At 40.0% G+C, this 72,089-nt stretch overlaps 4 protein-coding genes across 5 annotated transcripts; 2 read left to right on the top strand and 2 right to left on the bottom strand.

The window, feature by feature from the left end:
• Positions 1-23,360: 23,360 nt before the first annotated feature.
• Positions 23,361-24,742, top strand: LOC113020025 (dexamethasone-induced Ras-related protein 1-like). Its single transcript, XM_026163695.2, has 2 exons — positions 23,361-23,729; positions 23,846-24,742. Exons 1-2 carry the CDS (start codon positions 23,459-23,461, stop codon positions 24,367-24,369), a joined length of 795 nt encoding a protein of 264 aa, XP_026019480.2. The 5' UTR covers positions 23,361-23,458; the 3' UTR covers positions 24,370-24,742.
• Positions 24,743-24,996: 254 nt separating this feature from the next.
• med9 (mediator complex subunit 9) lies at positions 24,997-25,829 on the bottom strand. Its single transcript, XM_026163697.2, has 2 exons — positions 25,675-25,829; positions 24,997-25,467 (listed from the first exon to the last, which is right to left on the bottom strand). Exons 1-2 carry the CDS (start codon positions 25,752-25,754, stop codon positions 25,248-25,250), a joined length of 300 nt encoding a protein of 99 aa, XP_026019482.1. The 5' UTR covers positions 25,755-25,829; the 3' UTR covers positions 24,997-25,247.
• Positions 25,830-32,714: 6,885 nt separating this feature from the next.
• On the top strand, positions 32,715-61,120 carry LOC113020721 (ubiquitin carboxyl-terminal hydrolase 22-like). Its single transcript, XM_026164921.2, has 13 exons — positions 32,715-33,184; positions 48,303-48,435; positions 49,669-49,782; positions 49,880-49,981; positions 51,608-51,774; positions 53,290-53,449; positions 53,941-54,043; positions 55,215-55,373; positions 56,642-56,768; positions 57,866-57,957; positions 58,365-58,427; positions 58,828-58,977; positions 59,063-61,120. The coding sequence occupies exons 1-13, from the start codon at positions 33,065-33,067 to the stop codon at positions 59,103-59,105; spliced, it is 1,533 nt and encodes a 510-aa protein (XP_026020706.1). The 5' UTR covers positions 32,715-33,064; the 3' UTR covers positions 59,106-61,120.
• On the bottom strand, positions 60,709-68,392 carry LOC113020717 (somatostatin receptor type 2-like). 2 transcript variants are annotated; one of them, XM_026164919.2, is made up of 2 exons: positions 67,965-68,392; positions 60,709-65,769 (listed from the first exon to the last, which is right to left on the bottom strand). In XM_026164919.2, exon 2 carries the CDS (start codon positions 65,724-65,726, stop codon positions 64,614-64,616), a length of 1,113 nt encoding a protein of 370 aa, XP_026020704.1. In that variant the 5' UTR covers positions 65,727-65,769; positions 67,965-68,392; the 3' UTR covers positions 60,709-64,613. The 2 variants fall into 2 exon arrangements, with proteins under 2 accessions (XP_026020704.1, XP_026020705.1); XM_026164920.2 differs by lacking the exon at positions 67,965-68,392 and adding an exon at positions 67,197-67,880.
• Positions 68,393-72,089: the final 3,697 nt, after the last annotated feature.

Here is a 72,089-nt window from a genome sequence, read left to right as displayed (position 1 = left end):
AATCAACCAGTCTGACTTAACTGTATTTTAATTGCATCCTAACAACCACATCCTGACTTATAATTCATTCATATTTAACCCCACTGAAAATATCTTAAAATTGTTCACTAGATGATTTAGATTTATTCTAGTCACTAATGACAATGAATATGATTTCTTTATTTGATGAACTGGACATTTCATTTGTGGCAGTTCTATTATTTTATTATTTGTTGTTTTAAAACCATTAATGGCACAAAAAGGTATAAACCTCCTCTTTTTACGCCATTGCATACATGTGTATAAACAATGAATGTGTATCTGTGTGTATTTCAAAGTGTGTGTCTCATTGTGGTCCAGGCACGTGTCTTTGTGTGTGAGCTGGAGAACAGATTCGACGTCAGCAGCTCAGTAGGCTGGTAACAATGTTGCTTTCATGTGCTCAACAGTATGTTTTACTCTGTGTGTGAGCAATGTGAAGCACAAAGCCTGTAACAAGGTCTGTCCTCTGCTTTTGTCTTCCTCCACCCTGGGATGATGATTCACAGGCGCTACTACTGCCTCATAATTTCTGCAAATGCTACAGGCCTGGGCATGTGGGCATGAAAGCATCAGCAGAGGATACTTTTGCTTATATGCTGGGAAATTGTGTGTTTTCCTCCAGCCTGAGGGCCTTCAGTATATATCAGTGAATTTCTCAAAGTTATAGATTTTTTAGAGTATTGCATTATCTAACAGTAGAATAATAGGTTTCAAAAGAAATAACAAGTGCTTGGGATTTTCCATGCATCATAAGTTTTCTGCTAAAACCAGAAGAGCTGGAGATCTATCTAAGATATAAAATAAAACAGAATGCAATGAATTTCAAATAACTTAGAAACAATCTTGCTGCTGAAAAAAGGCTATTTTTTATGCAGCAAGACTGGAGTTGCAATATGTTTACCACTGTGGTGCATCATTTCTTCTTTACATAAAGCCTGTAATCATTTAGGAAGGACACAAATTTCAGTAGGCAAATTCTGTTTTTCAATACACTGCAATCAATGAACTGTAGCTGTAACAGGCCAAATGAAGCTGAAGCTAGCACAGGTTAAAAACCTCTGATCTATCTAAAGTAAACACATATGTTTTGAAGAATTTTCCTCCTAAGGAAAATGTCTAATATTTGAGTAAAATAGCAAATGGCCATTGGTACAGAGTCCAGCCCCTTACCAGGAGACTGATGAGGGACTGTAACACTCAGGAATCGCACTACGTGTTAGGCGGTGAGAAAGGTAGCATAGAGGGGTGGTCTGGTAATCTGGCCAACCGGCCCAAAGGTCCAGCCTGAAGTGCATCAGCCGTACAGCCAGTGACAGCAGCCCATTTGTTCATTTTCATTACTGACACTGAATTGTCCAATTAGATCTCTTAACAGGGGTGTAATTTCCAGGGGGATTAGGGGGGTTATGACCCCCTAATAATCAGACCCAACCAATATAACCCCCCCCCCCCCCCCCAAAAAAAAAAAAAAAAAAATTATGAATTATTTTGCAAAAATAGGCTGTTGATTTTCAGTTATTATGAGCAAAATAGTTGCATGTTTAATCAAACAAACAAAGTTACACCGATGTCTCTTAATGTGGCCGGCCCCTCCTCCCCTACCTCGCTGTGCACTCATGCAGCTTGTAGAAAAGTTCAGTGTGAAGGAAGTGGAGAAAAAGTGGAGCTCAAAAGCCGAAAGAAAAAAAGAAAAATCAACTAAAAATAGATGCAGGAAAATGTGTCGACTTAACAGGCATATTGGCTGTCGGGGCTGCTGCACCATGAGCAGTAGCATCAGCAACAACTAGTAACCAGGCCTCACAGTCACAGGACGCTAATAACAATAATGTATACTTTATTGATCCCCGTGGGGAAATTGTTCTCTGCATTTAACCCATTCACTCAGTGAAGCAGTGGGAAGCCATTGGGCGCCCAGGGAGCAGTGTGTAGCTCCCTGTAGCTGTTCAGTGGATTCGAACCCCTGACCTTCCGATTATGGGGCTACCACTCTACCTACTGAGCTATCCCTGTAATGCTGCTAGCACCAGCTGTGAAGAAGTGAGGAAGATGTGGAGGAAGGTGAAATTAATGTGGTAAGAAAATCGATGGAGGAACATAATTATGAATAAAGAGGTTTAAAGATTCATGTAAAATGAATGACTACTTTGACCATGAGCCATTGCTAACAGCTAAAGCATAGCTTATTATTATTTATTATTATACGCAACCAAGAAATTAACAACTATACCAACCTGATTAAAACCTGTTTTCATATTGGTTCGGCTTGTGCTGGGGTTTTCCCTGGTGGGTGAGGGTATTGTTTCCCTGTGCCTGATTTGGGGAATTCCTGACTCTTGTTTGCAGTCAGCACCTGATCAAGTACCTGGGTGGGATATAAGTGGCAGAAATAAGCTTCCAGTAAAAGCTGGCTGGGCTGAGTGTTAGAAATAGAATAAACTGCTCAGGCATTTTGCTGGGGCTCAGATTAGTCACCACCTTACAAAAAAAGATGGATGAAAGGAAGGATGGATGGATGACCTAAGAAATCATTCTTGTACCAGAAAAAAGAAGGTGAAGTACACGGTTGATTTTGCTTAAATTGTTCAGCTAAATATCCTTCCTTTTCTAAGACATGAGCAATCCATCTACATATATTTTTTAACTGCTTGTCCTGTTTAGGTCTGGCACAGAAAATCTTCATAATACGTTTCTAACTTTGTTTCTAACTTTGAATACCTTTTGGCTGTTTATAGTCAAAGTCTCTGGCAAAGCTACCAAACAGGAAATGAGCTCTTATACCAGCAAATTTGATGTATTGGCTTGATCACGTGTCCTGAGGTTGTCCACTACTAAGCGGCACTGCAAAAAAACAAAAACATGTTTTCCCTGTTAGAGTCGGTCCTGTAAATGTGTTGACATATCCTCAGCCTATCATGTCTCGCCACAGTCTTTAGACAAAGCCTCTAAAAGGCTGGGAATGAGTTATTTTTCTTTTTTCCCCCTTTTTAAAAATCATTTTCAATCACTGTCTATCAAATATGGAGGCAAAGGGGAGGTGAGTGTCATAACCCACACCCCACCCCTCCACACACACACATATGTATATGTATATTGTATAATAAAAACAAATAAAACTAAGGAACAGAAACAAAGACTGGGTATTCTCTGAATCGAGCAGATTTTTTGTTACGTGCCACCTACCACTAACTCATCTACATTTCAACAGGATTATCCAGTGCAAGATGTACTCATACATAGATATATGGTTTATCATCTGTTTCATCTTCTTCCTATTGGAAATGACAAGTCAGAATGTCAAGATCTTACCTGCTGTTCGATATCATTGATAGGGATTAAAAGAGTCCTGACTGTGCAGTCCAAGTGGGTGGATGTCCAGAATGATGAGTGGAAGATGACACTTTTCCTTTTGGTCTGAAGAATAGAAAAAGAAAATTCTGGCCCTGTTAAATGCAAACAAGAACAGTATGCGTCTTTTGCGTGTGCACTTGTGTTTGTGTTTATGTGTGTGTTTGTGTTTCAGAGAAAGAGAGAGAGAGTCCGCTGTTGTAATTGGGAGACAGAGCAAGAGGAAAAATAACTGTGCAAAGTGTAGAGAAGATGTGCAAAACAAGAGCGCGTGCACACTCACAGATCAGACTGTGTTTAGCTAGCAGATTCAGGAGAGGGAACAGCTTGTCCAGTGTGTATGTGTGCGCCCTTGTGTGTGAGCTTGTGTGTGTGTGTGTGTGTTAGCTGTTAGAGAACCAGATCTAGGCGTCCTCTCCTCTTAACCTTTTCCACTACAGGTTTTACTCTTTGGTTCAGGCCGTGCTAAGCACCTGGGATAATGTTCTGCTCTTTTAATTATGCTCTTGCTGTGATGGCCTTAGGTGGCATCGGGGTCTTGTGATATTGCCACAGAGCTAATGGAAGTGTCTGCGAATGCTTTTTTCCTCATTCTCACGAAAGAACAGAATGTGATGGTCAAGAAAACTTCATTATATTTCTTTCTCCCTTGCACTTGCTTTTGAGATTCAGTGTGTGTGTCAAATTCAAATTTCTTTTCATATAAAAGCTTTATTTAAAGTAACTAACTAACCTGCTAAACAATGAGACAAAGGGTGAGAATGTTCTATTCCACTCTAATAGCGGCCAAAATCCTTTATGTGGCAATGGTGAGCAATAGTGAATGAGCTTAATGTGTAAATTGTTCAGAATGGCAGAAAGTCAGGACACAATAAACTTCTGTTTCTGTTGCATCTTTGTTGAGATTGAGAGTTTGTTAAATAATAAAGATAGATTCAGCCAGCGTTTAGCAGGTAGATTAAACATTCAGTAAGCTTTGAAACAAGGGGATGAAGGGTGATTCACATAGTGTTTCTGTTTTTAATAATGGAAATGCATACCAGAAACAATAATCCTCTTAAAGGTTTTTCTATATGCAGTTGTAATGGGTCACTGGGTCCGGCAAAAATAAACACACCCATAGAGCTCTATAAGGACAGGTGTGTCCTTGTCCTTGTACAGAGGGAGCACATGTATTGGATAACAGCCCTCCCTCCCAGCTGTTCTTGCAGCAGTCATAGCTGAAACTCAGTGTTCAGGCTTCTCCTGTATATGTTCCAGAAGATGTATTGCCCTTTTAGTCCTTGTGTAGTGTTAATAAAAAATACCAAATGTGCCAAATTTAACTTGTGAAAATCATTTTTACATTTTTTCCCAGATTTGATGGCAGTAATATTTAACTTTTTAGAAAAAAGTTTGAATCATGATCAAACATCACATTACTAGAGTAGACTGACCAACTTTAACTAATTTTAACTTTGTACTGATATCCATCCATCCATCCATCTTCTTCAACTTATCCGGGCCCGGGTCACAGCGGCAGCAGCCCAAGCAGAGAAGCCCAGACCTCCCTCTCCCCACCAAGGCGTTCCCAGGGCCAACAGAGAGATATAATCTCTCCAGTGTGTCCTGGGTCTGCCCCGGGGCCTCCTCCTGGTGGGACATGCCCTTTGTACGGATATATAGGAAAAAAAAATATATATATTCTTAATTAAATTGAAGTTGTTGCCACAAATACAAAATCTGCTGTTGTTGAATTAGAGTGGGGTGAGAATGTGGTGCAGACCCTATTACCTTCTTTGTCATCCATGTAGATATAAACTAACTGGTTTTATTAAAATTTTAATAGTTGATATTTATTCATGTTATACAGAAAAGTACAGAAAGTCCTTGGAAAGAGTTTTCACAGCATATCTTTTTTGTTAGAACTGAGATACCAAGGACACAAATAGGGATATACGGTACTACCTGTGTTTGGAAATCAGCCTTGCTGTGAATGTACAGTCCTGTTAAAGCACGTACACACGCATCAAGCCATTTTATTATAGCACAGAACAGGAAAGAATATTGACTTTTACATCAAGCGCTCAAAAATAAATCTATTTTCATTATAATCTTGCTGGGGGGGATATTTAATTTTCAGTTATGGCATTAACGGCTGCAGTCATATTGAAAGTTATGTAATCTTCTTTTCAATGCGTCTAATAAACAAACATAGAAAATGTCATAGTCTCTGCTCTCCTTTGATCTTCAAAGGCTTTGAGAAAATCGAAAAAGGATGGAGGTGCGACACCCGATTAGCTATTACAGGATAGCGAGACTAATCACATTTAAGTGCAACATCAAGCAAATGCTTTTTTCTGTTGTCTTCCTGCATCCCTTTAATCTAACACACAGATTTGCTTTTACCAGCTTTACTAAACAACACAAATCAATTGTAGCTCAGCCTGTTGCGTCTTCTCTTGTTAGACATCTGCCATTGAGTAATTTGCCTTGTCAGCAGGTACCAGGGTGAGTGAGAATGAGGAAGCTGATATTTTGTTGTATATTCAGATTTGTATCCATTAGTTCATGTTCTCTTAACCATAAAAATGAGTACATGTTCATAAATATAAGGTCTGGGTATTAAATAACAAGACTGAGCCTAAGTAAGTCAGTAAGTCAAACCAGCTTTTTTTTTTAATAATCACATCTCGTACTGCATGTAAAAGGGTCAACAAGGTGGCATGACGTAACACACAGAAGGAACAATACACTATTCAAAATCCCTCCCCCCCCACCTGACTGCATTGCAGGTGATGTGTGTCTTCATGAAGTGTTCTTCTGACACAGGCTGAACACGGAGTAATATCACAGAACAATTTCTTTGAAATTACATTTCCATGTAAATGCAACTGAAAACTTAAGTTCAGTGCAAAAATGTGAGAGGTCTTTTTAAAAGAAAAACAAAAAGGTTTTAACTTTAAATTCTGAGTGCTTGTTGAGTGCTTGATGTTCAGTGAAAGCAACCTGAGTGACACATAGCTATCTTAGGAAGAAGGTCATTTTAGAGCTAATTAGCATTAAGAAGATTTTATGCATTGCTGTGGAAAATTAAGTTCATCTTTGAAGCTTCCATAGGAATGAAGACATTAAGTAGCAGACAGGTGCTGCTAATGAAATGCACTTGACATGAAAGAACAATTAGAAAAAGACTGAACAAGTATTTTCTCGGAAGGGTTGTTAGGAGAAAGCTTCTTCTCGCTAAAAAGAACATAGCAACACAGCTTAGGCTTGCAAAACTGCGCCACGAGACTTCTAAAACAAAGGCTTTTGGACATACACGACCAAAGCGGAGATGTTTGGCTACAACACATAGTGCCACTTTAGCACAAATACTTCACCCAACTAATAAGCATGATTGTTTTTGCAGTCACAAGACCAGGGCACCCTATAGTAACTGAATCAACCACAACCCCCCTTGTATATATCCAATCAACAGCAGAATGGCTCCAGAAGAAACAAATCAAAGTGTTGCAGTGGCCCAGTCAGTGGTCAGTCCAGACCACAACTTGACTGAAATGCTGTGGCAAGAGACCTGTGCATCAACAAATGCCCACCAAACTCAAAGAAATTAAGCAGTCTTGTAAAGAACAGTGGGAGAAAATTCCTCCACAGTAATGAAAGAGATTGAATAATTCATACATATACATATAGATGGTTCTAAAGGTTAGTGAGTTATGGGGTGGCTTTTTGGGGTTAAAGCATTTGGCAGGTGGGGGAAAATAATGACTTAGAAACAAGTCATTCTTTTCAAACATAATTTCTTTCTTTTGAGCTCCAATAGATGTCTCTTTGTGTGCAGGTGATGATCAGCTGACCTGTGCTGCTACACTGATGTCCAAGTATAACACACAGTGAAATGTAGCCTGACACGCTCCTCGGCATGTGCAAAAATGGGGGGGTGTAGAGGAAGAACATTATATATATATATATAGTATATACATTGGGTGAATGTGCAGTAGTAGCAGCAACCAGGTGAATTCTGTACATTAATATGAATAGACATCTGACTATTTTACAGAATAGACAATATAAACATATTTAAAATTAAAGGAATTGAAATGTACATTGTGCCTGGGTTTAGAGTGTCTGGAAGAGAGTCCTGTCTCAGTCAATTATAGATGATGTGAGAGGGCGGGTGTGTGTGTTTAGGGCCCGGATGGCTTGGGGATAGAAGCTTCTCTTGAGTCTCTCTGTCCTTGCCCGGAAGATGCGGAACCTTCTACCAGATTGCAGAAGTTGGAACAGTTTGTTGCCAGGATGCGACGGGTCCTTCAGTATCTGCGCTGCTCTAGTCCGGCATCTCCTGGTGTAGGTGTCCTGAAGCGGGGGGAGAGCAATCCTGCAGCAGCGTTCTGCTGTACGGATCACTCTCTGGAGAGCTTTTTGGTCCTTCACACAGCTGTTCCCAAACCACGATGTCATGTTCTATGTGAGGATGCTCTCCACAGAAGGTGATACAGGCGCTGCCTAGCCTTTTTGGTCTGGACCTGAATGTGGGCAGCCCATGTCAGGTCTGAGGAGATGTGGACACCAAGATACTTGAAGGACTGCACCCTCTCCACTGGAGCTCCATTGATGATAATGTGCTTGTAGTCTCTGTGCTGACTCCTTCTGAAGTCCACCACCAGCTCCTTGGTCTTGCCGACGTTCAGCTGGAGGTGGTTGTCCTGGCACCATGATGCCAGATTCTTCACTTCATCCATGTAGGATGAAGTGTGGATTGTGGATTTAGCCAACTGAATTCAACAAACAATGAGCAGTGAGCTATATGGCTGGTTTGTAGTTAAACAGATATGAAACTAGTATAAAGGTAATCTAATCAGCACCAACACCTTGCATTTAAATTGATGTCTGATAATCTCGCTAGCTAGAGCACAAAATTGCCAACAAGAACAAGAACCTGCACTAGTCCATATGAATGCTGCCTAGTATGGATTTAAATGCAACTTTTGAGTAGCACAAAATGTGTACTCTTCAGTAAGCTTTTAAAGGGGTTTCACAAAAGTTCAATTCAGCAACAGACTATGTATAGCAGGGGTGGGGAACTCCAGACCCCCCCCACCCCCGCCCCGCCCCGCCCCTGATGTATAGATTCAATATCTGATTAAAGCCTCTAAAATAGTAAGTTATAAGAATTAGTAGTAAGAATTAATGGTATAAAACATTTTTTGTGCGTTTTTGGGAAAATGATGAAAGGGTTAGAGCCCTACTGTAATACTCCATGGATTTCCATAAGGATATAGAGCATCCATGGCTATTTTCTAATAAGCTAAACTCTGTTTAACTTTTCAAGTACTTTAAGAACTATCAAGAAAATAATAAAATTCCACTTTAAGCATTAATGAATTATATCCTTCTCATCACAGCCAGGAGAAGGTCTTTCCAGGTAATACATAGTTCAGCCAGATACACGCCTGTACAACTTGTCCTTGCTAAGGCTTAAGTAGCCAGGTTCCCTGAGGTCAGAGAAAAGCTGGGTGCACGGGATTGATCTTCTGGGATGCTGATCACTATCAGGCTCCATAAACATGGTGGGTCAATTTAAGATATGAAGAATAGCCTGAAAACAAGAGTCGCTATGATGCAGATCAGAATGAGATTGCTCTTGGGTTCAGGTGACAGCTCAGGTAGGCGAGTGCAGTGAAGGTCAGCATTTGCATGTGTGTATGAGTTCATGTAGAAATCTATGTGCATTTGTACATGAGTTATGTAAATCGCCCGTGTGTGTTTGCACCTGTTCAACTCTGAGTTCAGTCTCACATTACAGAACATCAGTTTCTCGATAACGTTCATCCCTGGAGTCATGGTGCCAGTAATGCACTCAAAGCAGTGAGGGCCAATTATACATAATTAGCTCGGTGCAGCAGCAAGGCTAACAGGCTGCCAGTATTGACCAAGTCTGTCATTTTCTCAGTACACCCTGTCCTCCTGCTGTTGGTAATGGCTCTTCAGGGCCCAAGAGTTGCAGCTAGGCACTGACACACAGATTGCAGGACATGACCTTGTGTTCTATTGTTGTGCAACTTGGTCCAGACATAGTTGCTAAATTTAACAACAAGAACATGAGAGGAAATTCTATTTTGGTCATTTCCACACAGACAATGGGGTTTGGACTTTTCACACCATTTAATCTGTTTGAATAATCACATCTTCACTGCAATCCCTCCCTAGATTTGTGTTGAAATATTGAATGGTACTGTATGTGTATCTGAGTGCTCGTTTCTCTCTTTATTGAGTTGTCCTTGCATTTATCATTAGACTGTGTGAATCAAGTGACAGAAGAAGGGCAGACAAGCAGAACTGTCCTTGCTTCTTTATTGCATAGCTCAGCAGCGTTATCCTCTCCTGGCTCCAGGGTCAAAAATTCAGAGGCCAGGTTTAGATGAATAAACTATGAGCTCCATAAGACAAACCGGGTGAAATACTCGACTTATTATAAATCATTTAAAAGTAGGCCTCTGTCTATATCAATCAAATCAGTGATTCAATTACAGATACTCCTGATCTAAACTCATTATGTATATAAAACACACCTGCCCACAGAATCAGTTTCTGCAGTTGCAACCTCTCCACCATCATGGGCGATGTCACAGGACATCAGGGACAAGACCGTCATGTGGAAGCTTAGGTCTGCCAGCGTAACGATGACCTAAAACAAACCACCAAGGCAACAAAGGAGTGGTTAAAGAAGAAGCACATTAAGGTCATGGAGCAGCCGAGCCAGTCTCCAGACCTCAATCCTATAGAAAGTTGGTGGAGGGAGCTGAAATTTTGAGTTGTCAAGCAGCAGCCAAGCATCCTGAAGGATCTAGGGAATTTCTGTAAAGAGGAGAGAAATGTGTGGAAACTTGGTGACCAGCTACAAGAAACATCTTATCGCTGTGCTTGTCAACAAGGGTTTTTCCACCAAGTACTAAGTCACATTTTGCTCTGAGATCAAATACTTTGTTCACTCAGTAACATGTAAATCAATTCAAAACTTTAATGTAATGTGTTTTTTCTGGATTTTTGATATTCTGTCTCTCTCCATTAAAATGAAACCACCATAATATTACAGATTGTTTGTTTCTTTTTTTAAGTGAGCAAAACTACAAATCAGCAGGCCATCAAACAATTATTTCTCCCACTGTATTAAAATTGTGAGAAAGGTCAAAGTTAATAATAGTTATAATTAATACTTCAGGGTGGACAATGAATTTCCCATGAGAAACCAAAAAGTTTATTAAGAAATAAGGTTAATATTCTGAACTCAGTCCTGCTCAATATTAATTTTATCTCTTTATAAGCTAGTTGGCGCTGCCCTCTAACGCAGCCCCAGTTTCTCATTTTCATTTAGGTTGTAAAGTGTAGTTGCTTGAATAAATAAAGAATACATTTAAAATCAAACTACAGCACTTTCCGGTTTATTTTGTACTTTAAAAGATTTTAATGTACCAGTGAGAAAAGTGCTGGTGTGGTTTAACAAATTATGATCTCTGATGTCAGATAAGCTATTTCAGGCCTGGTGTTGCTCATGTTGGCTCAGTTACACAGTCAGGAGGACACTTAGGTTAGAATAGAGTTGCTATTAATATTTTTAGCAGCAATTGTGCTCGTCCTATTATGACAAGTTTGTCTGCTGTGCCAGTTGCACTGCAACAACTGGGGCATAGCAACCAAAATGTATTAACAGGCAGCCATGCATCAACAGCAGGTTGTCCTAATGGGGTTGACATGATCATGACCTAAATGTTGCTGCAATGTAATTGGCTGATTAGATATTTGTATTAACAAGCAATTGGACAGGAATACCTAACAAAGATGCTGGTGAATCTAAAATTTCATTATGTTTATATGGAGGATGCGAGTTCTTTAAACACTGTATGAACTAAAACATGAAATTATTTTCTGATTGACATTTGGCAGGAAACAGTGGCTACATGGTTAAGCCTTTCACACATAGTGGTCACTACAGTGGACAGCTATTCAAAGGCTGTTTTCTTGTATTTGTGTCAGTGTTGATGGTATTCTTGCACATAAACTGCTACATTGGACACTGATGGTATCACGTACCCTGCCACGCACTGGTCAGCCAATGAACTGACTACGTGGACATGTAAAAAAAAAAAAAAAAAACTCTTTGAAAAGTATGTTTAAAAAAATGAAGCTCAAAAATGTTTTTTCATGGCTAAAGATAAACAAAAATACTTCAGAAAAAAAATCCAGATTGTTGGCTGTCATAATTCATGCATGAAAGAGTTCAAACTGAATGAGGTAAGAATTCAATATTCACTCTGCTTCTGCAATAAAAGAGGATCAAAGGTGAGAAGTCTGGTTGTGAACAGCAGGATACAAACTTGTCATGCTGTGGACTAATTAGCTGACTTGCAGCTGAGCTCTGAGGGCAAAACTTCCTGTAATGCTTTGTGCTCTCACTGACCTGCTGTCAGAAGCCACTGACATTTTCCTAAAGATGTTACTCAAATGAAATATGTCTTGCTCCAGTAACACTTTTGTATTTCAAATTCACTCCTACGCAAAATAATATGTAGCTGCAGTACCAGGCAAAACTCTGGATCATTCAAGACATTTCTTTTGCAGATATACAGTATTATATGATCTTTAGTGTCAGATATTTTAATGAAGAAAGACCAGAAAAGTAAGACACAGAATTACTTCTGCTGCAGAATACGAGTCCAATTCTTGCTATGCGAATTCCCAAAAGTGGCATCGCACTGATTTCCAGAGTTCAAGTAGCAAATCTAGCATTTCATCATCCACTGTTGGGAGATGGCTGCTTGAAATAAACCTTTCTGTTTGAACTGATGCAAAGAAACACTAGTGAGGAGCTCAAAACAAAGGTGAGAACTGCTTGGACTAAGTGAAGTTATTACATCAGTGCAAATTTGTATTTTGATGCTTTTTGGCTTCAGGAACCATGCACGTTTTTGTTGCTGGTCATCCTGTTTGACTTACTATTCAAGACACAATTATTTGGTATTTCTAAACTGCAACATTCTGAAGTGACCCAGTGTTGCCTTTACTGGGTCCATCACTTCCAAACTACACCTCCAAGTTATGGGCTAAGGGCTATTTTCACCTATCACCCAGCTTTAATATCCCCCTACATGATTTCTCATATGATTTCATAGTTTTGTTGTTTGTTGATTGTTTGTCTGCTATCACCATATCACCCCGAATAATCATAATATATATCCTCCACACAAATATATTAGAACTATGTGTTTTCAACTATTTTAAGTTTTTCACCCAGTCCAGGAGTAATTTGTTGGGTTAATCTTATAATCATTGGAGCATGCTGTACACGAAAGGACTACATATCCTTTTTTCATTAGCCTGCTGAGCCCCAAACTTCTTCAAGGGCCTTATGAAATCCAGCTAATACACAAGGTTCCACAATCAACTAGGATTACTCATACTTTGAGAGTGCCTTTCCTTTTTCCATTATGTGGGATAATTTCATATTGGTAATTCATCTAAATCAGCCACAAGAGACTGAAACCACAGTCTCTTTCCTGTGAGCCCAGGGCATTGTTTTTCATGGCACCTTTGTGTGTTAACTGTTCAAACACTTGTCAGGATTGATATATCTCTCCGGTGTCCTTTCTTCTATGGTTGCAGTATTTCTACCCTTGCATCTTAAAGTGAAGTTACATCAGAATTTGAAGTAACTTTGCAGTTGTTTTGTTGTAACATGTATTGACATTTTTCCGAGAAAGTAAACACAATTCACTTTCAAACTTAAAGTGTAGAGTGAATGTGTTTTACTGTAATTTATGTGTGCTTTGTGATGCGTTTGATGCCTTCTTATTTACACAGATAATCTCTCTCTCTCTCACACACACACACATATCAGAGCTCATTAAGAAGGGTGAATTGTGTTCAACTTGAAGGCCACTATGCATGGCTGTGCATAATGCCTATGTAATTATTTGAAAAGAACATGCATATATGCCTGATTAGCTGAACAGTAGGAATATCCATGTTGGCTACTTAGTACTCGCCCTCTCACTAGCTTGTGAAATGGCATCATACAGAGTCCAAATGGGAGGCAATAAGACAGTGCAGGTGTAAACAAAAACAAAGAAGATGGCCAGAACAGACTGCTTAATCCAACCATCCATCCACACATTCATCCATCTTCTTCTGTTCAACCAGAAGGTAATAGAGGGGCTAAAGCCAGTCCCAGTTACCACAGGGCAAAGGGCGGGGTAAATGACACCTGTGATAGGTCATCGCTTATTGCAAGGTTAACACAGACAGACAAACAGCTAGACATTCATGCTCACATTCACGCCTGTGGTCAAAAAACCTAACCCATTCATGCCTGTGGATTAAATGGAAGCCAGGTTATTTCAATATATGTCAGCTTTTACACATAACCACTATGAATTCTTTTGGCTTTTGTTTAATAGTCAAAACTTTTATGTGATGATGGGGTTTTAATATTAACTGCAACTGAAAATCTAATATTACCATCACATCACGAATGACTCTGACACAAATGTAATATCAGGCGCAGCATTCGATGAGTAGGCTTTTATCAGGCTAGATCGTGACAAGGTGTGTGTTAAATGATGATGAGCTCCGTGGCACACAACCTTTGGAGACTCACAGCTTAGTCAGCCTTGGAAAGCATTTAATAATCATTTAGGTGTTAATGTTATCAGTGACCATTTTAGGCAAATGTATGCAAATGTTGCTCTGGGGAAAAGCACATGGAGATAAAAATTAATAACCTTTTAAAATGAGTTGAACAAGAAAATATTTCATATTCCCTTACACACAAATCTGTTAATAAAGGCATACGGAAAGTAATGACATATAATAGCAAATTTTCATCTCTATAAAAAGAAACAGATTAGGAAACCTAGAGAAATGCAGTTAATCCCTGCAAATTAGGTTTGTGTGATTAAAAACTCCTCAAATTCAAAGCGACAGAGGGAATGTGTCCTTTTCAAACCTCTGGTGTTTAGGCTGTGGCATTCTCTGTTGTGTGGTGTTATCACACTCATTTGTAAAGAGCTGTGAGTCACGTAGAAAAAGGCTAAATTAGTATTGATCACACAAGGTATTTAAAGAGTTCTGCAAATTATTAGATATAACTCATTCCATGCAAAAAAAAAGAAAAGAAAAGAATTGTAATGTAATTTTACACGGAACCCAGGTTGTACACAACAGCAGCGCAGGTACCTGGTGGGAGTTTATGTAATATTTGCTGTGCGTACGTGTGTGTGCCTGTGGGTTTGGGCGCTCACAGAGGGGGTTAAATGTTGACATAACAACCTGGAGGGTGGCTCAACTGATTTTATTACTATTTGGTATTACAAGGGAGCCTACGTGAGTGTGTGAGGTGAGGTTAAATATATTAATCCTTGCTAAAGACTTGCTACCTTTCTCTCTTTCCTTTCTTCTACCTTCCTGCTCTTTAGAGAGAACTATTACAGTTACGTAAACAGTGCTGCAAAGGGCAGCAGCTCACTGACGTCTAAGGTTGAGCATTTATAAGATCACTTCGTGTAGACACATCCACTGACTGCACTGCTCATTGAAGTAATAACAATTTTGTAATGGACAGTTACCTCTGATACAAGTCGGTAGGATGCATCACGGAAAAACTCAAGTAGTACCTCAAGCCAATTTTCCAAAAGGTGCACTGAGCTCCTTTGTTTGCAGACAAAACTCACAAGAACAAATTAACTTATGTTAAGAATATCAAATTCAGCAAGGAATTGGAGTAGGATAGCTAGATACTACTCTTTCCCTAACAAACATTAAACTGTCAAATAAAACTTATATTCTCTTCTTTGTCATGATAAAGTAATCTTCTGCCCTGGTACCCCTGAAAGCCCACTGTGTTGTTTTACTTTGGGCAACGACCCAGCTAGTAAATACACAGATATATTGTGATTTTATTCAATTCAATTCAGTTTTGTTTAAAAGCACCAAATCACCACAACAATTTCCTCAAGAATCCCAAACAAGAAAATGACCCCATTTGAGCAAGCACTTGGCAACAGTAGGAAGAAAAAACTCCATTTTAACAGGAAGAAACCTCAGGCAGAATCAATATATATTTTAGCCATTTTATAGCTGAAATGGCTAAACATTTCACAAAGCTAAAGAAAGATTAGCATAGAAACCTTGTTTTTATTCCTTTTTGGTCTCCATCAACTTTATAACTAACCAAAATGCTAAGATGCTATGGTTCCTAATTTTAGATAATAATTGGTGTTAATCAGAATCAGAATACTTTATTAATCCCGAAGGAAATTGTGGAATTTCCTTCATTAGGCAGCATGCAGAGCAGAGATGGGCAATTAATTTTCCCAAGGAGCAATAAGTGAAACTGTAACTGTTCTGGATGGACCCAGGACTATTCTGAACTGAATTCTGCTCAATATTATTTTTATCTCTTTATAAACTGCTACTGATAAGAGTATATGTTATAATTGGGCGATGAAAATGTGAAATCTGTCATAACCAGTGGAGCAAGCAGGATTCAAATGCTGGACTTATGGGAGAGGTTGCTGGTCCAAACACAGATATATTCTCTCAGAAACTCGTTTTTTCTGCGCAGAGAAGAAAACAGCTGAATACCAGTTCTCACAGAGTAATACAGAGCAAAAATATAAACACAAGGAACCGGCTTCACTAACCCTGTGAGTTTAATGCTCAGGTGATTATGGAAGGATTTCCACTCATCCATGACAAACAGGTGAGCTCTTCATCTTCAGGTGCACAGGAACAAAGGGTGGGGAGGCAGAAGGAATCCCGTCCCTGAAACACAAAGGCATGGTTAGGTCTTCGCACAAATACACATGAACACACACAGAGCGAAAGGGAGAGCAACAAAGAGAAGATGAAACAGCACAGGATGACAACCAAACACAGAAAAGGCCTCACAATTTCATCAAAATTCCTAAAATTAATTGTGAGCAAAATGTACATGCTTTTGCAAAAATTCAAAGAATTTCAACTTTATACAAAGTGCTATTGCAGTTTTATTTGTAGTTTATTTCTCAATCTTCAGTTTTTCAGGGTTTTTTCTTGTTCAGTTACAGAATTCCTGTTTGTTTCAGCTTGAGCAAGTGAATTGCAGTCAGGTTTAGTGTCTGAGGTGGAAATGAGCAGGGCGGCAGACGGGTGATCATCACAGGATCTGTATCTGGATTTAACTTTATAGTAGGATATCACAGCTCTTGTCCAGAACCAAGAAGAAAAAGTCAAGTCCTTGATCCATCATTGTTACCATTCTCCTGGAGAGGGATGCTCTAAAAGCGCTATACAAATACAGGCCATTTTTTCTCAGGTACTATTAGCGTGACAGAGTTCATCAAACACTCTTTGGTATACTCTCCAGAGAATGGCTCACTGTTTTTAGTGATTTGTTGGGAAATCACAAAGCTGGTGTTGACAGCTCCATCTCTGGATGTGTAAAGCTTGGATAAAAATAAGTCCTTGTTACTTTTTCAGGTTTGCTGGCAAAGGCTCAGATGTCACTATCGGTCAAGTTGTTGTATTTCTCTTCATGGGTAGTCTCATAATGGTGATTCAAACTGTTAAACACAGCAATCTCCACAGAATAAGCACTCAACCTTACTTCTAACTTCAGCAGATAAATATTTAGGAGTCTATGTCTTGATAAAAACTCCACATTGTGCTTCAGTCTGTCTTTATTTTTAGTGTGAGTTCATAGTTTTCAGGCCTACAAAACTCACATTTAATAAAAGTTATTTGTATTGCGTTTACACTGAAGTTGTAGTCACTTGTACAGATGTGCATGTGTAATCTTTTTTTCTTTGAAATCCACCTAACGTAGGCTGGTCAGGGACAACCAAAGGGTCAGATTTGGCCTGCAGTCTGGTGAAGAGTGTTTATCTGAGCTATTTTTAAGAAAATAACTGTCCACACACTCTGGAAACTGGGCTCAGGATAAGTGATATTGAATTAAAAAGGCAAAATTGGAATGCAAAGCATTGATGTGAACTTACTTAAAGACTGACTCTATATTCTCACCATTTTCTGTGTTTTATATCAGCTGATGAGCATTTGGGATTTATTCCAGGCTTTACTGTTTTCTAAAGGGAGTCATAATAATTGTGACCTGAGAGAGAGTCTAATGTTTTATGGTGTGTTCAGGTCTTTGGGTGCACATAATGAGATGTGGCTGTCTGTACATTTACTGCCATGAGGAAAATAACCACCAGACAAGACAATTTCCAGGTCAGATGGGTCAAAAAACACAAACCTTTTGAACCACTGTCTGTTCAGTGTATGTGAAATCATTAACGCCAAATCACTGATTACTCACAGAGAGAAGCTGAAGCTACATTGCTGATAGAACAAGTTGTTCCGTCCTCGTGGACATCTCTCAAAAGGATATAATTTTCTTGTTTTATTTCCCTCCTACTGTGATGCCCAGCAAAGTCCTTAAAACAGGTCACTAAATGCCATAAACACTGGCGTTTTCCTACCTATGACTGGCAGCCATATTATCATATAGGGAGATGTTTTGTTGTTTCATATTTACAACCGCGTGTTCTACGTCATGCAGAGAGCACGACATCAGCTTGCATGTTGTTGTAGATAATAATGTGGTTGACAGATTGTTAGATTGTTCAGACATGAAGGTGGCTGGCAAAGTAAACTTGCACTGAGTCCGGTGCTCTGATTGGCTCTGAAATATGAAGCTTTTGTACTGGAAATCACAGGCCCCTGTTTCATTCAACAGGTTTTCTCTGAGATAGCTTGGGCTGACACGCAACAGGCCCAAGCCTCACGCCATGTAAACACAGTTTGATTCTAGTATTTAAAAAAACAACCAAATGACCATTTGCTACATATTCATCTTTAGTAAACAGAGGCAAATTCCATGGATAAATACACAGTACTTTTATTGGAGTATGTAACCTATTATTTTGCAAAATGGAAGGTTTGAAATGGAGGGGGGAAAATTCATCAAATATATCTGATGGGTCTTTGAGGAGCATAAAGAGCTTCAGAAGCTTTTAAAAATAAAATTTAAAAAACCTGCAGGCCCAACCATCATAACTCATACCTGAGCTAAATCAACTGTTTTCCTGTAGTTCTTTTTCTGTTTTCAATAACCCTGTGCATAATGGAGTGTGCATGAACTGCCTTGTGTCTATACACAATTAAAACAAAAATGTTATCTAAATCTATATTTTGATGTCATCTCATCCAATATATCCTGCTTGCAACAAATGTAGAAGCAGTAATAGGAAATTTTACTATGCATCCATCCATCCATTTTCTTCTGCTTATCCGGGGCCGGGTCACGGGGGCAACAGCCCAAGCAGAGAAGCCCAGACCTCCCTCTCCCCAGCCACCTCCTCCAGCTTATCCGGGGGAACACCAAGGTGGCCAGGCAAGGAGAGGCCAGGTACCCTTCGGAGGAAGCTCATTTCGCGATCTTGTTCTTTCGGTCACTACCCACAGCTCGTGACCATAGGTGAGGGTAGGGGCGTAGATCGACCGGTAAATTGAGATCTTCACTTTTACACTCAGCTCTCTCTTCACCACAACAGACCGGTACAGCGTTTGCATCACTGCAGCCGCTGCACCAATCCGTCTGTCGATCTCCCGCTCCCTTCTCCCATCACTCGTGAACAAGACCCCGAGATACTTAAACTCCTCCACTTGGGGCAGGAACTCATCCCCGACCCAGAAATTTAACTAACAATTTTTTCAAAAATGGCTTTATATTTTGGGGGGGGGGGGGGGGGGGGGGTTGCTAGTGCTGTGCTGCAGTGATTTGAATCAAGGCTGACTGGGGCTCTGTGTGGGTGTTGCATGGTCTTCCTAAGCCTGTATGCTCTCCATGAAACAGACCTGCTTCATGCCACAAGCTCATCAGGTCAACTTGGCATCCTAAATTAGCTACAAGTCTGTCCCTCTGTGTTAGCCCTCTGACAGATTGGCAACCTAGCCAGGGTAGACCTCGCCCCAGAGTTATTCCTAAACTTCTTAGGCTTCAAGGGCAGATTAGTCATACAAGTCAATATGAACCAACTCCATCTCTTTCCACCAACACACTCATTCACACAATTATGTGCACACATGCTCATATTCTTGTCAATTATTAATTAGTCACTAAGTAAATGTGTGTTATGCGTGTACGCTGCCATAGAAAAGAATGAGGATGATGACATAGTGCAGAAAATCTTAGTGTTCTGTGTAGTTTCTGGCGTAGGGAGTTTGATTCTACAGAAGTAGCTGCAGTTTGTGAAATCAGCGAGAGTGCTTAGGCTTCCTTTTATACATAACATCACAAATGAGGTCAAGCCACAAATCACAGTGAAAATTATCTGCAGCTCCTCTCAGCAAAAAGACTCAGACTGTGTCGCCACCGTCTGCCGCAGCTGTGTTGTCAGATTTTATGGTGCTGTCATTGACAAAAATAAGGACACTCGAGATTCTATTTTTCTTAAACTGGACTGGTTTCTTCACAATAAAGCATGCACTTAGTGCGCCTATTCAGATGCCCAAAATAACACCAAAACGTAGGTCTGTTGTGAAGAGTTCAGTCCTCTCACCAGACCAAAATAACACAGTTTTGTTTTTACATTGCCTATAAAGCATTCTGTCCTCATAGAGAATCACACTATCTCTTTTTTCCTTTTTCCTCTGTGTTCTCTTTACTAATTGATGAAGGCAAACATGGCTGAGAAGGAAATGAGCCTAATGTGTGTGACTGGCCGTGGTCTGAGTGGGCTGGAGCTGGTGTGTTTACTCTACTGACAGCCATGTAGACAGGTCAGTGCATGCGGCTCATGTTTTATGACAAGCGTAAAAACACATGCAGAGACATGGTGCCTGAAAAAACATGTTCTGTGTGTTAGTATGTTCTAGGACTGACCCTGAGCTAGCTCTTAGATGAGCAGCCTGGGTCTGTGTATCTGTCATTGAGCTTCAAGAAAATTCACTGTGAAAATGTTGATGTTTCTTTCCATCTGGCTAAGCAAATAAGCTCTGACCATGACCCATTCAATGTGAGGTTTTACCAAGAAATGAAATTATTTGTTAAATATCTATTATGAAAAACATATTTCATTATGAACTTGAATTTATTATGAACTTACTGAGTCGCTTAAGAAAAACATTGGTTAATGCTTAAAGATAAATCCTTACTTATCATTTTTAAGGTAAAATCACATCTCTTACTTCTCACCCAGTGTCAGCTGGGAAAGTTTTTACCTGAGATCTGATGTGCACTTAAGAGAATCAGTGGATGAATGGGACAGCATCACAACTTCTAGAGAAACAGGGCTGTTTCAATTGAAATCACACGGCTCTTTCAGAGTCTGATCGTCAACAAATGCTTGATAAATATATCATGACATGAACAGAAGAGACGACTGCTGACCTCTGAAGAATGTGACCTATATCAGTCCGTATTCAGACAGAGTGTGTACAAACCCTGTACAAATGGAAAAAAATTCAATTACATTGCGCTCCAGGCATGACTGAGAGTGCATAGTCTGTGAGGTCACAGGGACCCAAGGTAACTTCTATAGAATGTCTCGCACAGGCTAATGTTCATATTCACCATTGTTATTCAGTGGTGTGCATGGCAGGGCTATAAGGAAACAGACACGCCTCTCACAAAAAACCCAACTACCCAACAGCAAATTCCAAGAAAGTGGGTCATAAAGTGAGATGCTGAGAACCCTCAGGAAAAATAATCATAAAAACAGATAGCCAAAGATAAATAAAGATTATATTTTTAAATAGCTGAGTCAAAGTCCCGATATGAGTCCAGCAGAAATGCAGTGGAAATACTCTGATAAAGTTCATCAGAAAAAAAACAACCGAAACCAAGAAACGTCAACATCTTTCAGTGTATTTACATTCTTCATACCATCTATTTTGGGATTATGTGGAACTATAATATGCAGAAATATTTTGATGCAACTGTAATTACTTAATCAGAACTCTCGAAAACAACAAGAATAATCCCCTGCGAATAAGAGTATTTAAAATCACCCATCAGATTTTCATGCACGTCTTTTTATTGAAGCCTAAGCCTGGACAAGCTATTCCTCACGTGTCATGTTATACACATCACTGAGAACACACTGGCTTAATTACTGACCAATAGTCAAGGGTCTAGCACTGTTCACTCCAGCCGGGTTACACAAACCCATCACTGAAGCACTGAACAACCAGGCTTAGCTACACCTATCTGATTTCGTTCCTGCTACCCCACAGAATGCTAACAAAGGTCATCAGTATTTGCAAGTTTTAGGATTTGTGTGAAATGAAGGTAAATATCCAGACTTGTACCTATAGGGTAAAATATAATTTATTATGTCGAGCATATTTAGCGTATTGGGCAACAAGACTGAATATATCAACACTGTGAACCCTGGTGGCAGCTGTGTTGCATCAGCTTAGTGAAGCTACACTCATACAAGAAATGAAAACTTAAGAGTTAAAAAAAAATCAGTTTATATATAAACTGAATTTCTGAATAAAATAAAGATTATAAATAGAAATATCATTATTTTTTAACGTTATGCAGAATTAGTTGGGTTTTTTTTTACAACTTTTGTCATATCATATTACTACTTGCTTATAATTTATTGACTCTTTGAGTTTAACTTTTCAGGCTGCTATTGAAAAAAGTACATAAAATTGTTAATGTATTTAAAAAAACACACACACACACACACACACACACACACACAACAGCAGCAACATTTGTAAGTTAGACAAATCAAAGAAAATTGTTTACACAGTAAATACCCAAGTGAATAGTGACGAGCAATTCCAGACAACACCCAATACTTTCTTCCTTTCTTTCTTGAATCCTCTCTACAATGATTCCCAGGTGAGAAGACAAGTGAAAGGTGATAAGGGATTAAACTGGTAAAGTGGAAAAGCAGAGTCTGAGTCACAAACCGAAGGCTCTATCTTGGGCTGCTTCGATTAATACCTAGCAAAAAATCAATAGAAATGGGTATCGATGGCTTGCAGCGCACCAGGTACACCCAGCTGCAGCCCACTTCAGCTGGGTACCTGATGAGTACGTGTGTTCCAAATCTTATGTAGCCTGAATTACTTGCATTTGTGATGATCTCACGACCTAAAGATATTTAGCAACACAAATAAACACGTAATCATCTTCTAAACAGGCTGACACACAAGGTGGTTCATGCGGAGTAATATACTGACTAAAATCACCCCCCCCCCCCCCAAAAAAAAAACAACAACAAACATTTTAGTCACCCCTTTGACATAAGCGTGTATCACTGCGCCCCTCTCAGTTTCCCTAACCTTGTTCCATCTGTTTTCTGCTGATGTACAGTCTGTTTACTCGCCAGTGGTAAAAGAGAACAAATAAAGCTTTTGTTTGCAAGAAATTTGACTTATGTCTGAACTGCCCGAGCTTGGACTGTGTGGTTGAATACTCATATGAGGTTAATGCTTTAACCCTCTCAGGCTCAAATTAAACTTTTTGTTGCTAATGCACAACCAAGTCCTGCAGTGGTACTTCTGAGTAAAAAAAACTCATAAAATATGTATGTGGGGTAATCAGGTTGTTAGTTTTTAACTGTTGCAAATCGGCAACGCCTGCCTTGAGAGGGTTAAAGGCAGTAATGTTATTGCAGTCCCATGCCTCATTATAATGCACACACTGTGAATAAATGTGTGAATAATTTGATTGCCTTTTCTAGATTTGTATAAACAATGTGAAGAAAAAAGTAAACGAAATGTGTGAAATTAGGAATATTTGATGGCGAGACTTTGAAACAGTTAAGCATTATATCTGAAAACAAACTCGTGTTTTCTTTTGATGAGCGGTAGAAAGGGCTGACGCACAAAAACAGTACCAATTCCAGGTCTTGCTCCAGCTCTGAGAGCTGTAGGGTGACGCATGACGCACTGGAGGCGCGGCAAGCCTTCTCCATAAATTCTCAGCCTGCTCTCCTCTGGCTTCAGACAGAGAGCGAGGTTAGAGCCCTCACATCACTGACAGGATTTTTGAACGATCGCTTTGACAGAGCACCATTTGCCAACGGGTGCATCTGCTGCAATCATGATTAAGAAAATGTCACCGCCCGAAAACGAGTTCGACATCCCGGCCAAGAATTGCCATCGGATGGTGATTCTGGGCTCCACAAAAGTTGGGAAGACAGCCATAATTTCTCGGTTTCTCAACGAGAGGTTTGATGACCAGTACACGCCTACTATCGAGGACTTTCACAGGAAATTCTACAGTATCAAGGGAGACGTTTACCAGCTGGACATTCTGGACACATCTGGGAACCATCCCTTCCCAGCAATGAGGAGGCTTTCAATCCTTACTGGTGAGTTGAGTTTTGCAGACACATGAAGCTTTGACCATGCATTTAATTAATTACAGTCAAATATTGTTATTATAATTTTATTTGATATTCAAATATACCTTCTCTTGTATTTCCAGGTGATGTGTTCATCTTGGTTTTCAGTCTCGATAACCGAGACTCCTTCCAAGAGGTGCAGCGCCTGAAGCGCCAGATATACGAGACCAAGTCCTGCCTGCGAAACAAAACCAAGGAGAACGTGGACGTCCCGCTGGTCATCTGCGGCAACAAGTGTGACAGGGACTTTTACCGTGAGGTGCAAGACGACGAGATTGAGCAGCTGGTTGGCGGGGACGAACATTGCGCATACTTTGAAATCTCAGCAAAGAAAAACACCAACGTAGACCAAATGTTTCAGACTCTCTTCACCATGGCCAAGCTGCCAAACGAAATGAGCCCCGACCGACACTGCAAAGTTTCCCTCCAGTACTGCGAGGTTCTCCACAGGAAGTCGTTCAAAAACAAGAAGTGCAAGGACGGGAACGCATATGGAATAGTGGCGCCGTTTGCACGGAGACCAAGCGTGCACAGTGACTTGATGTACATAAAGGAGAAAGCTGTAGGCGGCAGCCAAGCCAAAGAGAAAGGCTGCATCATATGCTGACAGTTCATTTGCCAGTTTGTGAAAGACTTTTCTGTGAGGGTTAGGAGCCGTGGTGGATAGCCAGTTTACTGACAAGGAATATGTAAGCCCATAAACTGACACAGTGGTGCAGCCTGGGCTGAGACTTGTGAACTAGCTCGGCTCATAAATCTCTGTGTAGTGCAGTAGATGCTCTGAAAATGCTGTAAATCTGTCTCTATTTTAACTTTCTAAGAGCAGCATTTGAGGAAAGAAGAAACATGTTTACACTTCACTGTACTTTTTCAACCATGGTGAAACTTGATTGTTCCATTATGATCAAATTTAATGCTAAATGTGTATTTATTGTCTACCCAGACTTTTGCATAAGAAAATAAAACTTGTTACTTTTATAGTCTGCCTTCCCCTTCTTTTTCATTTCAAGCAAATCTCCAAGAAGTTGCATTAAAAACAAAGCTTCACACTCTTCACAGATCTCCGTTTCCCTTAACTAGAAAAATGTTGTCCATCTGTTAAAATGCACTTGTTGCGTCATCCTGACACGTCATTCACATGCAGATTAAAACTGCAAGAAGCCCTTATTAAGAAGCTCGCCGTGGTTCATAGTCTGTTTTATGTATTCCGAATAACCTTAAAGGACGAAGCTTATACAAAATACAATTTATTACAACGTATCAATATCATGGGACTCAAAAAAGCGAAAAATCCCAATTTAATACAAATATCATATAAACAAATTTGCGCTGTGGTAACACAAAACAAAGACAAGTTCAAAACATGTTGCAGTCCGACACAATTAAAGAAAAGACGGTTATTATTTCAATGTCCATCCGGTGTTCCTGAATCACGCCACCTCCATTTACTTCCTCCATACTGCGTGCATACCAAGTCTTTTAGTCTCACGATGCTTTTGGCACGTCAAACATGCACAGACTTTTATATTTCTGCAGCAGCTGGTTCTTGGTGCGAACCTGTTCCCGCAACGTGGCCAGCTGCTGCTGCTGCTCCAGCGGACTGCTGTCTATCCCCGGCATGTTGGAGATCTGCTCTCGAGCCTCCTGGATCTTTGCCTTTAGTTTACCAAGTTCTTGGAGGACATCCTGGTTGTCTTTGTCCATGCTTTAAGCAAATGGGGGAAAAGAAGAGTGCGTCATCCGTCTGCTTTGTTATTGCAGACACTTAACGTAACATTTGTAGCTATCGGCATTAGCTTCAGCTAACACAGCAAACAACATAGCAACTCCACCAAGCGACTGAGACAAGCAAGTGTTGTCCCGTGCATACAGCACACAATGTGACAACACACGAACCAATAAATACTCTTACCATTTAATAATATCATGAACTAAAGGTAGCAGAGAGCAGTCATCGCTCTCTTTGTCGAGCTTCGCCTGAGCTGTCGCCATCTCTCTTCAGCTTCCCGGCGCAGATTGTTTACGTCAGCCACAAAGCTGATGACATCACTACATTCGAATTGTAAAAAACTAATAGAAATATTTATTTCTATTCATTCGACCTTTTCGAGATATAGTGCTATACTTTGTAATTGCGTGGATACGCACTGTGTGCTGTACGTATTTTCTTCAATTACCTGGAGCAGGGGTGTAAAACATAAGCCCCGCGGGGCAGAACCGGCTGGCAAAGACTGCAGTCCGGCCCACTGGATGCTATGTGTGAAAGAGTGCACAATTTTTTTGACTTTTAAATGAATTTTTAAAACTTTTGCATGCCCCCCTCCCATCCCCACCAGAATAAATAAATAGTGAGTGGTAATTCATAATTAGATAATTACAGGCCAGTCTGGGCAACTTTCTCTGTAATTTTACACATTTTCTTTCTTATAATTTAAGCCCAAACAATTCTGCTGATACATTTCTTTCATTTACTACAGCAGCATTTCTTTATCATGTGGAAAAACCGTTGAAGTCGCTCTCCTTTTTCTAATATTAAGATACCGCTGTGATTAAATGTGCAGTTAAAATTTAATTCACTGGCAGAAAGGCTCAACCCACTTAAGATAAAAGTGAGCTGTATGTGGGCCACAATGTCAAATAAGTTTTACATTCTTGACCTGCAGTAAAGTTCATAAACAAACAGACACACATACATTATTTACAGAATGTATTTTTGTGTTTTTGCTATACAAGTCCAGGTTGAGTGTAAAAACTCATGAAAATAAAGTAAAAAATAAATAAGTCTAACAAAACAAAACAAAAAACAAGAAAAAGAGCAATGAATGAATGAATGGACATGCAGACTATACAGGTAAAGTGAATCACACTGAAAGGCAAAATAGAGGAGATTAGTTTTTCATTCATTGCTAAAATTTTTGAAATAAATAAAAAAATAAAAAGGCACAATTAAAATTATGTAATTCCTTTTGCTGCCTTGGGTTCTCTTTTGAGCACCCAATGAACTATGAAAATGCAAAAGGGAATTATGACCTTAAGCAATATAGGCTGAAAAAAGCTGAGGGAGAAATGATGTCAACATCATTTACTTTAAAGTGTCATCATTGAATTCATTACACAGCATCAAGGAAACAAAGTTGCTGTCTTCTCATCTTGAGTCTAAGGTGTTAAAGTGGTGGTTAGCCTAAAGCTAACTGTATTTTAAGAGAAACCAATGAAACCTATTTTTTTCCTACTGTTTATGCTAATAACTTTCCCCAGGTGTTTTTTATTTTGAATGAAACCCACGGCAGCACACATTGGCCCTTAAATAAGCCCAGATAATCCATTAATACACCGAGCAAACAAAGCTGACCTGCAATGAGTGGGAAAATTTGCTTCACATCCCAATACCTAGCAACCTGAAACATCTATTTCGGCAGTAAATGCAATCTACTATCCCTACAAGTGTAACACATGTCATGCATGTTGAGTGAAGCATGGCAACCCATATAAACTTTGACATGCACAAATATAATCTAATGGACTACAATGTATCCGACTATATTTATATATTATATTCAACTTATAGAGATTAATGCAGAATAGTGGCATACGATAAACCTAGAAAACAGGATGGAATCAATACCTTTTTTAAATGAATTCTCAGGAACAAATCACAGTATTGTCATAACTGTGCAAATATAAAACTAATCTGTCTTGTCTTCCCTTACATTGACCCATATTCCTGGGAGATCAGTCACCAGCAGGTCTCTATGTTGGCCTCATTAAATGTGAAGTTAAATCTCAGTAAAGATGATCTTAAATATTCATTGGCTGTGTCACAGAGGTGGTCTCATTGCTGCAGTGACTAATGAGAATGCTTCCTTATAGTGTTTGCTACGTGTGGGTAATGAGTGTGCCAGGTATGGGAAGAGGAAGGGAGCAGCTGCTGAAATTAAGCTTTGATGAAAACAAATAGCCATGAAAAAATATAGGTCAGCAGGAAACATTTTCTCTCATACCTCAGTGTGTGGCATCATTGAAGATCCTACCAGAAGCTCAGTCCTCACACTAATTTCCAGTATGACAGAGTGTTACATACTGCTCAAACTTACATGAGTTAGTACAGGTGACCTAGATTGAGTTTGTTGGGCATTATGTTCCCTAAGTGTTTTACCATTTGGGTCAGGGAAAGCTCTGACACCTTATATTAATACATTTTAAAAAGTGGGTCATTTTGTGACCCAGCATTATTAGAAAGGTATGAAAATATCCCAATGGCTAACACGCACAGTAGAGAGAATAAATATCCCATTATTATATGAACACAGGAATTTAGTTCATTGACTTTTATTTGACTGAACATTTTTTATTTGTGGTGTGGTCTGGTTTTTAGGCTTCATGAACATTAGTGACATCTTTAGTCCTGTTCTTGATACTCAAGTGACTATTCATTCGGCGAAAGCAGTGACAGTGATAACATGAAGTTAAAAGTATATGAAAAGCATTTAGAAATGTAACATTTTAATTATGACTTATATTTTGTTTTATTGTAAGTGGCCTGCTTTCATTACGGTTCTTTAAATTAGTTGTTCCATATATACAGTGACTGCAGAGCATGATAATTAACACATCTACTTACACTTGCTGTGTTAACGAAGCATGTTCTAGCATAAAACTGCAAAATCAAATACCTGTTGTCAACACCTTGTGATGCAACTGAAAGTAGAAAAATGTTGATAGATTTAAGGAAAATCCATGTTAATTATTTTTTTAATGGCTTCTGTAATCCATCTACTCTAGTCCGTTTTCTTCTATTTATCCAGTTTAAGACTGGAGCCTATCCAAGCTGCCAAAAGGTAAACTGTGGAGTACTCCCTGAATAGGTCACACTCTACTGCAGGGCAAACAGAACGATAACCAATGTGGCAAATTTAAAATCACCATTAATGTAACCCCTTGGACTGTAGGATCAGGCCAGAAAACCCATGCTGACGCAGGGAAAATGTGCAAACTGCACACAGAAAGGCTCCAGCCAGCCAGTGGATTCAAATCCAGGACTTACTTGCTGCCAACAGCACATACTAGTCAACAGTGCTGGGGCGTGCTGCTTATGCTTATATAATATTTAGTGAAAATGTCAGTGGCTCTACTTTCAAGTAAAGTGACTGAATGCCTGCAGAGGTAGTGAGGTTTTATTAAACATCACAGGTAGTCGTGAAGGAATAGTGATTTGTAGATGCAGTCACATGTGTTCTGTAAGCTCTAAACATCACTTTCAGCTCATAGATCTATTCACACTTGCATGATCCTTCATAGTTCTCAAAGATCACAGTTCTCACATCTAGTTCATCTCAACAGCAATAGGTAGAAGAAGGGAGAAGTCAATTTTCAGATGTGAGGTAGGCTGAGGTTGATATTTACAACTGTCCTCTGTGAATATCAACCTCAGCCTTCCTTTAATAAACATTACTGGGAAGGATATACACTATTTACAGTGTATATCCTTCCCAGTAATGTTTATTAAAATGGAGTATGCATTTACATATTTATGGTTAGCTATTCAACAGAAAAAACTCTTCTAAGTAGTTCTTCTGTTTTGTTTTCTGTTTGGTTGTTTGCTTTTTTTTTTTTTACACAAAGCTCCTATTTTATTTCTTACTTAAAATTTCTTGAGAAGTAATCATTTCATCATACTTCATAACAAAATGTGATTTATTTATTTTCTAGCTCTCAATATAGATTTCTATGTAAGAACTCCAGCAGTAAAACTTTGCCCTGGAACATATCTCGTGTGGAGCCCAGACTAAACTTGTAACTTATAGCTAACAAGGGAATTATAGATATCTTTTAAGCCTGGGTGACTTTAGGACACTTCCAGTTGAACCCATATATAGGAGTCCCAGAGTGGCTTGCCTTTCCCCACTCAGCCTCTGTAATGACGTGAATGGGCAGCTGACAGTTTCCAACAGATGTGTCACCTCCCAGCATCTCTGACAGGATGCAGATGTCCTGTCTGCTAATCTGTGGTCTAATCTTAGCATGCATCTCTATATGAAAGACACAGTCACTGAAGCTGTGCATCATTAAAACAAATCGTTTCCCAATAAAATGAACCTTTCTTGTTATTTAGATTTAGGGCAAAGTGAAAGTTTTATTTGACAAGAGATTTGTTCCCATCATGTGAATCCTGGTTTCATAAAAGTTTCTAGGAAAGATGCTTTCACAAAGTGTCTTTATGTGCACCAAAGAGCTAGCCGGTCAGCTGCTGGTCATAATCCAATCCAAATTTGCATTTAATTTAATAAACACTACTTCACTGCCATGGATACTTGAGGATATGTGCATGAGATAGATCAGGGGTCAGGATTCAGTTGTACTAGTCAGCCTCTGTGGCATGTAACATGAAATGCACATTTGCACTCTGTCTGTTCTTAGTTGTTGGTCTATCCAAAACAGGAGAACATAATAAGCTGGTGCAGCTATTAATTGATTCCTGCACTTCATTTGACATTTTACTGTTCAACATCCTGATTATAACCAGAGTACGTTCATGCTCATCGTCTCTTATTTCCAAGAAATCTGAAGCTCGGTTCCACGAAGCTTTGGGTTTTTTTTAACAGGCCTCTTTGATTTCCATAATTGAATTACAGATGGAGTCATTGCTGCTGAGGACTCAGGCAAGGTTTGAACAAACAGTATATTTTCTGCCTGTTAAATGAAATAAATTGGGCACTGCAGGAAAAAGGTTTTGACTGTTTTCAAGATAAGAAGGGAATTTGTGCATGTCTGCATTTGAAAGAAAAAAAAAAAAAGTCCAAATGACAGATAGGTAACTGGTAAGAAACTGGTAAGATTGATGAATGTCGTAAATATGAATAGTACAATGTGCCCGAGGCCTGTCTCAATATTGGACAGTAACATATTTTTCTCCGTTTGGTTGAGGATAAACAGCATCATCTGAACTGTTATGTCTTCAAGACAGCAGGTTACTGAAACTTAAAACAGGCATGCTGTGTCAGGTTCACTGCTGCATACTGAAAAGCTACTATTCGTGATTGAAAAGGACAGTCTCAGGCCCAATGGTGCTCACCTTAATATTATGTATTTCTTTTAACTAATAAATGATTAATAACATGCATTCAGAAAACATTAACGTTTCGGAAAATGTCTTCAGGGAAGTAGGTGCAATTTCAAGAAGAGTTCATATTTAATTTGTTTCTACATGCAGAGAGTCCACCATCATGACATGCCCACAACGTAAAGCTCACAAAAGCATCATAAACCTTTCAGTGTAGATTTTTTGGAACCATACAGTACCATTTTATTCATGAAAAACAATTCCACTCCTGTGGAATGACCACTACTGGAATAGCAGTGCATTTTACTGTATAACTGGAATTAAAAATATTCCTCAGGAAATCCCAAATAGTGTAATACAGCCTTTGTTTGGTGTCAAGCAAAACATCTGGTGGGTAATAATGCTGATACAACACCTTTTCCTTTTCTGTGTGCTTATGATCAGACTTCAAAGTCTGTTTTAATTTAATGATACTGGGGGAAAAAGAGATGTTATAAGCAACAGGGGATGCAGAGCAATGACAAGCTTGAGGCTTGCACAGACTTCTCCAAAATGGGCTGTATTAAAAAGAAGAGATATTAAATGTGGGAATGAATTCATAGTTAGAAATCAGTATATAAAATCCAGAATTGTGGGCTTTGTTGCGCAAAATTAGCTAACACTGCCCCCAAGTGAAAAATGTAAGAAAGTAGCACTTTATGAATCAAAACAAACAAACAAAAACATTTTCTGTTCTTTTTCAACCCTCTCATAAATATTAAAAAATAAATCATAAAAATAAATCATGCAAATCATACACAGGCTTTCGGAACACAGCCTTGGGTTCATAATGTATAAAGGTAGTAATTAGTGTGATAGAGTAGGGCTGTACTGAGACCAGCTGCTTGATCTTGGTTGCCGTCATCTCAGGTGCAGATACACTCATTTACAACTTTCTCCACCACCTTTCCTAAACACAGCACGAGTATGAGAACATTATAAGTCACTATCCACTAAGCCACCTCCTTAATGCTGTGACTATTAGGTATTACCAACGCTTTTGAAGGTCCTCTGTTGCCTTTGGTGATCGTGGGTGACCAGGATGCTGTCAACAAGACCACTGGATCCTGTTGGTTGGCTTCCATACAAAGCTTATAAAAAATCTTAGGTCTTCCATATGGAGTTTGTCAAGGCTTTAAATGCTGACATACAGTGTACCATATAGTTATATTTAAAGATTAGCATTGCATTTTTGAGCCCTCAGCCAGGGGTAATTATTCCCTAACTGTCTTACTTTCATGTCAGTCATTTCGGCATAAACATTTTCAAATTTCCTTGCATCCTTTATGCCCATGCACAATTTATCCACTAGGTGGTAGGCTTCAATTGTTTAATTTAAAGGGGTTACACGTTTAATAGGACTGCACCTTCAAATATGTGCTGGAGATTTTTGCACATGTTCAAATAAACAAAAATCCACTTTACACTATTGCTATTATATCACACACTCAACTGCACTGCAATCATAAACTGAAACTTTTACATGAATAAAGAGTGACTATGTAAGAAAGAGGCATCGCCTCAATAGAACATCCTCTAACCGAGGCGGACATGATACAGGACAGCAACAAATAGGTTTTTCTTTTTTAATATTGCTTATTTCAGAAGCAACAAACCCTTCCACTCATGGATGTAGCGTGAACCATTCAGAATAACGTTCTTGTAAAATTTGGTTCAGTTATATACTCCACGTTATCCGGGACAGGAGGCGTTTGTCTCAAGCCTGTGTCATCGACGAAGTCAATGGTTACGGGACACTCTAGGCTGTAAAACAAGCACACCATTCGAGTTCCAACACGAACGTAGTGACGTAATTTTTTGTGGCAAATCATAGCGCAGGCTGGGCGGGCATTGTGAAGCTGTAGTTGAGTGTTAGCAGGCTAACTAGAGAAAGAAAGCTAACTAATCGTGAGAGTGGAAGTGGAGCTAAACGAAAAGCCAACTGTCAAAACAGCAAGGGGAACAGAATTTTAGTGAAGTGATAATTCTGTTTGATGACTACATGAAAAGATTTAGACCTAGTTAATCAAAGACCGTGTTTGTCAGATGCCCGAGGAGCATTTTGGATACTACATCGATTGTCCCATTTCCAAACGGAAACCATTTCTGGACAGACAATTCGTGCTAGCTAGCCTAGCTAAGTGAATAATCCAGGAGACTTTTCATTGTCACCTAAAAACCCATACTGAATGTTTTGTCTGTCATGAGTCCGGCCGGGTGCTCCCATGTGAACGGTTATAAGGTGGATAATTGGAAACAAAATCTTCGAGTCATATACCAATGCTTTGTTTGGAGTGGTACTGCTGAGACCAGGAGACGCAAGGTAAAAACAAAAAAACACAGGAACTGCAACGCTAGCCTCACAAACAGAAGTGAAATAATTTTTAATGTGGCACAGACAGACAAAGAACTGGAGTGCAAATGGTGTCCCACACGAAGCACAATCACAAAATCTTAATGAAAGTACTCTTGCAGCAGCAAATGTTGCCAGTACTATGGTTAGCCACCGGTAACTTAGCTAGCAGGACTCTGCCTGGTGAACTGCGGATACTGTAGGATCCTTAGCAGAATTAACTAAAACACTGAAATTGTCTTTAATAAGTGAAACACTGTTAATTCGAGAAAATCTGCTATTAGCTGAGCGTTTTGCTGGATGTCTAAACTTGGATTTTTTTCTTTCCTTTTTTTGGAGTTGTGGTCACGGGTTAACAGTAACCACACCAATTGGGACCTATTGTGTCTTCGCACGAACACACAGAGTCCTTACGTTATTAGCGGGTTTCTGTTGGGCTTACTAGGTCATTGTTTTTTTGTGTGCGTGTTTCTTTTTTTTTTTTATTTTGCTCTCTTCTCTACCCTGGCCATGTCGCTTTCAGGGGCTTCCGCTGATTGCTTTATTCCCAGTTTATTTTTGGGCTCATCCCACACCTGCTTGGCCTACACAGCTACGAGTATCTCTCTACACTGATGTCATCACTGGACCGTGCTGCAGTTTCTGTTATATTCCCACCCTTTCACTCCTTTTCTTTCTTCTTTTTCTTTCCTCTTGTTTTTTTGAGCCACTGTTTTCACATTGTCTAGCTTGGCTTTGTTTTCACCTTGCATTAGCAACAGTTTGATTGTTGCTTGCTTATAAGCCATCTATGCTTCACCTGCATGTTGTAATGCATATTTATGCCGTTGTGATAAAATAGGTACTTCACAGTGATGCAGGATGGGCAGAGCTGGTGAGTTGATGCTTTCCCCCCTCTCCTCATCTTCACTGACATAATGCAGGTAGTTCAGATGAATAAGAGCTGGCTTGCTTGCTTTCCTCCCGCTCACCCACCCGCTTCAGTGCCTCCTTCATTTAGTGGACATAATATTGGATGTAAACCAGTGTAGCAGGAGGCATCGGCCCCATCCTTTTATCGTTTGTGATGCACTGTTACAGCCAGAAATATTGCCTGTTGGGGAGGGTGGACCATGAGTAGAACAGCCAAAAGCATGGCTCAGTTACATTGCGGGTATGTTAGAGCAAATAGTGCTAAATGGCCAGTAACCCTTTTTTGCTTATACAGTGTTGAAATGACATGCTTTAACTTGAGCACAGCGCTCACCCTGTCTGTCTTAATTCTTTTTTCACCCACCCAAGACGACAGAATTATAAAGCAAAACTGTGAGAGAGCATCTGAAAATGTATACATGACGGTATAATGGGGGGCACTGCTACAATTTATTTTAAAAACCTGTTTGGTTTCTTTGGCACACTACAGACAAGAAAGCGCTCAACAGCAGCTCAAGTCCGTCGTAAAAGTATGACTTGTCATAGGTGTTGCTCACTTCTCAGTGATGTACAGAGTTATGGCTAAACTCCTGTTGTTGTGTTTAGTGGTGGCTAATCTGGTTTGTCCTATACATTTGGGAGGAATCTTTCCGTATCTGTTTTGCAGCGCTCTCTGTCTCAGCAACATTCCTGTCAGCTCCACACAACCATCTTTTTTGCAAGATAATATCTTCCAGAGTCTCTGAATCAGCAGCAAGCTCCGCTTTTCACATAAAAAGTACGTCTAATAAATCTTTCCATGTGTCTGCAATGTTGAGACAAACACAACAGCAGTTTATCAGAGGTATAGTGATGTTTCTTTTCCTATTTTTTTCCATCAATCCTGCGCCATCTGTGCTTGGTAGTATGTTGCATAAATAACAGTCATCCAGGCCCAATCCTGCTAGATGTTAAGTGCTCAAGGATAGATGACGGTTTTGCATTGAAAGTAGTGACAAGCAGGTTTCTGTACAGTTTAACATTTTCAGTTCCAGACTGGATTGCATTTTAATTCATGCTCTGTGCTCCACATTTCCATGTACTTTATCAGTTCAGTTTTTCATTATAATGTATCCCCCTAGATTCTCTATCATGTCAAATTATCACAATACGCCTGTAGCCTTAGAGTCATGCAGGCTTTTTCCATGTTTCTTGCTTGCTATACCTTGTTATATTTCCTTCATCGAGCATATGACTATTTATTATATTGAAATAGTATGTTTACATACGGCTGAAAGCAGGTAGAAAAGAGAAGTTAAAGTTTCTGCATTTTACTTAGTTGATATATTTGTGCCTTACAACTTGTCACTGAGCCTGTTTAGCTTCTAACGAATGTAACATGCAGAGCACTACTGTGCTGGTTCATTGGTACAAAAGTAAAGTTGAGACCACTTTGTGTTTGTTCTTAAGATCATTAGATACCAGTATGACTTTATGTTGAATACTTATTGCATCAAAATGGTTTGATTAGATGACACTGACACTGATGGATGTTGTGAATGTCATATTCATTGACTAGATAAAAGCTTATCTGTGCAGTTCCTTTTGCATATTCATCTTACACTGGTGGGAAGCCCTGTAAATTAAGAGGCACCTTCTAGAAAGATGAGAGTGTGGTTTTGGTTTTAGAAGTGCCTTATAATCTTGTAATCTTGTATTGCATTTTTCCCATCTTCTTTTAGAAGGGACTGTCCTCAGCAGCCTTCCTGTAAGCTGTCACTCTTCCTACCTTAAGCCAATATCAATTCCCAGGTGATGCATTTACGCTGTCGCCTGTTCTGAATGTACAACCCTTCACTGGTAAAACCCGGTAGATTGAACATCAGGAATAGGACACTGCAGGAGAGATGTGGTGACCCAGTGTGGCCTGGGATTCTGTGTGTTTCATTTTGAGGACCTTAGGATTATTTATTTTTTGCATTATGGTTCTAGAGCAAATTCCCCATTCAGCTGGAATGACAAGTACTCTTATCTGCTGTGTAATGTTCTGCAATCTGCTACTGACACACAGTTGAAATATTAACCATAAACTCCACGTTTAATGTTGTTATTTTTTGTAGACTCTGTCACGCCTGAAGCCTGGTGTCATTTTGTTCTAAAAATGTAGCAACCGTCTTCTCTGCACAATCACAAATGGCCTCTAAATCATTTCGTAATTGGGACACAAACGGTCCATTGAGAAAACAATTAAATACAAATAAAGGGGCGTTTTGAAGATGCCCCGTGAAATGAAATGGCAAGAATAAACAAGTATGCAGTGTTGTTTGTCTTCGGGGTGGATTTATTCCAGATGAATAAGTCTGTGGTTCATTGTATTTAGCCTTGAACAAGAACCTAGATGCTGGTTAGTGGAAAGATCTTCTTTAGCCATACTGGGTAGCGAAAGGATTGGAAAGGAAAGACCATTGTTTTGGTTTGCTTTCCCTTCTGTCTTTCAAATCCCTTCTGTTTTTGATATGCTAAGCTAGTGTGCTTTAAATTCTGTGTGTGATTAAAATGGGTATGTCGTGTGGGACCTTTTCTGTGCTGTTTCCTGACATTTTATTTCTCTTAATTGCCAGATTTCCATTTAAGTGGACTTTGACAGAAGGGTGTCAGAGCAGCTTTTGTGTCATTTGATTGAGGCTAATCTATTTCAGTTGTATTCAAAATTTATAGTTTGTGAATGGCCATGGTTGTGAGTGGTAATGCCTCTATTCATACTTATTTATCTTGACATTGCTTAATCCAGGACGATGAACTCTTATTTCATTTACTGGACTACTCCACAGTGAGGGTCTGTGCAATACAGTTAAACAAGAGATATTACCCTAGGTTGAGTGGAAACGGGGTAGGATGAAAGCAGAGTGGGGTGGGGTTGGCAGAATTTTTGCAACCATAACTACTTTGAAGATTGTGCTGTTACTTAGATTAAAGAGTAATGATTAGAGAGCTGACAGTAGTGAACTTGTATTTTCTAGTTTTGATAAATCATATATGATCTGAGAAACCACACCCCCTGCCCCCCAGCCTTCCTCTACCTTTCCCATAAGTGCAAACCCCCCTTTGTGCTTTTCTGCTTTTGATGAGAGAAGATGAGAAATAAATCATTTGCTAGATGCTGCTGGAAATTTCAGAAAACGGATATATTTTCAAGGCTTGACACAATTACGACGCCCGTCTCTCCCTCCTCTTCTTTCAGTTGGCATGCACACATGCACAAAATCACCGAGGCACGGCCCATCCCAGAGAGCGCCTGATTTCTGTGCTATGAGGAGATCTCTTTGTCAGATCTGCCTCCATCGCATCACAGGCCTGCTCCTTGACTCATCAGCATACGTTTCTAGCGCCAGGATCTATTCCTACAGTCTCTTCTTATCACGCTTTTTTCCTCTTCTGCGCCCACGCCGCTGCTGCCTGCTTTACCTTGACTTTATTTTATTTGTAAACCTTGCTAAGCCATGGTTCTTCTAAAGTCTAGCCTATTAAGTTTGTTTCAAATACTCTTTTGATTATTCATATTTTATTTAACTTTATTGGTGTGCAGTACTGTACAGAAATCTTCAGCAGCTACTCATTTCTTTAGGTCCAGCTATTTTTTTTAAACATCTACATACATGCCTGGAAATATAGTGTATATAAAGCAAAAATAGAATTTGTACAATTCTCAATAGGTTGAAGGACAATATTTTGTGTCATCGCTGTTTTTCCACACAGCCTGAACCAAAAATCGATTTCTTTTGTAGTTTGGCATACCCCAGCTTTTTCTTCCAGTTTCCCTTCCTTAAGAATGGCTTCTGACAGTCACTCTTCCACTGAGACCATTTCTGATGAGGCTTCAGTGAACAGTAGATGGATCAAAATAAGGGCCACATACATCTCTCAGGTCCGGTGTGAGGTCTTTGTGGGATCCCCCCCGTTTGTTAAGGGCATGGCTTTTAATACTATCCATCTTCCCTGGATAGTTTTTAAGTCTGTCACTTCGTTTTTTTCAAGCTTCAGTTGTCACGTCTTAAATTTTTAAGGACACATTGCACACCATGACAATATATGCCAAATCTTCCAAGTTTTCTTTTGGGAATCATCTTGTTGGTGTAAAAATGCTATTTTACACAATTTAAAGGGTTGTATTGTTATGTGTAGTTAGAGCACTGATTTATCCCTTGAGTCGGGTGCCTTTTTATACTTGATTGATACATAGGTCATTATGAAGTGGTTTAACAATCAAACGCACAAAAAAAAATATATCACATTTCTTGGTCTGGTCAGATATAAGGACTGAAAAACCTTGGGAAGAACTGTTTTTCAAAACTACTTTAAAAATTAGAAGAAAATCTGGCTACTTGGAAATGGAACAAAGAAATGGTTGGGTTACTCAAGGCTTATGCTGAGTATTTATTGGAATTAAATAAAACATGGGTTGAATTATTATTTTTCGAATTATATCTTTATCTGAATTAATTTGATTTTGTGGATCCTGGGAAATGCATAATCAAATGGTCTATTTTTCTGTTAGTTATTTATTTATTTTTTTTCCTCTCATCCGATTGGCTTGCAGGCAACACTCTGTGGCTTTGGTGATGTCAGATTTTGGTTCCTGGGCCCCTGTCCAGGCCTGTTTTTTCCATGTCTGTATGCTCTCTGTCACTCCTTGGTTTCTTCTTATGTGGGTTTCGGTCTGTCAAGCACCATGGCTATGGCTCAGTGAGTCAGACTAAACAAATGGTCTGTAAACCCCTCCCAGAGTAATCATGGACCTGGTGTGTCACCTTGTGGTGCCCCTTTCACATGCTGTTTGCCTCCCAGTTTTTTAGTCATAGAAAGTCTTGCCTCATAAATACTCTGTGTCCTGAGGGAACTGTAACATACTCTGTGAACTTCTTTGTACTGTACCCCTAGGTGCATTTTATACTATTCTGGGTTTTTTCATTTCTGGTAAGACATACCAAAGGACAAATGTTAACAATCTTCCACTTGGAAGCAATTTTAAGTAAGTAGGTACAAAATTTACAAATAATAGCCACATATGTAAAGTGTTGGTTAAGCATATGGGTAGGATTTTGCATGAAAGTTTGCTCTTAGATAAACAATGGAGAGGAACATTAAAAAAAAATAGGTGTTTACAAAACAAAAGCTTTTGTGTTGTGGTATTATCTTTTGCAATGGCCTCATTGATCCTTACACCCGAATATTCAGATATGGGAGTCTGTGTAAGTGGAAAAAGAGCATGAGTTTGCAATTTCATTGGTCTCATTCCCCTTTGACTGATTCCCTCTTCCTCTCCCACAGACTGTTTCTTTTCATTGTCCTCCCTTCAACTACACTTCTCATTTGACTGTCCAGCAGGCTTTGGAAAGGCATCACTGCCACAAAGCATGCTGTTCGTGGCATGAGCCAGCCAATGAGGCTGCTGTCCAGCCCTCCCTTAGTACCACCATCTGGCTAATGAGCTGTCAGTCACTCTCCAGCGGCTGACCAGAACCAAGAGGCAATCAATCTCTTTTTTGTAGACACTTGGTCATTCCCTATAGTTAAAACCTTTCACTGAAGTGACAGCTTTTCTTGGGATTGACATTATGTCTACAAAACATTCTCTCTCCTTGTGAGAAAGACAATAGCATCAGACACTTGGATGACAATTACTTGGGTCTGTTCTGTAATATCACTTTTAAGGAAGCTATATTGCAATAGCTCCATTGTGGCTCTGTTCAGTGGTGCTTATAGATTTTCTCGCAAGTGATGGTTATGGCATATTGGTGCTGAAGGGAAAAACACGCAATTTGATGATTAGTCCAAGGGTGCCATTCAAAACAAGCTGCTCTTCAATTTCTGATTAAATAAATAGTTGTCTTATTTTGGTAGAGCAGGCTTTGGGCATCTGATAGCTGCAATAACCATATAGCAATTTGTTAGCTTGGACAGTTAAACATCTCTGCAGCTTAACAAACTTGTTCATAAATTATTATTGTTTTTAAGAGGTGAATTGAATTAAAGTTGGCTTTGTGCTCTTGTGTGATGGAGCTTTTTGCATTGATTCACAATGACCTTTCAAGGGAGTATGGCTGGTTTCCAAGTATATGCATATTCCAGAAGACGATCTCTAAATACAGTATTACTAATTAAATACCATATTTCATCTTTCACTGCTGCATTCTGCTTCCTGTTTTCTTCCACATCACTTAATGTCTTAAATAAAAGAGTAAAAGAATAGAGAATGCAGACTGTCACTCCCTTATTCAGTGATCTTAATTACTTTCACATATTCATTATGTAGATTGTCACGTGTTCAGCAGGCCTACAAAATCTGCACAAATCCCCAGTATGGAGTTCTCCTTCATACACTGTTTATTCGGATGTGTGTGTGTGTGTGTGTGTGTGTGTGTGTGTCTGTGTTAGTGTGTCTGTCTTTTTCGTTTTCCTGGGAAAAGTAGACTCTGTACACTAGGGGCTTAGGGTTTAGCTTTGTGTCGTTATACCACTATATGTGACAGTATGAGGCTAAACTACACACTCTAACAATCCCTTATGTCTCCTACAAGTTAAAATTCATATGTATGAGGTGGGAATACATTCTCAAGCCAAGACTACACAGCATTCATATCACTTTCAACAGACCATGCAATGAGCTGACGTGAAACCGTACAGATTCATGTTGTGTATCTCTAGGGCAGCTTACTGAAAGTGCATGTTGTGGGCCAGGCATTGTTATGTGAAAATAGTGGGGGTGGGGGGGTTACAGCATCATTCTGCCAAGACAGTGTCAGGCAACAGCCCCATGAGGTCAGTCAGAAGCAGTGCGGTTCTGGAGCATCACCATCAGTTTCCTTCCATAGTCTCTTGTTGACTTGCTCCTGTTAAATATGGAGTCAAAGAAGACTCGGTATATGTGCACACTTGTGTCCAAGTACCACAGCAAATGTCTAACAATGTCTGTGTTTGCTGTGTGTGTTTTCAGGCGTATTTATAGTATGCACTTTTAATGTCAGTTACGGTTAATGTATGTGTGTGTGTTGAAAAGCATGCATGGGCTTATGAGTGCTAGGCAGCATGGTGAGTCACTGTTCTCATATAGCTTTGCTCTCTAGTCTGTATTGACTTTGTTGCCCCTCCCCTCCTTGCTCCTCTCTTTACAGCAGCAAGAAGGTTCTCCGTTGAGCCAGACCTTTGTCCACATCATAATTGTTGTCATCATTCTCTCTCCTCCTCAGTTACAGCTCATCACATTACTGGCTACGTTTGAATAACTGAATGCATTACCCTTAATGCTTGGAGTAAGTGTGACGTACTGATGGCACTTTTGTGAAGTTAGATCTAGAGCACTGGAGGATTCATATTTATTCCATCATAGTCATTTTTTGCTAGTAGCCCCACACAGCATCGGTGGACTCCACAAAGCATTATGCCCTCTTTTGCCCATGCTAATAATAGATTGGAGGTATAGTCGTTTAAATCGGTGGTTTTCTAAATCTGCTCTTCTATGAATCAGCAACTTTGCGCATCATTTCCCTTCACTCAGAGCACAGCCTAACCGCCCTCAAAGAGCGTGCATCCCAGGTGGGAGATGCAGCCTAGCGCAGCACGAACATGAGCTTGCTACCTGCCCGACACTTGTTCCAGTCATCTGAGCCAGCGGCTGATCAATAGCTGATCTAATAGAACATTAAAAGCTCCAGGTGCAGACAGAGATGCAGGACTGCTGACACTGAGGAGTAGACAGCCTGTGAACTATTGTAAGAGGCAGAGAACAGGGATAGATTTTCTGCCCAATACATCTGTATTGAGGTAGGGGAGGGTGAGGAGTAGGGTAAGGCGTGGCATTAGCAGGATTTCTTGTTTTTGGTGCTATGGTGCAGTGGAGAAATGGGGATTAACATCACTGCTGGTGGGATGAGTTTGGACAGGCAGTTAAAAACATGTTATTAATATTAAGTACAGTGAGTAGCTTTTCTTACTGGTGTATTTAGGGCTTAATTTATACTCTAAAAACGGAACTGCTTCTTCACTCTATCTGTTCTACTACTACTGTCTCCCATTTTACCTTTTATATGTTTTACATGCGACCTTAAAGATTTAGAGTTTGTTGTAGATGTTAGTTTTAAGTGACGTAATTAGTTCATTTCCTTATTCACTCACCAAGCTCATAGAGCTTTTCTTTGGTGCTGCCCCTTCTGCCCATTCAAAGCTGGCTGCCTCACAGACCAATTTGAATAAAAACAGAGCTTAGTGCCTGCAACCGTGAATATCCCCTCCACTGCAATGTCATCACAATCTAGCCCATGCCTACTAATGCTTATCCAAAACATAGACCGCACTGGGAGTTCTGCTGGCTACCTCTGTGTCATTGCATGGTACTGTCCGCATTGATCACATCCTGACTAGCATATTTTGTTGCAAATCAGATAAGTGAATTTTGAATTCTTTTCTCTTCTGACAGTAGAATTTTGCACAGGAATGGTATTTTTATCCTGCAACCACTGGCTCCTACACAATTTGTGACCATTTCTGCCCACTCCCACTGATAAATCATCTCTGCGGGGATTCAGGTCTCAGTCCAAATGTTTTTTTTCCTTCTAAAAAAACATAATGCCTCAAGTACAGTTAACAGCGGCATTTCTGTTATTGTTAACATATGAAATAGTTGTGTTAACTTCTGTTGTTAAAATTCTGTTGCAAGTAGCTGACAAGAGAAATGATAGAAATAGAGGGTATCAAGTATTAAATCTGGATATGTGCTATAGGTGGGAGAATCATTACACTGCCACCCAATATCAATATTTTTTATATAAATTATTGTGTATGTAGTCCAAACTGATTTTTTTTTTCTTTAAATTGACCAATCCATCACTACTTTATAACTAGTCATGGTGGTATTCATTAAGCCAGATTAAGGTGAATAGAAGGTAACTAATCAGTGTTGGAGAAGGAGAAGAAAGTGACTCAGGTAATTCATTTGCCATTTAAACAATAAAAAAAAAAGAAAAAGACACGTTACACATTTGATAATGCTACAGTGAATAAACCATCATTGTATCATCAGGATTATTTTTTCCCCATTCCCAGGTATACTTTAAAGTAAGAAAGAGCCTTTCATTAGAATGGAGGACTAGGTTCAACAAGAAAATAGGTCAGCTGATTACCTGAATATATTGAATAACCAGGTTTTTCCATCATTTAAATTTTTTTCTTCCCTAAGCTTATTTTGTGATGACAATGCTAAGATTCATCGGGCTCAGCCTGTGAAAGAGGGGTCCACATAGCATGAGTCATTTTGACACATGGGTTAGCCATTAGAATACAGACCTCAGCCCCACTGAAAAACCTTTGGATGTGCTAGAGAAGATGCTTTATCTGAGACTGTAGCAGCATAACTACTGGTTCAGAGGCACCTGATCTACCATTAACTATAAGCTAACAATAAGCAAAAAGGAAAGTTTATTGTACTGAAAATGTATGCTGCATCTAATAATAATGCCTAAAGGAAATATATAATGTAAATGGAGCAGACTGTCTCTAGGGGCGTTTGGCTTTTGAAAGTGACTTGCTGAATTTGTGGGCTTGTGGCTAATTCAGCTTGAGGTGTTTTCACCATATTGGTGATTGCGAATTTTTTTGTTTTCTCCAGTTGTTTCGAACATTGGTGCAGATGAGCTTCAAATCACCATTTGCAGGAGTTGTAAGGATTTTTTTTAAGTACCGTAATTGTCGGACTATAAGCCGCTACTTTTTGCACAAGCTTTGAACCCTGCGGCTTTTAGTCAGGTGCGGCTTTTCTATGGATTGTCCAAGATTTTTGTGATATCGTAAGAGGATTTATTTTGTTTGTTCCGCTGTTGTACGGCACTACGTTGACTGGCAGGAGGGCATGTGATCAGACACACAGTATCGGGGTTCAAGAGTGGTATGTTGGTCACGTGTCCATCCGCCAGGCAACATAGTGCTGTACAAGTAGCGCGAAAAACAAACTTCAAATTAACGCTACGCGTTCAGCGGGAGTCGTGGATGACGAGCGGCAATAAACTTGCGAAAAGCAAGTTATGCTCAACTCCACCGGTGGAACCTGACAGCGTGGAAAAGTGTGAAAACATCCATGATCACCAACGGATTTCAAAGGGCTGGACTGCTGCATTATGGAGAGGAAGACACCGCCACGGCCCTTCAGAGGGTGTTCGACTCTGACACTGACAACGAGGATTTGTTTGGTTTTGAAAGTGACAACGAATGAAAGAAGCTGAGAGTGGATGACGTAGCCATCCTGAGCCTGTTCGTATCAGACACTGGAGAAGAGGACTTTGGTGGTTTTAGTGCGCAGGAAGAAGAGAAAGATGGTGGTGAATGACTGACTTTTCTTCTTGTTAAAGCCATGTCACTGCACCTGAGCCTAAAAGGTAGTCCGAATCTATTTTTCTGGTGTGCTGTAGGTTATTGTTATGTACTACATTTGTTACTCATTTATGAAGCACAGTACATGTTTCGTACTTGTAATTACCGCTACGTGCACATATACCTAAAAAGTTATGCAAATATGTACCCATAACTTGTTTTTCAAAATATTAATAAAAGTGATGTCTCCAAACAGCCATCTCTTTCCTGACAATTCCCTTTGTGCATATTCTCTTACATAAGTCAACATTGAAACACCTGCGGCTTTTGGTCAGGTGCAGCTAATGTATGTACAAAACAGGATTTTCCCCTGATTTTAGCTTGTGCGGCTAATATTCAGGTGCGCTTTGTAGTCCGGGAAATACGGTATTTGTCTCAGGAAGTGAGGTCTAAATATACTTTCTGTCCAAATATCACATGACAGAAAGTTAATTTTTAAGGAAGCATAAAAATGTTGCATTTCACCTTTAGGGGCCACTGGAAACAAAATGCATAGCCATACCAAGCGGCGAGATGAGATTTTAGCAACTGTGCCTTGCTGAACGGCGTTGTTACTTGCAGCTATAATGTTAGTTTCCTGAAACACAAAACCTGTACACAGACCTGAAACTAATGTGCCCGTAGGAGCCCAATTCAACGTCCCACTTCTTTGCCCAGTTCTTTGTCATGGGAACAAAGTTTCACTACAGAACATATTTACAATTGTAGTTAGTTATTTTAGGGATTGCATTATTAGTGGTATCTTTGATAATTGTGTAATAATACCATTTCATTGTTCACTGTTCTAATATGTGGTTTGTCCAGGAAGAAGAAGGCAAAACTGACTGGACCTCTTTTTAAATTCTTTTTTTATTTCTATGGCACAATGATGGTTTATGTTTTTCAGAGTGTCTCAGGTTATGCTTTTGAATCCCAATTCAAAGTTAACAATAGGCAGACAACATAACGCGGGACCGCTGAGTTTATATGCAGTAGCATTAGTTATAAAGTAGAGGGTGAGGTTAGTTTCACACACTGTGCCTAAAAGTGTAAAACCGAAAGCTGTCTGGTCAGTACTTTTTCCTTTTATTTTCGGTATCTTCACCTACTTCACAGCTCTTTTTGTGCTATCTCCCCTCTAAGTGGGTGACTCATTGCATCAGGTCTGCACCCTGAAAGGCTTTGATTAGATTGCTTTCTTTCTCCTCCCTTTCCTTATTCAATTTCTCCCTTTCAAAAAGGCATGCTGACAACTTTCTGCTGTAGTGTCCTTTAGATTCCTAAATAAACAAACAAAGATCAGACAAAGCTCTGATTTTAATTAGATCATTAATACTGCATTTATATATTTATTAGGGGTGCAACGATACACAAAATTCACGGTTCGGTTCGGTTCGATACTTTGGTGTCACGGTTCGATATTTTTTCGATACAAAAAAATGTTCATGCCTTTTTAATTTGTCATTTATTAAAATTATAAATATATCTTTTAACTCAAAAGTACAGTTTTTAAATTTAACCCTAACCCTTGTGCGTGTTTTTTATTTTGACAGCGAATGCGCACCTGCGGACCACTTATGTGCAGCCCTGGTTATTTAGCTCGTCATATTGCAGCCACAGAAATTATTTTGTCCATGAAACCATAAAGCTGCACTTTCTTTTTGCCTTATAGTCTGATTTGTCATAACTTCTCCGTTTTGTGGTAAGCTTTTCTTTGGCTGTCACTTCTTCACCCTGACCTGTCTTATTTGGCTCAGCAGAACTAAAATATATATCTGTCTGTGAAGGTTCTCAGTCATCCAGGTCATCGTAGTCAAATATATATCCTGCTGCTTTTACACACGCACTCACATAAGCTCAGCGATTCTCTGCGCGATCAACCTCTCACATGTTTAAGCTGCGGGAGATTTCACTTGTCATGTTTGCATAGTAAGCTAACGATTAATAAGACGATGTCAGAGGAATTGGTGCGCAAATTATCATCACTCACCAATCAGTGCTGTCGCTCTCTATACACAGTTCGCACGATTGCAAAGTGAAAACAAAAAAGCAAGCGCAAATTCAAACGCGATTTCAATATGTCACATATTGACAGTGGCTCACCGATGCCAATTACATAATTACCCAGCTACATTTCTGAAAGAATGCAAAAGCATTGACATATATTTTTCCTTCCTACAATAGCCCGACGGGCAGGGCAGAGATAGATTTTGGTAGCCCTACTGGAAAAATCGCTAGCCCTGGGACGTCGGGCTAGCGATTTTGCGAGCCCTGTATCTGATTGAGGAATCACTCATCTTTGGAAAAGAGAGTTTATTACAGAGAAATGTCTCTTTCCAAAATAAAAGCTATACTATCCGCTTCTTCTGGGCTATATTCTCAGCAGCATATTAAACATATCAGGTCCCCATAAGGAGAATCATGTGCTAACAGCTGTCTAAATGACTCGGCTAAAGTTAATAGCATGCTTGCTTGTTTTTTTTCTGCTTCCACTTGTCTTTGCACTAGGATGATGTCGGCGTAAATGTGCAGTCATATTCGTTGTGTTCCCACTAGTGCTTTCAGGTTAATCTCGTTGAAATGACATTAACGCCACAACACGACAAATCTCCGTTAATGAGCTACCGCCGATCGCCCCGTGCATGGGGCTAGACGGCCAACACGTTAACGAGCTAACTGCGCTAACACACTAGCTCCCACCCATGTAATTGAGCATTGCGTGGCACATCCAACATACTGTTTTACTTTAGTCCATGACTCGCTTACCTTCAGGGTCATACGTCACATGAAAACCAAAATAATTCCAAACGCCAGATCTGAATGAGGGTGGGGGAGGTCCATGTTGCAAGGAGAGCTTAACTTCTGTCTCGCTAGCTTGCCCTGCGCTCTTCCTTCTGACGATGCTGTCTGTGTTGAGCGCTCAGTGGATCTGCATTCGACTACTCCGCCTAGGCTGCACTGTCGAGCCTAGGCGGAGTAGTCGAACGCAGGTTCACTGAGCTCTCAACACAGACAGCATCGTCAGAAGGAAAGTTGATAAAATAAATTACAAATTTTGTATTGTTCGATACATATGCGTACCGAACCGAAAGCACTGTATCGAACGGTTCAATATCAATACGAATATATTTATAGTAGTTTCATGTTGACCTTTCACCCTTTTTAAATGCTTGACCTGCATGTCAAGCAGTTCTGTCCTACTCTATTGCTGATCACATTATTCAGAACTATAGTTCTACACATTGTGTTCATAGAACAGGTCCTTTATCCTCTGTGTCACTCATGCTCTTTAGCATTTTAGCTTTATAGTTGCTGCTTATTATTCTACATTGATTCCTTTAAGGAAGAGTTTTTTGCATGTTTGCCAGTTATGCCATGTTATGAATGAAATCACTGGCAACACACCTATTGCTGTTAGTGAGTTACCCGCACATTGTTTGCATCCTCTGGTGTGCCTGTCAAGCATCAACACCCTTTATGGCTTGCACATGTTTAATACAGAAAGATTCACTGTGAAATTAATTTGTCGCTGTGTTTGATTTGTCAGCAGGCCCAGCAGTCTTTAGTCTGTCCTCCTGTCAGGTTCATTCAAGCTTTGTGTCCTCAGAATTGTTTGTCTGACACTTGAAGATAGAACTTTATTTTTCTGCTCTTTATACTTTTACTAGGCCTCGAAGCTCTGTCCTGCTTCAGAGGATTTTCTCAAAATTATGGACTTGTCCTTTCCTGCCTTGATCTTAATTCCTTTTGTCCCCTGTTCTCTCCCAACCCCCGTAATCCCTTGGGTTCTTCTCCCCAGGCCAAGTCGTGTATCTGTCACATGTGTGGCGCCCACCTGAACCGACTCCACTCTTGTCTCTACTGCGTCTTTTTTGGCTGTTTTACAAAGAAACACATCCACGAACACGCAAAAAACAAGAGACACAATCTAGGTAAGTTGCTCACTCTCACGCACTCTAAGACCCTAGTTGGTTATATTTAAATTATTCTCACGACCAGTGGCAAAATAGATGCTGACTGCATTGCATTACAGTTCCTGTGGGAGTGCCTAGTCCCAGTCACATTTAAACTGGCAGTCTTCTTCAGCAAGGGGATGGTAGACTTTTGCTAATCTTGTGCTACCAAAAAGAGTAGCTTCAACATTACATACCAATTATGCTAAATAAGACAAAGGTATTAAAGAGCAAGATTTTGACATCACCCTGATGAGCACAATTAAATGTGGGAACAACAGAGACAATAGAACAGTTTTGTACACATCTTAATGGCTTTAATTGATTTAATCCATTTCAGCAGTTTGGTCACACACACACAGACACACACACTCCGTCCTGTGTGCGGGGATGCGGTCTTAATTAGCGTTGAGCTTTCCACAGGTGCCTCCCTGACACTGGCACTCTGTTCCTCTCTACCTCTAATCAAATTAATCCAAACTCCCTTGTCTGCTCCACTGCTAGATGTCAAGCTCCCTTCTCAGTGCTCTGTACCCATCATTTTCACTTCCCGTTCTTAGCAGGCTCACTCACAGGACTTTGCTCATGCCTTCTTTGTCTGCTTATTTTTCTATCAACCTCATTTCCCCACCTCTTCATCCTCTTACTGTTTTGCTCTTATGCTTCTCATGCCTTATGCAGGACCTTGTCTTCCTCCTCTCTCTGCCACTTGTATTATTCTAATTTTTCTTCATTAACCGGGTGCTGTTGTATGCAGTGGAGCATCCTGTTTCTATATATATTTTACTGTCTTTTCTTATTTCACGCCCTTGCAAAACACTGAGCAGCACATATACACCGGTTGGTTTTTCTACATGATGCATTAGCTCACCTTCTTATTGTGAGTAGCGCCAAAAACAGAAAGATGTCCGGTTAATCTAAAAATAGGTTGTCACAGCAACAGAGCTGAAATATTGTTGCTGTGGAGTTTGAAAATGGAAGAAGTTGGGTTGTGTTAATGGGAAGCACAAGTGGGGGTGGTAGACAAATACACCTTTTCCATCACTGCCTGCCTCACATCTGTCATTTTTCTAGTGGAAGCAATAAGGTTTTAGACAGCAAAATAATCATTTTAACCCCCCCCAAAATGTCTATTACTGTACAAAAGAAAAATACTTATAATTTGATTGCAATCTAATACTCACTCTCTTTCCCCCTCCTTCCTTCCTACAGCAATAGACCTATTATATGGTGGAATATATTGTTTTGTGTGTCAAGACTACATTTATGACAAAGACATGGAGCAGATTGCCAAAGAGGAACAGAGGAAAGCATGGAAATTGCAAGGTATAGCATTCTGTTTTCATTAATACAGTTTTCTTTCTTTTCTCTTTTTTAAACTAAAGCAGCCTGGTAATCTCTGCCCCGTCACATTTGTCCACAGGCATAGGGGAGAAGTACACGACGTGGGAGCCGACCAAGAGGGAGCTAGAGTTATTACGACACAATCCAAAGCGGAGGAAAATCACTACAAACTGCACCATAGGTGGGCAATCGATTGCACTGTTTATTCTGCACGTCTTAATCTGCACAGCTTTTCTTCTCATCGTAGTTGTGATTGCTGTGGGTTTTCTCCATGGCTCTTTGTGTGTTTGTGTACGTGTGTGTGCGCGCAAGTGTGCTTGGAGTCACTCATGCATTTAGGTGTAATACTCAAGGTCAACCAGACTGGGCAGCCCCGCAGGCAGTGGACTGGGAGAGGCAGGACACAGTGTTCCCTCTCAGATATATGCACACTACATCAGAATGTGTGTCTATCTCTACCCAGAGCTTGTTTTCTCTTTGTTCCTTTTTTGGAGTTATCTCTTGCCATGCTTTTACCCCTCCTGTTGTTTCCATTGTGTCTCTAATTTTGTACATGTAGTAATTTACCCTTTTTCCCCGCCCCGTCTCCCACCAGCCTTCACTCTCTTTATACCTTCAAACAATTTGCTTGGTCAACCTGACTGGGCAGTGGAACTGGTGTCTTTATGTGTGTGTGCCCACCATGACCAGTCTAAATTGTTTAGGCGCTCACTGAGCACTCTTATCAAGAACCAAACCTTGGTCAGTTGGATTAGACCCAAGATCTAGCTGTGTCTCACCTGTTCTTCTGGCCATCATTTCTCACTCTAAATGAATTCATTCAAAGCTTTGGGAACACATCCAAGTTGCACACAGTGTTGCTGGCATACCTGACCCAACACCATATTAACTTTTCAGCCAAACAAAAATGGATCACAAAGCATTGGTGGCTTTTATGCATAACTTCATTATGTTTAAATACATGAACCAGCCTTTTATATATCAATCTAGTGTTAAAAACCAAATCTAACTCAATTTATTAAATGTAAAAGAAGTGTTCAAACCTTTTACTTGACTTTATATTCTTACAAGGTGCATTTGTTTCACAATTTACACTACATGCCAGTACAAAAGCGTGACATCCAATTAACTCTTCAGAGCTCTGTGATTAAAATTCTGTCGAGCCACAGCTCAGGTTAAAGGCATAAAAGCAACGCGTATTCCCAGTAGCATAGAATTTTGATGTGTGTCATCTTCAGAAGTCCTTTGTAGGGATATATCCCTCAGTAAAAGACACATGACAGCTCACAGAGTTTACCAAATGCCATTTAAAGGACTCTGAGATAAATATTTTACTTTCTGGAAAGAGCTCTTAGTGAACATGAAGCACTGCTCATCTTCTGGTCACACCTCCATGGTAGAGCATGGTAGTAGCAGTATGATACTATGGAATTAGTTCTTAATAACAGGCCCAGGGAAACCCAATACAACTCAGTGAGTGATGAATAGTAAGTAATACACCTTTTAGCATGAAGATAACCCAAAGCTAACGGCTAAAACATTGCTGAATTGGGTTTGGAATAACTGTCTGGCTAAGTTGAGCGAAAGCTTAGACTTTAAAATGAGAGAGCATTGAAAAAAAGAAAAAGACTTGTAAATAGTTTATGTACTGAATTATTTTTTGAACAAGGAAGTTCACTGTAGTCCAAAGATAAATATGATTTAAAAATCTCTTCATCGTCACCAGTGCGAATTGGAGTCACTGCTGTGTTTAACCTTCAAAGCCCTGATGTTCTCCCTCTTCTTTTATTCCCTTTTTGTTCCGCAGGTTTACGAGGGCTAATAAATCTGGGCAACACGTGCTTCATGAACTGCATCGTTCAGGCTCTGACACACACACCACTGCTACGAGACTTCTTTCTCTCCGACAGACACAAGTGCGAGATGCAATCAAACTCCTGTCTGGTGTGTGAGATGTCGCAGCTCTTTCAGGAGGTACGACGCACAGTCGACATGTGCAAACTTGTTAGATAGGTTTGGTAAATGGCACAAAGAAAATGGGTTTGTGAATGTTTAGTTTTTTATCATCTTTTTTTTTTGTGTACACAGCTATAATTTTAGAGATTTTTAACAACCATGCAATACAGAATGTTTTCTCTGCCATAAAAGGCTGAGTCACTCTTGTGCTCTTTTGTCAAGTCCAAAGAGGGAGGCAGAGACAAGGGAAGAAATGCTGCCTGAAAGGAATGTAGAGTGCAACATACAATGCAGTAATTATACACCTTTATTGAATCTGCTCAGCCAGATTTAAATTACGTAGCCCTTAAAAAGTCTTAACTGTTTATTCTTCATGCAACAGAAAATAGGCATTTTACATCTAATAAACTCAACCCAGAGTCTTACGTAATGACTGCCTGCTCTGCTCCCACACTGTCTCACTTCCTTCTTACATCCTCTCATTTGCAGTGTATATGGGCACACAGTTGGCAAGTGGTGTTATAATATATAACGAGTTGAATCATCAGCCCCCCACCTCCGCAACACACACAGACATGTCTGTCCTGTCTCAGTTAGCTGAACTGTTCAGTTGTATTTCACATGAAGTGTCTTTGAGGCATACAATTCAGGATTTTACATTTAAACAGTCCCGGGCACGTGAGCAGTCTTTTTTTTTTTTTTTTTTTTTTTTTTGTGCCTAAGCCTTGTTTCATAGGTTACATCCAGCTCCCCTCTGTATCTTCATCAAAAGTCATCTTGTGGCTCTGTAGGCACCTGCGTGATCTCAGGCAGCTTTTTTGGATTGAAAAGGGGAGGTGTGGCCTGCTTTGATCAGCGACTCTCTCCTCTTCCTCTCCCCTATTCTTGTCTTCGTGTTGTCGCGTAATTCGTTTGTCAGCCACCTTCAGACTGCCGAAAAGGAGAAGAGTCTGTAAGATTCAAAAAGAGACGTCAGCTCAGCATTTTTTTTTCTTTCACCGCTCAATCAGACTTCAGAGAAAACTGAGGAGTATAAAGCGACGTGCGCGCATTATCCGCACGTCGAGATGTGAGATCCTCTGGCATTAATGAGGTCTTGTTGGAACTTCGTTGCACTGTTTTTGCACCCTGCCGGTACTTGCCTTGTCACTTGCTTGTCCATCCTGACCTGCCCTGAATTCTCAGTCCAATTTCAACAGCAAGCCAGAGATCTCCAGCACATAACAGATGGATATTTTTGCTGCACACTCTCCCTGTTTTTCCCCCACCCATCTGCTTTGACTTGCCTCTGTTGTGTCTTACACTTTCCCTCTCTGTGGATTTGCTGTCATCAGAGCTGGTTCTGTTTTGTAACTTTTGTTAGAATTCATTTATATCTGGCAAGACCTGTTGAATGAAGTGCTTACAAAAGAGCCAAAAGAGACTGGAATGAAGTGGATAAAATAACACACCTAGTAACACCTGGAAAAATAGGCTAACCACCTTTCTTCTTCACCCTCACCCACCTGTCCCATCTTTCATCCCTTCTCCCAGTTCTACTCGGGCCACCGTTCGCCCCACATTCCATTCCGGCTGCTGCACCTGGTGTGGACTCATGCACGCCACCTCGCAGGCTACGAGCAGCAAGATGCCCATGAGTTCCTCATTGCAGCATTGGATGTACTGCATAGGCACTGCAAAGGAGACACTATCAGTAAGTCGTCCTTAAACACAATTAGTTTAATGGGTTTATTTATTTATTGAGTTTGTGGCCCATAAATACTTTAGTTTGAAATTCCAGTTCGACTTAAGTGAGTAAACGCAGGTAAAAACAGTGTCGGCTGAGATTGAGGGGAGTGTTAGGAGACAGAGCCACCTACTGTCTCTGATCTGGCATATCGAATTATACCTAAAATCTACCGACAGACAACAGTGCCTTACTTCACTGGAAACATACTGAAGGAGACTTACAATGTACCAACGGGACAGCAAGCAAGTAGTGTAAGGAATGTCAATAGGCCCTGCTGCAGTGCAATGACAGGTTGACTCAGTCATAGCCACAACGGAAAGGCTTACCCTGATTGGCTAGAGAGAATAAAGAGCTGTGAAGTGGGAGTGAGGCACTGTGAAGCTTTTAAATGTGCTAAAGAGGTGGGCAGTGTGCAGTCATGTGTGTTCATATTGTCTCCTCTCTCTGGTCAACAGACGACAATGGCAAGAAAGCCAACAATCCAAACCACTGTAACTGCATCATTGACCAAATCTTCACCGGGGGCCTGCAATCAGATGTTACCTGTCAAGTTTGCCAGTAAGTGTGTGTGTGTGTGTGTGTGTGTGTGTGTGTGTGTGTGTGTGTGTGTGTATGTGTGTGTGTGTGTGGGGGGGGGGGGGGGGGGTGTCAGATAAAACCCCCGTCATGATGCAATGGAAAGGGACTGCTGAAAGACAATCCCACTCGAGATGTTCACTAAGCATTCATGTTGAAGCAGCATCACGCCTTCTGTCTTTTTTTCCCTCCAACATTTACTCATTCATGCATCCTCCACATATTCCTGTCATCTTCAAGTAGTGGGGGAACCATTGGTTTTTGCGCTCTTATTCAAAGACCCAGTCCCTGCAGAGCTGCTTTAATGGAGGTTGTCTAGACAGCAGCGCAACCCAAGCATTGCCTGCTTCCCCCTAGAGCTGTCCTGTCACATTAACACTAGCACGCTGCACTGAACTGGAAAGCACCTCACCCAGACTTGCAGGCAAGCCCAGCCCAGCTTACTGTGACATTACCTGCCTCCACTGTGAAAGTAGAGACTGCTGATGCAGAGCTGCTCATGACAGTGCATCACCGTGGCAGTAAATCACGCCCCTTCATAATCATTAAAATCACTTTTTGAATATAATGGGTAAGCTCTTAAGCAATAAAATGCATCAGCAAAGGCTTTCAAACTAAAGTAGTGCCATACTGGTGTCAAATTACTGCAGAGCTGATCTCCTATTGCCATAAATGCATGTCTGCTTGCCTTGCTAGCCACCCACTGGTTGCTCTGGGTATTGCAAAACCATGACTCATCTAACCAACATTGATAATGTTTGGCAGCCCACCCCTGTGCATATATATTTATGTATACTCTACACATTTTGCACTTGAGGCCTCTGTTTTGCCTGGGCTGCAGTCCATCACGCTTATTGGGCTGTAATAATACAAATTCTTTACGCAAAGCCATTTTCTTTGACGTAACACATCATTGAATTGCAGATGAACCCGGAACAACTGTGTAGACATTATTCACATGCGCACATTCAGTCTTCCATCAGCCTTAAACAAAGACATGATCAGAATCTCAAGGGGGCTGTGGGAGTTTAATCTTACTCGTTACCATCTATGTCATCATCCTGCCAAGTGACGCCAAACTACACAAAGCCACACACTAATAGTTAAACATTATAATTGAACTCCCTTCTTCTTCTTCTTTTTTCCCCTGTAGTGGGGTTTCCACAACGATAGACCCTTTCTGGGACATCAGTCTGGACCTTCCTGGCTCTTCCACGCCTTTTTGGCCCCTCAGCCCTGGAGGGGATGGAAGCACAGTTAATGGCGAAAGTCACCTGTCAGGATCCACCACGCTCACAGACTGCTTGCGCAGGTATATATTCATTCATTCATACATAAGGTTCAGTCCAGGTTCCCCAGGAGTGCTTTCTTTTGCTTTGTGTTTTTTAATGCAACACTTTAACATTTTGAAAAACTGTTTAAAGCCACTGAAAAAAAGGCCTGCTGGAAAACTCCATATAAGGTGCAGATACTCCCTGTTTATGTCTAGACATGGAAAACTGATATTATGGATTATAGTGGCAGCGGCAGGGCCAACTGGCAGCATGGTGCTGGAATTAGTTATACTGTCACCTGCTGATTTTGCAGGCATTTTGCATTTTAAGTGTTTTTTGACATTTTTATGTAAATAAAGGTTTGTTTGTTTTGTGTTTTGTTTTTTAATAAATGTTTCTGTGGGCATTTTTTCTCTTTTGGAGAGTCAAAGAAGAACATTTTTTCTTGATTTTAAAAATACTTGTGGATGTGTCAGTGAGTGTGATGTAAAATACATAAACAAAAAGCAAAAGCAAACCAAAACCCTTCTCAGGTTGGATGCTACATGTTTATCGGGCTCCTAGTAGGCATATTAATCTGCGCTGATTTAAAAGGAAATAAGCTTTTATCAGTCCACCTGCATCTTTTCAGGAGCAGTCAGACATTCACCCCACCCCTGCACATGTACAGGGGGTCACATATAGTTTCTATTCAGGCACAACAGCCGTGTTATCCTTGAATCTCATCTTCTCCCATCACCAGGTTGACCAGGGAGTGTGACCTCTCATATCTCCTCTACTGCCTCTTCATTTTTTCAATTTGTTTTCCTCTTCTCCTTATCTTATTTCATTCTTTTCCCGTTTGCCCTCACTCTCTACCACTCACATTTGTCTCATCCTCCCCCTCTCTTTTTCTCACCTCCTCTCCTGCTGACTTTTTTTTTTTTACTGCAGCTTCTCACACATCTCTAGTTGCTGCAGCAAGTCTCTTAAAGCTACAGAACTGGTTGATGTTATTGCCATGGTGATAAAGGCGTTGACGACACCACATGGGCTTTTGCGTTAGGCAAACTGACATGCGTATGTGCTGCAGCAAAACCCTGCAAGCAGGCATATTATACAGACCTTCATGTTCTTCCACTGATACGGAGAACAGCTTACTGCGCTCCACATTCAGAGGACATCTAACACAACCAGAAACACTCCACGCAGAAATCTTTCTTCCTGCTTCTCGCGTTTCATGCCTCCGTTCCATATCCATTTTCTGGCTGCACGTTTTAACACGTCATCTCTCCCCTCTCTCTTTATTGCATTCTTCACTCTGCAGGTTTACGCGACCTGAGCATCTAGGAAGCAGTGCCAAAATAAAATGTGGTGGTTGCCATAGTTACCAGGAGTCCACCAAACAGCTGACAATGAAGAAGCTTCCCATCGTAGCATGTTTCCATCTCAAAGTGAGTCACCCATGCGCTGCCAATTATCACTCGTTACATTGTCTGTCACTGTCTGACAGTTTGATTATTTAAGGCTAATCTGAGGATCTAACATTCGCACGTCTAATTTTGTCACCACTCCGAAATAGTTAAAAGAGCTGTGTGACTTAAAAGGAAAGTTCACCCTTAAAATCAAATGTGTGCATGTGTTGATGAGATTCCTGCATGCTTTTATATGTAATTGAGCTAATAAGTATTTCCTTATAATGCTAAGGTCTCATCCCCTAAAAACTTGAGCAGCAATTTGAGCAGTTTTATGTAGGAACTACTTTTCTTTCCATCGTGCTACCCATTTTTTTTTTTTTTTAGCTTTTTTGCTGCACGGAGGAGAATCTTGAACCTGCCCTCGCTCGTGACAGGATGTAAACATTAATGCCAAGCTATAAGGTTGACTAGCTCTGTGTTTCCTTTAGTTAGAGACTGCACTGCAGGCCAGAGGAAAACAAATGCATTTGATCTTGACGTGAACTTTCCCTCCTTTCCGCCTTCATGCCAATGCATTCTGCTGTTCAATTATCTGTACTTGTTCTATATTGCAGTGGCATTAATATATGATTCATTTTGCTCTGTGTGTATGCAGCCTTTCATCTGATGTCAGCAAGGTTCACATTATGCAGTGCCTTAGCTGGCTGGTACATGTGCGTAGGTGTGTTCATAATTCAATTTAGCTGTTGTTGCCTCCTACAGTGTTGCACCTTTGTGCAGTGTCCCAGGACATTTATGATTTTTAATGACTCATATGGTGCTCCATTATCTTCATGTTTTATTTATTGCAATACTGGAGACCTATAATGTATTTGTAGGCTGCAGTAATGTTGTCTTAGATGGATATCAGCCTCACTTGTTATCTCATTACAAATATGGAAATGTTTGACAGCCAGGGTGGAAAACATACATTTCACTCATGTTTTTTTTTTTGTTTTGTTTTGTTTTTTTGTAAAAATGATGCCTGTTAATTCTAAACATATAGTATTGGTTTCCCCACCCCCCGCCTCTCTCTCTTGCCACTTCTCCTTTTCCCGTCTCCCTTCTCATCAACCCTCTCTGGCCCTCTCCAGCGGTTTGAGCACTCTGCTAAACTACGGAGGAAGATCACCACGTATGTTTCCTTCCCCCTAGAGCTGGACATGACACCCTTCATGGCGTCCAGGTTAGATGATCGCTGAAGTCTACATGTTTCATTTCTACTACTAATGAGGCCCTCAGCTTTTCTTTTCATATATATTATAGTAAATATTTGGCAGCTAAGATCCAAATGGGGAAAAAATACTTTTCCTCGTATAGCCTTCACCTTCCCAATTCATTTATTACATTTCATGACATGCTTTGTGTAAATGCTCCCTAGTAATATACACTGTCACTAGAGCATGCAGCAGCAGTCTTGCCCCACCCCTGAATGTTGCATCCATTCAGCTCCGCTCATAGACTGAAACATCATTAGTGTTACAGGCAGAGAACCAACGTGCTTTCATTGATTGTAGTATTCTGCCACCTAGTGGATTTTTGAGGAAGTTTATACTTGCCTCAAACATTAACTGTCTTCTTTGTCTTTTACAGTAAAGAGAGCAGAATGAACGGGCAGTATCAACAGTCGGTTGATGTATTAAACAATGACAATAAGTGAGTACCTTGCATTAGCAAAATTCACGAAATATCACTAAATTATCAGCATTTGTTGCTGTATGACATCAAAGACTCTTACACAGTAGCACATGCTAATGACCCAAACCATCCGGCTGTGACTTCCCCTAATTAAATCAATTTGAAGCCTATTAAAAGCTGCTTAGTTTTCTTCATCCATTGCAGCTACAACTGCTTTAATTTTCCAGGACATTTATTGGGAAGATACTGTGTCGTTTGTGAAAATGTTTTTTCCTTAATATCTCTATAGTGTGAAAAATGACCTTAAAGTTTAATGGTACTGGGTTTTGAACCGAACGAGCTCATTTACTGGTGGGATGATGGGATATTCTTGCATTAAAAACTCAGTTTTTCCATTTCTTTTCTTTTTTCTTTTTAGGTATTCCTTGTTTGCTGTGGTCAACCACCAAGGCACATTAGAGAGTGGCCACTACACCAGCTTTATCCGCCAGCACAAGGATCAGTGGTTCAAATGTGATGATGCCATAATCACCAAGGCTAGCATTAAGGATGTACTCGATAGTGAAGGGTAAAAGTCAAAACACAACATTAGTGGTACACAGTCTGATACAGTGTGATACTGTAATTCATTTTGTTTTCTCTTTTCTTTCTAGGTATCTCTTATTCTACCATAAACAGTTCCTTGAGTATGAGTAGTCTTTGTGACCAATGACCATGAAGAACCACTTGCTTTTAAATGAGGCAGTCATGTGACTGGCGACAGGATGAAACACACAAAGCTACCTGAAACTTTCTGACTACCAGTCTGCTCCTCCAGTTCTTGAGGATGAAAACAAACAAACAAACAAAAAGAGATGTGTAAAATTACACATACTTTCAAAAGAAAACAAAACAAGCACTGAGCTACTTCTTGGCATCTACTTGACAAAACTGAATAAAGAGGAGGAGGAGGAGGAAGGGTCAGGCACCGCCAGTTCCAGGCTTGGGCAGAGGGAAGAGGCTCCACACCCCGTCGCTCTCTCTCCCTTCCCCTTCCTGCTGCAGGGGCAGAGTCTGAGCGTGACCGACTGTCACGCCGATTGGTCATATCTGGATTTTTTTTTCTCTCACAGTATTCTGACCCCACACCCCACCCTCTGTCCCTCTCCACCTCCCACACACTCTCCATCTCTCTCCCATGGTGCTCTCATTTCAGCTGACCAAGCATTTAACTTAGTGATGATGGAGGACAGTATGTTGTCATATGCATAAAGGACTGAATGCAAAAAAAAAAAAAAAAAAAAAGGACAAAAAAGGAAATATATAAATCAGCGTATTATGAACTTTGCAAGAACATTTTTAAACTTATGGTTATGATTCTTATCATTTGTGAATTTAGTTATGAAATACTGTATGAATCTAGTATACATCTATTTTTTATGGGCAAAGAAATAATGGGAGAGCTTGGAGACGCTGCCTTTGCCAGTAGCTGGGGAAGCGCTGCCATGGAAACTAAACAGATTTGGACCTGTGTGTTCTCATGTTTCATTATTTACTGTGTTGATTGTTTCATTTTTGTTTTTTAAAGTCTGGCTGAGGGCAGGGAATATCTTATTTTTTTAGCGACTCGTTGAATTTTTGTTTACTTGTTTTCTTTTCAGTGTCTTTAATTTTTTTTTAATTGTTATTTTCAGTACATTCATATGTTTCTTGCTGTCCTGGTACTGGAAATTTCTTTTTTTGTTTTGACGTATTATACTTTCATTCTTGTGGAATTGTTGGTATAATGATGGTGATGACTAATTGGCTCACCTTTTGCTGTTTAGAAAGTGTGTATGTTGAATGTGAGCTTTGGGTTTTTGTACTGTATGACAAGAAGATTCAATACACAAAACTACAGATCAGGTCCTGTAATATGTGAGGCTGATGTGTTCTCTTCGAGTTGAACACCTTGAATGTTTCTGTGCAAAGGAAAAAAAGAAGCCCTGTTAACAGCACTGCATGCGATTGGGCTCTCATGGTCTTATATGTGAAAAATTGCCCTTAGTAATGGCTCGAGGCTTGTTGCCCGTCATGATTTGTTTCTTCTGTACTTTTGGGTGAGAAGGCTGTTTGAGATTTCTAGTGGATTAAACACATTGCACATATATGGGCCCTGTGCGACCGCAGTCTGGCTCTGCATCCATCAGTATTAATCTTCTCCATGGCAACTGTGGATGGTGTAAACCAGTTTGGCTTACAGTATGTCTTGCCTCTGCAAACCTAGTGTTCTATTAAATTGTTTGTCAACTCAGACTTTAGGTAACACACATATGTGTCAGGGTTTTGTGGTCACTGATTGTGTGTATTAAAAAAAAATTGACGGATTGAAACTTGTATTTAAAAAAAAAAAAAAAGAAAAGAAAAGAAAAGGGGGGAAAAAAGAGGACCAGGGCCCTAACCAATCACAAAGTAATGCCACATAAAGAAGAAAAAAAGGAACCCCTGTTTGTTTAGCTGCTCTATTGAAAACCAACATGCATATCCTTTGGTCTCCTGCGTAACCTCAGCTCGTAGACAGTGAGGAATTTCTGAAGGGTGAAATTGAAGACTTCTGAAATGGTCACACTGTGGTTTTGTTCTGTGGTGGAGCAGTTGAGACCGCCCAAAGGACATTCAGGGACACAGCTGAAACGAAAAGGAAGAGGAGAGCTTCATTCGTTTCAGTGATTAAACTCAGAACAAAACTGGAATATGGATATGCTGTCTGTCTCATTTCTTTCTTTTTGTTTTTGTTTGCACATTAAAATATATTTTCAGAAGTGAAGCGCTGCCGTGCATGTACTGTTATAGAAGAACAAGGACAGAAACAAAAGTGGAGTCTCACTTTGTCAAAACTTAGACTGAACGCTGAAACACAGCTGATAGCTGATAATCACATGCCTAACTGATCAGATGTAGGCATGTGATTATGGCTCCACCTTGTGGTCACATTTAAAACCGCAACACAAAAAAAGAACAAGCCTGGTCATGGGCATTTAACCACATCCTGCACTAAAACAGCACATAAGATGAGGTTGTATCCCTTCACTACTTTACATTACTTCATTATTTATGACATAAGTGAAACTTGTCTCGTATTTATGATTTGCTAAGACAGTTATTTTGTGTTAATTTGTGTTAAGCGACTATAACTTCCGCCTAATTAAAACAGTTTAAAGTAAATTGGATTTTAATTTAACATTTTGTATCCTTAGAAAATTGGTTGAGAATTAAATGAGTGCACAAATCCCTCATCTCCATAAACACACATTAGGAAATAAGCCGTAGCCACCTTGTAACAATATTGAAACACAAGTCAGCGAGGTAGCGTATTAATAAAAATAAAGTCCGGTTATTACAACACCAAACGTGCTTAATTTTAGTGGGTATTGAGACCACTCACACATGCTTTGTGCAGTGTACTATAGTGGACTGAGCCAATGTGAGGTTCATGAGGGGGAGTTCAACTTTCAAAATAAATTATCTTCCAGTCTACATTTAAACTAATAGCTTTCATTGGGTTTAATAATATTTAACATGAAATAGTTATAATTTAAAGTGATAGCTTGATGATTGCAATGAGCGGTGCTATACCCCTTTAATTTCCACCCATGATTGCACTGACATGACCACATGTCAGTGCATGTCAGTGCAATGGACCCTCTCCCTCTCCAGGGAGGGAGAGGGTCCAATCAAATTTCCCCTTTAGCCACACCTCTGGATACCTTTGATATCTAAGTCCCAAACTCTTCATAAACAACCTCTGTGTTTACCTGCTCATTCATGCTGTGACAAAGGTCAGTTTTAAAAGACTGCACCAAATGATTTTTGAACATATTCTTTATTTAGTTTCAACACAACTATACACAATCTCATCTCATCTCATTAGATAACTATTTCACTTTAATTTAACTAAACAGGAGCTGGGAGAACATATATATCCCAAAATACAGGAATGGTAACATTCACAAAACAAAGAAAAGTGAAATAAAACACCAATAGAACAGGCAATGTAACCAATTCAGATATTTTAAAGGAAAAAATGGATTTTAAGAAATCAGCATTAATAAACAGCAGTAACACAGCTCTCCCTTGATATCTGCTACCATGATACTTAATGCAAGGTGTTTATTTTGCTCACACATACTAATACAGACTATAAGCTTTCACATGTATATCTGATGTGTTTGGTTTCATAGCTCAGAGATGGTGAGTTTTTTTCTTCTTCTTCAGTCTTCTGAGCAACATCTAGTCATAATGTATTCCTGGAGTCATCTCTCTAGTATTGTCCTGCTATAAATGTTTCTATGCAACCAATACCAACTGGTCACTGTTGCTATAGAAATATAGGACACTAGAGGTGCTCCATGTCTTTCAATGCTAATAAGAAGTTACAATCCTGTTAACATATGCAGCAATAGTGCAGAGAGAGTGCCAGGCTGGATATGGAATTTGGTTAGTTATGGATGGGGTGTGATTAAGTGTGTGTGTGTGTGCACTTCTGCATATCATGTAAACACTCACACAAAGAAGTACATATTGAACTCGGCATGCTTAAGGCAGTAGTAACACGTATTTTACCTCTTGTTTGCTAGAGAGTGCTAGCTGACATGTTCACATCAACACATGGGCAGTCACGATTCTTCATGAATTAATTAAAATCTATCAGTAGCTTTGATGCTTTTGAAGAAACCTCCACATCTAATATAAATGTTTCATAAACACAAAGATAGTAATCCGACTATAGGAACAGAGAGGTCACGGGCTGCCAGAAGGAACTGTGGACTCCTGGAGCAGCACAGTGACGATTTAAAAAGGAACACCACAGCCTCTTTAGGATAAGTGTCCTAGCCCTTCACAAATTCACAACACGCAGACACAAAGTGTTAGAAACCACACTCAAAATGTAGCCCCAAGACGCCACGGGGGACGATGGGTCAGAGTCAAAGGATACAAAGTGTTAACTAATAATATGTGATGTGGAAGCTCAGCCTCCAGATACAGGAACTGATTTAAGATATAGATCAAGTCATCTGTACCCTTTGATGCGCACTGCAGTTCCTGGGAAACCGGTGGACAGAAAAAATTGCAGTAAAATAACTATAAATAAGAAATTATCTTAACAGGTTTCAGGTTTGGAAAAAACATAATAAAAAGACTCTGGATTCATTCTTGATCATTTAGAAACAGCTCCCCCAAATTTAAGCTAATTGGTAATTATTACTTTGCAAACAATGACAGCAAGATTATTATATGGTAGATGTCGTTAAATAATAAGCAGTGTTGTGAAAAATCCAGTAAAACAGGAAGGTAACATTGCTCTATTTAATACCACCATGGTACTACAACCCTACGAAATGTCTATACATCTTAGCAGCACTTTGGTTAGAGGCTTGCTTGATAAACTGTCAAGCCAGTACCCTTTAATGGGACCTAAATTATATATGTACATAGTGTAATGCAGGGAAAAAGTGACACAGGACTAAATATTTGGTGGCCTACTGAACATTCATATTTACATGAGATACATTTGTCTTCCAAGGAAAATCACTCACAAAAATTAAGAAAAAAGTAGCTATTTACAGAACATAACGACACACAACAGCAGTGACATTCGTTATGTTCTACAGCTGTTTTGTACAAGACAGGATTGAGAGATTCATATATTTATATACATTTTCTGACTTTCTTTAAATACAGTTTCTATTTTGTTTACTGTCAAAATACTTCCCGAAAAGAAGCAAATAATCTGCAGTTACACAATATCTTGAGCACACTGTTCTCTTGTTATTTTCAGCCAATACAAAAATGTGTAAACTTGGCACAGCCTCTCTGCTATAAACTCTGTACATAGTGCTGGGTCTCTACTACACTGGTTAATTGGGCACATTTGCAATTGGGTGTTGACGTCTGTTTAGTTACTTCAGAGTTAATACACTCGGGACTGAGGAGATTAAATTTGCATTTCATCCACAGCCTAAAGACAGCATTTATGAATTTGTGTTATTATGTTATAATAGATTTGCTTAGAACCTGATAATACATCAAGAGGGACACTGCAGTTTGGCATGCCTTTGATTTTTCCTCTGTGTTGGTTTTTAATAAGTTTAATATTTAATAATGTTCTTCCTGATGAAACCTTAGAGAGATTGGTAACTGATGACTGTTTCTGAGAGTGTGTACATGAGTCCAATCAGCCGCCCCTCAGATGCTTGTCTGCAGGTCCCCATTGAGGAGAGTACTCTGGGTCTCCGTCGGGTCATTCATCATGCGAGATTTGTCCTGTCGGCTATCACTTCGATCAACCTCGTCCAGCCCTCCCACATTTTTAAGACACAGGACATTTTGGAAACTCTTCTTGAAGTTCTCTGATAAGAAGGCATAAAGGATGGGGTTAGCACAGCTGTTGGCATATCCTAGAACCACCACGAATGCAAAGGTACTTCTCAGAATCGGGGTGGTGCTGATGGTGCCCGTCACTGATGTGACGTTGAAAACGTAGAAAGGCAGCCAGCAGAAAACAAACACTGCCACCACGATGGACACCATCCGGGTGACTTTCCTCTCTGAGCGCTTCCTCTTGGAGGAGCCCACACGGATGCCCGAGGACTTCACCTTGATGATGATGCACAGGTAGCAAAGGCAGATGACCATGAGGGGCAGGAAGAAGCCTAGAATGAATGTGTAGAACATGAATGCTGTGTAGTAAGCCTCTTGAGGTTCAGGCCATACGATGGTGCAGAAGCAGCCATCATGCTTTGTAATTACACCACTGTAAATAACAATTGGCAGGTTAACCATCAGCGACACCCCCCACACTGCCAGATTGATAGTCTTGGCCATGCGTGGCTTCCTCCACTTTGTGGATTTAATGGGATGCACCACAGCCAAGTAGCGGTCAATACTCATGACCATCAGGCAGAAGATAGAAGTGAACTGGTTGAGGGAGTCGACGGTCATCACAACCCTGCATAGCACAGGCCCAAAAGGCCAGTGGACCAGGGCCAACTGGATGGCAATGAACGGCAGGCCAAGCATGAAGAGCACGTCAGCCACCGCCAAGTTGAGGATGTAGATGTTAGTAACTGTCTTCATCTTGGCGTAGCGCAGAATGACATAGATGACGAGAGCGTTTCCACACAGCCCCATAGCACAAACCAGAAAGTACATGCAGGTGATGACCACCGTGCTGGTTCTGTTGAAGCTGTGGTCTGTGTAGTTCCCGTGGGGGATGGACTCATTGTCCTGCATGAAGCTGTCGTACATGAGGTGCTCCGACAGGTTCGGAGGGGATGACGGGAAGATCCACGAGTCCATGACACCTCAGTCTCTCTGTGTCGCACTGATTATGACATCCCACCTGGACACAAGCACAAGAGAAGCTATGTTGCGGACAGATGATATGAGTGGCTATTATATGGCAGAAAACTGTCCACATGCGAGCACACGCTGTAGCAATAAGAAAATTTGTATTTTTTCCACACGTATGGCCAGCAGTTTATATAGGGAATCTAATAGTCTACACCGTGATTATCTATATCTCTGTTGAGAACAGACCTGAATAACAGCATGTCTTAGGAGGAATATCTTCTCATACAGAAGCTTAGATGCTGCTTTCTACCTGAGGTTAGACCTTTGCGCGTTTATTCGGTCAGGCTTACTGCTACCGAGGGAAATCACTCCACACCCCCTAAAGCCATGAGCTCTCCCGGGGGAAATTCTTTCATTTCACACGCTGCAAAACGATCAGCTGTGACAAGCCACCTTGGATTGGTTGTTGACACATTTCCCCCCCACCCCCCAATTTATTAGGGGGAAAGCATGGATGTAAATTTATCTCAGCTTAAGTAATTGAATGGGGGGAATCACGGCACTGCCAATAGCCTTGTTGCAGTGAGACTGAAGTGCTTTTCACTGCCAGTACACAGGAGGCAAACGTGGTCTGACAACTTAGTTTGAAGCCAAAAAGATAAGAGGTTTTATTATGCCAGTGCATCATTTTCTCCATAGCAGCAGGAAAGGTTGGACTCTGCCTGCAGTCTTGTATTTTGGTAAACAGCCGACCACATGTTACTGTTGTTCGGGTGCTTACACTGTTGTATTACCTATCACTTGGAAACTGGAAAAAGCACATTCCCATCGCAAAGAATAAACAAGATTAGTGATTAGTTCTATAGAGGCAGAGCACAGACACGATTAACATGGTGCCCAAAGCATTTGTGTAGATGAAAAATGAATCACCACCTAAACACTGCAGGTGTCTGGTATATTGTGGAAAAAATGCTGTGTTTGAGGTACTGTGCAAACTGAGCAACAGGTATTCTCTATCTCTCCCTATAAAAATATACAGCCAAGAGCCAGCACAGGAAGAAAAGAGTCAGGAATGCAGTTTGCTTCCAGCAAAGATGGTAAAAAGAGTATTTTGTAGCTAAAAGCCTTCAGGAACCTGTTTTTGTTTTTTTTAGCAGAAGACAAGACAATGACACAAATCTGGTTCAGAAAAGACAAACTGAAAGAGTGAGGTTAAGTCATTCATTAACAATATTAGGAAACTCTGTATACAAACAGGATAGGATATTGTTTGGTTATGTGTGTTGTGAAATTGCGCCTGTGTAAACAGTTAACAAAATTACCACAGCCCACGGAAAACGGGCGAGACATTTCTTTGGCTCAAGCACATTCAATTTCCCGTTTTTAATTCATTAATCCGTAAATCTGACTTCTCCTTTATTTTCGTACATTTTTTAACACATCCCTATCAGTTGCTCTTGGAAGTTATTATCTTACCTGTAACTGGGCTTTTTTTTTTCAGCATTCACAGAACACACCGCTTCTGTGTGGGTTCAAGTGTTTTAAGTGTCCACGGCAGGTTCATCTTTAAATATTCCCCAAGTTTGTCTCATGGGCGAGATGGAAAACCACTGCGTGATGCAAAATTTCGTTTTGCATTAAATCCGTACTGTATTGTGTGTTACGCAGCAAGAGAAAAGGAGACGGATGCCCTCGTGGTGTGGCGCGCGCAGTAACTGTCTCCGGCAGGCGGTCGCGGGGATGTTTAAGCAGTGCCGGGGAGGTGCTGAAGAGACTCACCTCTGAACGAAGAGGGACCGTCTACAATGATGCAGATAGCCAATCCCACATAAAATGGAGCTGATCTGCATGAAGCATGCTATAATTTAACGACTCTGGTGGCGAACGCCCTGCGCCACTGTGGATAGGATAGTTCTGGGATGTGACAATAAAGTTGACACCAAGACTTAAAGGAGGTCAGTTCATACCAGCTTATCATCCAGTTATCATTTGACTTTAACATTTTGGTTACAGGATCGAGGCACGAGTTCTTTTTCATGAAAAAGGTTATTTACTTATTTACTAAAGTTTATTTACCCGATCTACATTTTTTTTTAATTTCAATTTTATGTAATTTCTGGGTCAAAAATATGTCAGAACGCATTTCCTTAAAGTCAGACTAGGATTGGCCAGGAGACGGTCTGTTGTCCCAAATTTTCCCGGAAGCTACAAACTCAGATTTTTGATTGAAAAAAAGGAGCTTACCTTTAGCTGAAACCTTTAACGCATGCGCTTTACACGTGAAAACTCTGTGGTTCGAAACCAGGAGCTAACACAAATGGTACGACACCTGTCCCTCAAGCACAGATAAAAGGACGGGTTGCGTCAGGAAGGGCATCTGCCCTTAAATCTGTGCCAAATCAAACAATACGGATCCATCCGCTGTGGCAGCCCTTGGGAAATTAGAGCTAGCCGAATGAACCTAAACTTTACAGTCTGAGCAATAGGCATAGGCATTGCACAGTGAAAGTCAAACTGTCAAAAAGAAAAGAAAATGGAGTGACTGGAGTGAGACTTGGATGTCATCCACAAAGGAAAATATTACTTTCAGCCAAAAAAAAAAAGTGTCGTGCAAGTTCATGCCCATACTTTACCTTTAGTTCAGCTTTTACCCTTCAGGGGGCAGTAGTGAGCACAGAGCTGCAAAAACAATCAGGTGCTGCCGAAACCTCTAGCACTCATGCAAAGCTAATTTCATCTTGTTTCCTGAATGTGGTAAACACAATACATATCTAGCAGTCTCAACGATGCAGGATGTAGCTGAGGTGGTTGCAGAGTAGTGATGTGATTTCCGGCTCTTTTTAGAGAACCGGCTCTTTCGGCTCGGCTCACTAAAAAGAGCCGGCTCTTTCGGCTCCGAACCGGCTCTTCAGGTTGTTTTGTTGCTTTAATTAATTTATTATTAACAATAATATAAAATTATGCACAAAAGGAATTTAAAAAAGTGTTTTTATTTATATATGTTTATATATAAATATATGTGGTGGCCCCTAGAGACAAAACACGTACAAACTCCAAAACACATTTCTAGCTTGAACTGAACTTCCAAAACAGAGCTACTAGATCACTTAAATTACACAATTGAAAGCATGAAAGCATATGTGTATTGCATAAATACACAAACATTCATATATATTCAAATAATTTAAAAAAAAGTTCATTTACCTGTTACTACCACACACTAAATCCAGTCGTTGGTACTTGCTGGCTTGTGTAGCCACTAGGTAACAAAAGCTCAACACTGCACCTAGCATTCTGGAGCACTTCTGTTGTGTTTTGTACGTGTTTTGGAGTTTTTACATGTTTTGGAGTTTTTACTGCTTCGGGGTTTGTACGTGTTTTGAAGTTTGTACGTTCTTTGTCTGTAGGGGCCACCGTAAATATACTTTTATTTATTCACTCCACATAAAATGTAATAAATAAATCCATAAATTAATACAAATACAAAAAAATACAAAAACCAACTATTCACATTTCAACCTTTATCTATTTAAATTTTCAGCTTTTTCCTTTTACAAATTTAAAGTGAAACAACACAAAACACTGCAAACCAAAACACAATTAAATATAAATTAAAATATGAAAACAAAAAGAACATGCACATTCTCTGTCATATGGACCTGCATGAATAAACTTTCTGAATCCTTTATCATCCGCAACTGAAAATAGTTGTGGATTATTACTATACCTTTCTAATGTGACATTGTTGTCCCTGGCTCTTTCTCTCTCTCCCTCCCGCTTCCTGTGCTACTGAGTGTAACTACACCCCCCCCCCCCCCATCCCAGCATAAAGCACAAGGCTCGCATGCGGAGTGAAGCGGCAAAAAAGTGCGAGAGAGAGGGTGAGAGAAAAAAAAAAAAGAACAAAACCCACAGCTCGCAATAAGGAGCCGGCTCACGTTGTTCAAGTCAAAGACCCGGCTCTAAGAGCCGTTTCATTCGCAACCGACACATCACTATTGCAGAGTGCTTCACTTCACATCTGTAATACCCAAGCGTTGGTTTTGAAGTTTTTTGATGTTCTTCAGCAGCTCTGCATGATGGGAGAGGGACAAATCCAGCATCCCAAACATCTACTCGTCAACCTGCGGGTGACAGTTCACAAGCCAATCAAATCATCCATCGCATTATGAGTGAGTCTTCTGCACAGTTAGAACACAGTATTAATGTTTCAGAAAATCATATTCTAATTGCAATTATATAGTCTATAAAAATTCAATGTTTAGTTTGTATAAAGTGGTTAAAGAGACATATATAATGATTTTTTTCCATCTTGCTGATAGTGACAGAGAAAGAGTACGGAGCCCCGCAAGGGACATGGCAAAACTTTTGCGAGATCCCGAGTTAGTTTTGCGAGATCTCGCAAAAGTTCATTGTAATTTTTTTTTCTCCCATGTCCCTTGCGGGGCTCCGTAAAAGAGAGACACACTTTTATCACTTTTATTTTTAAGCATTTTGTTTGTTAGTTGTGTTTTTAAGCACTTGTACCTTGTATCAATGGTACTGCAACCTCTGGTAAATGGTACGGTACTTGCTGTAATCTGCATGGGGTCAAAAGAAGAGCAAATGATACCCTGTAAGTAACAGGCTGGCATGAAAATTTGGGGGCATTATTCAATATGATAGCATAATACTAAGGTGCCACTTTCTTTGCAAATGGATGAATGTGGGTTTTTTGCCACAAAAGCCATGACTAGTAAGCTGACAGACCTGCACTTTCTGTCCTAACACTACTTGTATTACTCATGACACATGAAACAACAACCAATCTGGAAGATGTCAGACCACATCGGGTTTAAAATTGGACTTAATCTACTGTGTCTGCCTTGTTTTTCTTTTTCGTTTAAGAAAAGAACTTAGGGAAGTGCAATGTTTGTAACATTATTTTCAGATTTAGGGTGGCCGTTAATGGCTTAAAAGCATACTTTGTTTTTACATAAATAGCAGTTCAGGGAAAATCTAGTACTGGGTGCACTTCATCGTCAATGCCTGTCTGCTAATCCTGCATTTAAAATTCGCATGAGTCCATTAAGCAGTTATTGATTGGATATTAGGCTTTCTTTTTTCTTCTTTTTGTGAAAGCCAGGAAACAAGCACATGTTGACTGTCCAGAAGAAAGACAAGGAAAAGGAAAAGGTCATGGGGGAATTTAAACTGTAATTTATTAGTAGGTACCTTGCCGTGACAAAGAATCAATGACCCATCAACTTGGTTTTGTGTACAATGCAATATAGTTAAATTAAAGTGATCTATTAACTTTTCTGTATGATTTTAACATTGATATTGTAGGTAAAGCTGTCTTGTCATTGAAACCTTGGCATTAGACAAGTGTCTTGGGATGTTATGGCAACTGAAGGAAAAAAAAAGATTTTTTCATGAGGCCTTTAGGCACTAACACTTATTACGGGTATTCCCTCTGCGAAAAATGCATGGCAGTACATAATAGCACTGAACGATGTGCAGAATGAAATCCTGACTTGGCTTTGCTGGGTAGTTCAGGTCTTTATTTGCTTTCTAATTACTGAGGCATGATGAAGTACCTCTCTGGTCCAGGCCCTGAACTGAAAACATTGATTATACATCGTACCATGGTGAATTGACAAGCAATTAGAAGCCCGAGGCAGCTGTAAAATATTTAATGAATACTACTGATGCTTTTGGCAATTATGTAATGACTGTACCACCAGTGACAAAAACTAAACAGGTGTTTTTGGAACCTGTTTATATAATAAGTTAGCAAACGTGGAGGAAATTAGGCTTCATTCAGAGACTGTTGACATATTTTGTCCTTTTTCTGTCTTTAGTGTTTTGTCACTTATAGTGCTGCAAATTGTAAAAGAAAAAAAAGGTTACTACTGAACTGTGTAAAAGTCTGGCGCCACCTCTCATTCCTATATTTGGTAGAAAAATGGGAAATATGGGCAGAAATTTATTGCAACACCTGCAAACATACATGGAAATACAGTATATAAGCCAAAAACAGTCTAATGAATGAATTTAATGAAGCCACCTTTATTGTTCACCACAGCCTGAACTCTCTTAGACCAGTTTTCTTGTCATTTTCAGGAATAGTTCTCCTGCCTTCTTGGGAGACATTGAATGTTGGCTACCTTTTGTTGGACTCTGGGGAGGCCAGTCCACGAATGATGGTGTTCTACTGTGTGATTTTCTATCCAGATATGCTTCTGCTGCATTGGCAGTGTAAATCATTGTCCAGATTTTTTCCAGATAATATTGCTTTTTGGACCAAAATCTCAAGATATTTTTTATGATATGTTCATAATTCCATTGATTTTAGGCTTCTTGAAAAAATGAAATACATTTTGTGAG

The sequence above is a fragment of the Astatotilapia calliptera genome, chromosome 4 (assembly GCF_964374335.1).
Source record: "Astatotilapia calliptera chromosome 4, fAstCal68.1, whole genome shotgun sequence".
Taxonomy (NCBI): Eukaryota; Metazoa; Chordata; class Actinopteri; order Cichliformes; family Cichlidae; genus Astatotilapia; species Astatotilapia calliptera.
Note: the sequence above shows the minus strand (reverse complement) of the source record. Positions and strands in the feature narration are given on the sequence as shown.

What these genes read in the sequence shown, in the direction of transcription:
- LOC113020717 (XM_026164919.2), bottom strand. Translation starts at nt 65,726, where the DNA reads ATGGACTCGTGGATCTTCCCGTCATCCCCTCCGAACCTGTCGGAGCAC.
- med9 (XM_026163697.2), bottom strand. Translation starts at nt 25,754, where the DNA reads ATGGCGACAGCTCAGGCGAAGCTCGACAAAGAGAGCGATGACTGCTCT. An exon ending in GTTCATGATATTATTAAATG is followed by an intron (nt 25,468 to 25,674) that starts GTAAGAGTATTT and finishes ATTTGCTTAAAG; the next exon opens with CATGGACAAAGACAACCAGG.
- LOC113020025 (XM_026163695.2), top strand. Translation starts at nt 23,459, where the DNA reads ATGATTAAGAAAATGTCACCGCCCGAAAACGAGTTCGACATCCCGGCC. An exon ending in GAGGCTTTCAATCCTTACTG is followed by an intron (nt 23,730 to 23,845) that starts GTGAGTTGAGTT and finishes TTGTATTTCCAG; the next exon opens with GTGATGTGTTCATCTTGGTT.
- LOC113020721 (XM_026164921.2), top strand. Translation starts at nt 33,065, where the DNA reads ATGAGTCCGGCCGGGTGCTCCCATGTGAACGGTTATAAGGTGGATAAT. An exon ending in CTGCAAAGGAGACACTATCA is followed by an intron (nt 53,450 to 53,940) that starts GTAAGTCGTCCT and finishes TCTGGTCAACAG; the next exon opens with ACGACAATGGCAAGAAAGCC. An exon ending in ACACCCTTCATGGCGTCCAG is followed by an intron (nt 57,958 to 58,364) that starts GTTAGATGATCG and finishes TGTCTTTTACAG; the next exon opens with TAAAGAGAGCAGAATGAACG.